We start from the raw sequence: 72,089 nt of genomic DNA on the forward strand, positions 1-72,089 counted from the left end.
AAAACTGACAACACGTTTTGGATATAGAGAATCTAAATCCCCATTCCACTGACCATTTCTCTACGATCTCAATTGCTTCTTGAATTTTTTGCACTATTTAAAATTTTTCCCCTCTTCCACAATGGAGAGGGGAATGTCACTTGCTAGAAGCTTCGTATGGTGGCCTGGAATAGATCAGCAGATCGAGCAGCTCGCCATGCATTGTTCAGGATGTCAACATGTGCAAAAGATGCCAAAGACTGCCCCGCTACATCCTTGGGAGTGGCCAGCGTTACCGTGGCAAAGGATCCATGTTGACTTTGCGGGTCCTTTCATGGGCACCACATTCTTGGTTGTGGTCGATGCGAACTGTGACTGTTCTGAGAGAACTTTTTGCAAGAACTGGTGTACCAGAACAGCTGGTGAGTGACAATGGTCCCCAGTTTATATCTGAGGAGTTCCAGATCTTCTTAAAGAACAATGGAATCAAACATGTGACCTCAGCGCCCTACCACCCAGCTACAAATGGCTTAGCTGAGAGATTTGTGCAAAGCTTGAAGAATGCACTATGGGCCATGACATGTGAAAAGATCACACTGAACCAGAAGCTACACAATTTCTTGTTTGCATATCGAAATGCAACTCATGTCACCACAAATCGAACACCTGCCATGTTGTTCCTTGGTAGACCTTTACGTTCAAGGCTGGATTTGTTGAAACCTAATCTGAGGAGGACCGTACACGACAGACAGATAAAGCAATCACAAGGAGGGGAAAAAAACGAGAGAGTTGGAAATAGGAGAGAGTGTGCTTGCTAGGAACTACAGAGGAGATCACAAATGGACACCTGCAAAGGTCAAAGAAAGAACAGGACCACTCTCATATACAGTTGAGATTGCACCAGATACTATCTGGAGACGACACATTGATCAGTTGAGAAGATCAAATGTTCCTCTGGAAAGTGTTCCCTCGAGTGTTCCATTCACCACTACTGATACTGTTTCCAGTGGAAGTGATACAACAACACTTCAAGATGGCACTGTATCTTCCAGTGAAGTGCCACAAGCACTAACTCCAACTTGTGAAGAGAAACGTTACCCTACCCGTGTACGGAAACCACCAACCCGTCTGGATTTATAAAAAGGAACCCGGAGTGGGACATTATAGTCATACAGTAGCATAAGTTTGTTCCTTTTGAAAAAAAAGTTTTGCTAACAGAGAAATATTGTTTGTTAAGATTTTCTTATCTGGGGGGGAGGAAGTGTAGTGTATTGAGTAGAATGCACTCAGAGTAAACTCAGGAATAAGCACTGCTTGGCCACTCTAGATTAACTCGGGGTTAGATTTTGGTTGGCCAGTTAATTGTCCAAAAGAAAACAGAAACACATGTGTTCACAAAGTTGTTCATTCTGATATCACACAGTAAAAAGAAAAGAAGAATTGCCCATCGTTGTCTCGACTCTGATTTGTGTTAGACAAACACAACAGTTTCATCTGGATTTAATAAATAAAGAAGTAAATATAGTAGAAAATAGATAACACGGAGGCGCGGGCGAGTGAACTGGGGCCAGTTGCACCAGCTGTGCGTAAGTTATAACTTAGCCTAGTTTTGACGTAAATGGACACTAAGTTACGATTTACGTACTTCCAAATATTTTTGCGTTGCACCATTAAACTTAGTTGAAGCGTAACTCTACGTATAAACTAAATATTTACGGCAGCCTCCGATCAGGAGTAACGGATGGAATAAAATATCAGACAGACTGAACTTCATCAATAAGCTCTTCTTTTACCTGACAGATTCAATTCTTAATACATATATGATTATGCTGACATTTACACTCGCTTACATTTTAAGAGAGAGAACATTATGTGAAAAGATTACTTTGTTAGCGGCTATCTTTAACACGAACCCATCCTAAACAGCACGCCGCTGTGTGCATCGGTCCATGTTGTGCATGTCAAATATCAGTCATAATCAATAAACGTAATTTCTTATGTTTTTTGTATCAATATTTATTTATTGATCCTTATTCATTTAATTTCAAATACAGTTTCTGAATGTCATTCACAAAAACACTTATGCTATTCATGATCAAGTATCGTATTTAATGGAAACTTATTTTTACCGTTAGTAATGTGAGGCAAAAGAATGAAGGATAATCTGAAATTCACAGCATTTCAACACAACATCTGCTCACGTATTTGAAGGCTGCTATTGGATCATCGAGGCTAAACGTCATATTATGCGACTACGCATTACTTTACGGAGAGCTTACGACCTACTAGCTACGTTCTGCCTTACGAACAAATGGTGCAACGGAATAAAGTTCAGAGTTAGTTACAAACTAGCTAGTAGTTACTAAGCCTCTAGTGTGGACTTTACGTTCCAATTTAAGAAAGAACTTACGAACGGCTGGTGCAACCCTACCCAGGACTCTTGTCTAATAAATAAACCGAATCTCAGCGTAAGGTATGCTACTTGCCTCACAGACCTGAGAAATATATAGAAAGCTTGAAATGTCTACTTTTAAACAGAACAATTCAAAACGAAGGAAAACAGACTGCTTTCTGCTTATGAAATGTGCATTTCTCTCTGGCGCGTTCTGAGATACGGTGACGCATTGCTGCCACATACATATTATTTTTCCCCTCAATTATGTCGTAATAACGAGATCTTATGTCGTTATTAACGACATCTTTTCTCGTAATAACGAGATCTTATGTTGTTTTAACGACATCTTTTTCTCGTAATAACGAGATGTTATGTCGTTAAAACGACATCCTTTTTTGCCCTTATAAGGACATGTGTTATCATGTACAAAATATGCCTTTATCCACATAAAATTGACAGCCTATCGCGCCTTTATCACACGTTCAAAAAGCTTAAGCAAATAGTAGTAGCCCCCAATCATGCAAAATTAATCAATGAGGCTCTTTTTGAAAATATATTTTAAATAGGCCTGTAAGGTTTTTTTTATATATTATATATAAGATTTATTTTTGTTAATAGGCTATATCTTCATTCATTACCTAGAGATATAATTAAACAAAAAGTAGTCAAAACACATCTAAAAGAAAATTTTACAACATTGTGTTCTTATTTTGCTTAATTAACGAAATGTCAATCTTCTTCTTTATAACGGAAGATACAATACAATACAAAAATCTTCAAGATACAGCCTACAATCTTCACATGTATACCAGATTGTCTCCTTATAAACAGTCCTTTGTGTGGTGGAATAAGCAATGCTATATAGAAATATATGGTTAGTATCTTAATTAAAATTTTATTTTATTATTTTATTAGTTCATTAATTATGCTAACTCAGCTAATTAAATGTGACAAGCTGGATATTAATTACTAATGAAATAATGTCAAATATTAAATGTAGGCTATTGATTAGAGTTGCCATAGACTAAAGGATTTTTCTAGTCATTAATTTAAGCAATTAGGACTAATCGCACGTTTATATTCAATCCTGGGTGCATGTAGGCTATAGCCTATATTGTTGATAGGAAAATGCGAGTGATGGCACTGGCGCCTTCATCCATGTCATAGTGCGCGCTCCACACTCCGCACAAACACTGGATATGCGCTTCATAATAGCAAACATTTATCTAGGTTAACGTTAGAGCGAGCGGTCATGCCAGACAGATAATCCTCTTCATGTTTAACTAATTTTGTTGCGCCAGTTTGAAAAGGGCGGCTGAAACATTAGCCTACAGATAAACGCCCAACGCTGGTGTTTTTCTTTAAACAAATTCGTTTAGACTTTAAAATAAATATTGTTTATGGGCTAATAAATGCCACAATAATTTGTTTATTTTATTGGCTAATTGTATTTTTCATTTTTGTTTTGCATTGAATACCATTGAATATTTTCATTGAATGCATTGAATATTCGCAGTGCACCGCAATACCACCCTCCCATAGAAAGACACGTTAAGAGCCACCTATTTTCTTTATAATAAAGGGAAGGAAAACGCTTAATGTATAATTAAATGCATTGCGTTCATATTCTTTATAACTGAAGCGTTTTCTTTATTATAAGGGTGTATTATTCCATTAAAAAAGGACTGTTTATAAGGTGACAATCCGTTATACATCTTGAAGATTTTTGTATTTTATTGTATCTTCTTATAAAGACGAAGATTGACATTTCGTTAATTAAACAAAATAAGAACACAATGTTGTAAAAAATAAACAACTCAGGCTATGTTCTGTTAGATGTGTTTTGAATACTTTTTGTTTAACCCTCTGAGGTCTGAGCTGTTTTCTGGGCCCTGGAGGTGTTCTGACATGCTCTGACAATTGTGGTTATTTCTGTTACTTGTGACATTTTCATGGCTAAAGTCTAATTACACTGTATTCAGCACAAACTCTGCTACAATAATATATCAGCAGCATGTATGTAAAATTTTGTAGTTTTGAGATAATGACATTTATGCGTGGTTTGTGAAAATACAAAAATAAATTCTCACTGAAATAAGGTCATGAAACCCATACTGATTATTTCTTCACAAGACTTTTGAAAATTGTATCACGTAGCCTAGAATATTTGCTCTAAAAGTATGTGAGAATCACCCTGACTGCTCATTCAGAGAAGACAATATATTGATTTAAAAATTTTACGACGTGTTTTGTGTTAGAAAGCAATATGCGAAGGGGCGGATCACCTCATTAATATGAAAGCTTTCCACACCTGAGAAAGACAAAGAACCTCCCTAATGGCCCTATTAGGAGCTTATCAGGGCCCATCATTCTGACCAACCTTGCACAAAGAATGGGGAGATTTAAAAAAGAATGGCTTTTAAAATTGTTTGGATTTATTTACAACACAACATAATCCAAAGATACACAACAAAAAAGCACTTATTGAAGAAAGAGACCTTTGTGCCATTCCTAAAAACATTGTACATACCTTTCATTTTCTAAGGTGTTTGATTTTCACTTTACCATGTTCATGTACAGAGACATGTACTGTGAATGTTGAAGTCAGCAGGACTCAGTGGCATCTGGGCCCTGAAAAAAAAAAGTGAACATACTGATATCAAGAGAAAGGCCTGCACGATTTTGGGAATACATTTTAGATTTTTCTTGTTAAAATTGCTTTTTAAAATTCACAGAATACACACACACACTCACACAAATGTTTCCAACAATAATGAACACCAGGTTTTTTGTGCCTTGTAGGTATAGGCCATGCGCAGTGCTGCATAAAATAATAACAATATAGCAGCCTATATATATTTTCAAAAAGATTTCAGTAACAACTAAGCTAGAGAAAAATATATTGATTATCATGTTACTTCAAATATGTCCATTCGTTATGATGATATGAAATGAGATAATAGTAAAAACATGAAGCCGTTTGGAGCGTTTTGCTTTTCCAAAATATGATACATTCAAACGCGATCGCGATCAAAAATATGATACATTAAAACGCGATCGCGATCAAAAATATGATACATTAAAACGCGATTGCGATCAAATATAAAACATTATGGTTAGGCCTACCATATACATAGCCTATCTACGTTTGAGCAGATATCCACAAACACAGTAACAGTAAACACGGGTCTAAATATTATAATATTCACCATACATCTAGCAACAGTTCAACTGCAATGTGAAATTTATGCAACAATAGCAAACTAATATGTAAGAATTTCTTACCTTATCTTTCTTGTCTTCAAATATCGTTCTTCTTCTTCTGATGTAAATCCAATGTAAGCTCAGGCCCCAGACAGCAAACTGACTACGAAACGCATCCGCCGCGGAGGTACAGTGAACTCCGGAACGGATCCAGAAAGCGGATCCGAAACTGCGTCCACTTGCACACCGCGGCGGATCCGGTCCGACACCGCTGCGGTCCCTTTGCGGATCCGTGCATAAATGGATACATCCGCCCCGGCTTCGCTTTGGATCCGCGAATGAGCCGCATATCCGCTCCGGGTCCGTTTTGGACCCGTTCATATGAGCATCGTATCCAGCCCGGGTCCGTTTTGGACCCGTTCATATGAGCATCGTATCCAGCCCGGGTCCGTTTTGGACCCGTTCATAAAATTCCGTCTTCAATGCCACTTTTCCCCCCACACTGCCTGATAACATCCTCCTCATCCAAAATTAATGCAATGAATCCATTTTTAACATGGTAGCCTACAGTTTGCATTTTAAGGCAATTCTCTCAACAATTATATATATATTAAAAAGGTATAGAGTACAATAAGAATAAGTGCATCAGTGTCGAGTTCTGTTTTTAAACAGTCGAGTGTCAGTTCTAAGTGCTAGGATCAGCAAGACTAGTTGTGTAAGTAGTGCTACGAGAGGAGATGTTCTCTGATTATAAATGGGCTACAGGCCAATGGAATTTGTAAAGGGCATGGTCTCTGAATTGGAAAACAATGTGTATAGCCTGCTGCGACAGACTATTTAAATTAAAACAAACAATTTGAAAGAAATAAAACATTTTATTTAACAAAAGAACACATAAACATAACAAAAAGAACACATACAAATAAGTAGCCTAATCTTCGGCCTCAGCCTGGTTAGACCGGTTGGTCAGGCGCCTCCTCGCCGCACCACGGTCTGCAGCCAAATTGAACCATCTTATGGCATACCGTTGAATGTCTGTGTCTGTGGTTGTACGACACAAACCATTTGCACGTACAGCACCTGTAAGCACAAAATGAGGTTTTAAATTCAACATGTATTTGGTAGGCTACTTATGACTTAAGCCCGGGCTGCCCAGTTATTGGCTGGAATTAATCAGTGTTGCCAGATTGTCATCTTTTGACTTCGTCGGCTGGGGAAAATAATCATAGTTGGGGCCGGATTTTTTGCTGAAGGGGGCGGGTTTTCGATCATGATTGGGTGGAAATCACTCAACACAATCTGGCAACACCGTTCACAGTTGACCCCAGGCGCACAAAATCTCAGCACGACGGACACGTGGAGCCTCAGCGGATTTTCTACAACATCACATAAAGGTATGCTCCCCTATTATTTTGTTTAGATAACCACGCTAAGTTTTGCTGATTTACGTTACAAGCAAAAGTTGTCGTCGTTGTTAACATGGTACAGAGATGGTTGCAGTGGGTCGTCAGTATTCAATGATCTGTGGTAACGCTATGCTAACAGGTGTAGTGAGCTTGTATTCGTCTGAAATGGAACTTAGCTAACTGCTGTACCATATTGCATACAATTGAAGCTAACGTTACTACTTACCAATACAACTGCTCATTTTAATACTGGGCTAGCTGCTAATGTTACAAAATAGAGCCCTCTTGCTATTTAGTGGTAAGTTAAGTTGCTTTGGCTATATATTCTCTATGCCGTAATGGTACAGTAGCCAAGCTAACTGTGTGTGTGTTTTAACCCTAGATACTTCTTAGCCTACACTGGGGAAGACGGTAAAAGTGACATGACCACAGGACGTAAGTACCCCAACATACACATGTTCAAATTACTGTATGATATGCTTTAAGAACTATAATGCAACTTTAACATTAGCGCTCAATAGTTGAGATATCCAGCAGCTAACATCATGCGCGGATGTTGACATTGGAAGGGGGTGGGAACGACACGAGCCTCGGTAGGACACGAGCACGCAGCTGTGTGTGGGAGCCGTTACACTTCCCTTCCCTGCTGCTGAATACTTAAAGTGACTTACGGTACAGCAGTGTCTTTGACGACATGTGACCGAATGCCCTCTTGCCGTTTGCCCCCTTCCAGCTTATGGTCTTGGCCACTTCTTCAGTGAACATCCGAGAGAGGATGTTCCACGCCACTCTCTTCACATCTTGGCCACCGATCGTGGCCAAAGAAGAAATCTAAAAGTAAGTCACAAAACACCTTAAAATACAGACAAGGTATAAAGCCCTGATGTAATAACTTGTACGACAATCTTTGCCCCATCTCCACCCCACACCCACCCATTAGAGTTGAGAGTGACAGGCAGGAGCATACCATTCTTTGTTTGGCTGCTGCATTGGCAGCATCTTTCAGGAATGCTTCAAGCTCATCCACCGCTTCCAGTGATTCGATGGGGAGCTGAATGCATTCAGGACATTCTGGCTCTTGAGCTGTTGAGGTGTTGAGCACCCTGCTGCTCAGGTGATTGACCTTGGCCACCAGCTGGTCCTGCTGCTGCTTAATGTGCTCCAGCAGGCTTAAAATGTGGACCTGAGCAGCTGTTGAATACATAGTATTATAAAATAATTTTTCCCCCTCCATTCCATGCACTTAAGTCCCTCCATGTTCCCTGTGGTTAAAGTCAAGGTATTTTAGTTTGTAGTTACAGTTATTTCTTACCAGAGCAGGGAATGGTTTCTGGGCCATGTCTCCCACCTCTCCAGGTAGGTCTGTAGACCTGGCTTGGCTCCTCTGGCCCCCGTTGTTGCTGGTTGCATTGTGCAGGTTGAGAGAGGAGTGTCTGTAGTGGTAGTGGTGGTAGTGGTTGGGGAGGGGCAGTTCTGCCAAACACTGTGTTGTTGTTGGGGTTGGGGCGGGGTTATTGGTGTCAAGCTTATACAACATACACAACACAATCACACAGACTTAAGAAACATTCAGTGGACAACTGTAAAATGACTACATATTCAGTATGCATAGAGCAGATAAAGCTAAAAGCTGGATGGCCCGGGGAAGAAAGGACTTCCTCAGCCTGTCTGTTGAACATGCTAGTGACAAGAGTCTGCCACTAAACTTGCTCTTCCGTGTAGTGAGTGGGGGTCATTTTGTGGTTTGTGTATGTTTTTTTTGTGGTGGAGAAATAGAAACACATATTTCCATTTTTTTTTTATTTTTTTTTTTTTTTTATAAATGATTAGGACATGAATACTGTTTTAAACTCAGAATCGAAGACCAGGAGACTTGGTTGTTTCTTCAGCAGGATTCTTTATTGAGATCAGCTGCAGTCACAAAGTCTGACTAAGTGAATGTTCTCTTACAGTTTATATACATTTAGGGGCAGGGACCAAAACTTGGAGATGAGACGGGTTTAGGAACCGGTTCTAGACTGAGAGTGCTCCCCACCCTAATTCACTCAGCATCTCTATTCAAATGCTGAGACCCGAGTACAGGACTGGCAGGACTCTCTTGCTAAAACACAAACTCCAAGAGCCATTAAGAGTTTCAGTAAAACAGGACTGACCGGAGTCTTTTGCTAGAAAACTCTGATAATAATAATTTATACCTAACCGTAACATGCTAAATTCAATGTAAACCTAAATTAAACATTTTAATAAATTTGTAATCCCACAATACTCTCTGACTCTTACTTTCACAGAGCTCTGGACTATTTGCAGGGAGTTGGTGACTTGTCCCAGCAGATGACCCGGATTTGGACCTCTTTGGGGGTCGGTAGTCCTCCTCTACATCAGTGTCACCAAAGAAATGTCTGTTTAAAAAAAAAAAAAGATATTTATCTACATGCAAATCAAAGATATTTTGAAGAATGTCGGTAAACAGACAGACTTGGGTCCCATTGACGTCCATAGTAGGAAAAAAAAATGCTATGGAAGTCAATGGGACCCAAGTTACAGACATTCTTCAAAATATCTTTCTTTGTGTTCAGCTGAAGAAAGAAAGAAATTCATACAGTTTTGAAACAACTTGAGGGTGAGTATATGATGACACAATTTTCAACTTTGAGGTGAACTAATCCTTTTAAGTCCATGAGGGCTCAGGGGCTTAAGTCTCAGGGAGGACATTGAAACTCCACTAGTAAGATGTATTTTTGGTGGAGATTTCTAAAGCAGAAATTTACATGAAACAGTGGTTCAGAATGTCCAGCATTCGTATGTTCTTGTATGCAGAGAAACTAACAAATATAAGGTTAAACTGTTTTTTGATTTTGTCTTTTTTTTAAATAAAAGTATATGGTGTTAGTGTTTGTATGTGTAACATGAAGGAAAAACACTAACTTCGCTGTTGTTCTCCTTCTCCCAGGCCGTTCCTGTTCATCCTCAGTTTGGAGGTCCGAGGTGCTACATGTCAGAGCCTTCTTCAGGATTTGATGTGCCTCCATGTAAGTATCTGAAAGGTAAACATGAAGCTTGACATGAGTCTTAAGGAACATGCCACCGTTTTATGAAATTGGGTTATTCACGGTCTCCCCTACAGTTAGATAAGTGCGCAAAAACATTTTTGTCACTTATCTTACTCAAGGGGAGACCGTGAATAACCCAATTTCATAAAACGGTGGCATATTCTTTTAAATAGTGGTGGTAGTGGATTTGTAAGTGTAGGATTTGTAAAAAAAACACTTTGCCAAGAAACAACTTTGAGATTTGGCATACCAGATGATTTGATGATTCTGACATCATGTGTCTGCCAGTCATCCTGTGGCTCCTCTCCATGTTTTACAGCCCTATTTATTCTTTCATCGCTGTTATAATTTGGCCATGTTGCACAACCATCCTCGTACCAGCTTTGGGGCACCACTGCTACGGTTTTACTGGTAACAAATTCAACTACATGGAACATCCTTAATGGAGAAGACAAGAAAAGAAACAAGTGTGAATGCACAGTTATTGTGAGTCAGAGTAAGAAGATCTAGTGGAAAAAGCTTAGACATTTTGTTTTTATTGATTTTGATAATATAGGGGCTCATGTGAAGTGTTTGCACACACTTGCACAACACTGATACTGACAGTTGACACCTGAAAGATGATTAACTTCAGCAAAGTACTTACAGCAACTTATCAGCCCGTTTTCTGATGCAGCAGAACCACTGCCAGAAAGTCAAATTTTGGTCAGTCCTCAGACCCTGATCTAAACTAGTCATGCTATGATTATGATTGGTACTAAAGAAATGAACAAAAACTAATGTAATGAAGTAACTAAATGTCTGAACTAAAAAAACTGATTGAAATGCATTTTTTGCATGTTAATGCAGGAGAGGAAAGGCCACAAAACCTTCCCTGTGAGGCAGGGCAACACATTTCCCATCAAGCTCTGAAACATTGGCAGCCTTGATGATCTCAGATTTTTCTGAAATGATGTAAATATTCAGTGTATCCGAGCTGAATGGGTAGCTAAAGAACAATGACTTCCTTCTGTATTCCTTATATATTGCATAAATGCCCCCTCCAATGCATTCCACAATATTTTGGATGCAGACAATGTCATTTCCAAGCCTGAAGATGTTATCACCAGTCGATGTTCTGAGAGTCCACTTCTCAGTGGACATCTCGCCATACTGTGCCTTGATGGCCATCCCCCCAACAATAGGGCCCACAAAATGCTGCCGTCTTAAAGTGCTGCCAGGTAATGTGACCTCCCGAATTTTTACTTCTGACAGACGACGAATGATCTGTGCCAAAGGATATTCCGGTTTTCTAACCAGTTTTTTTATCTTCTGCAGATAATTTTCATATGGGAAGGCAGAAAAGGAGTCAAGGCGACCATGCTGCTGAACTTCACCTGCCAGATGGGTTATGCAGTGTACATTATACACAACGTGGTGTCTCCCATAAAGTGTAGCAAAGTGCTGCACAAACGACTTCAGTAAAGTGTCAGCATAATCAGTGAGGTAGGAAAGTTTTGGGCTTGCTAAGATGGAGATGCCAGAGAAGAGAAGCATAAAATTCTGATACAGGTCTTTGTCCAGAAAACTGGCCAGCATTACAGGTCCAGTGTACAAAAGAAATTGTCTTAGCTCAGTAGCCTTCCAGCGATCCAATTCTCTAAGAGATCGCGGCTTTCTGGCAAACTCCACCGGAATATAAGGCCTCATGGATACCAATTTAGCAGACATTTGTTCAACTATAGTTGCAGGGACACGGACAGTCAGAGGACCACGAAGCCACATATTGAGCAAGCGCCTAACGATACCCAAGCACACGAGGTGCATGTAATCTAGGGGAAACTGTGACACCATGCCAACCCCAGTACCCTCAAATGCATGTGGCCCCTCATGGTGATGTATCTCATCTAACCTGTCATTGAAAGACTCATCCGTCCTTAGTGCATAATCTTTACATGGAAAACTCATTCGGCTCTGTTCGTGTCTACCAGGGTTTGTGCATTTATCACAGCCGTGGTAGGCATTATGACTTTTGGTGTGTTTCACAAATGCTCTTGCCGGTGTGTCACAAATGACTGTATCAAGTTTAAGCGTCAAAGTCTTTCCCTCGAAACAGAAACCATTTTCCAGATTAACTAATTCTTTGGTGAAGTCTTCGAGGAATTCTTTTGCTGATGAAGGTTTTTTTTCTCCAGAGTATAATGCGATCACTACAGGCTCTTTCATAGGGACACTGAGCAGGAGACCCAGGATGGGCCACAGCTGAACACTTGAGCTTTTAAATAATGGTAGCCCATCTATGTTTATTTGTAGCCTCAAAGTTAACCCATCAGTTAGCGTGTGTGCATACCCGCTGAGTGTAGAACTAAGTGAATGGATGATGCCAAAATAGTAGTATTTTCCCCCTGCCTTCTCTTGAATGGAATATTTAGTATTTGTCCTAAGGAGTGTCCTGCCATCCTTTGGAAGCTCAGAATGGGAGAGGCGAAGGATGCCTAGTAGGGCAGTAAGAGCAACCAATGAAATTCCAAAGTGTCTGGCCCAGTCCGCAATCTTGTCAGATAAGGACATCTCATAGATCTCATCTTCAGGTTCGGAACTATCACTGCCACTAGCTAAGAGACCCTCAGTATAGTCTGACTCAAACTCCATGCCACCTTCCTCTTCATGAAAGACTGCTCCTGCTGCAATACCCGAGGTATCATTTGCACAACCGAGACCATCTTCTAACAAGCCTACACTGTCATTGTCATTCTCATGCCTGTCATTTAGCCCTGTCTCTGTGTCCATGTCAGTCAGATTGAGATAGTCATCCTCATCCCTAATTTGTTCAAGTCGTTTTCCCACATCTACACGGGTCCTCCGTCTTATGGTGGAGCTGGAAACTGGCACAGTCTTTCTGTTCATTTCCTCTAAAGAAACATTTCATTTCATCAAACATTTCATAAAGCAACCAGTGAGGGGTTAAACGACCAGATTTTTAAATGCTGCTTCAAGTATTTTGGAGTCAATCAGCCCATATCCCTGTTCTTTGAAGCTAACATGAAACAACATTACATGGGGAGTTGAAAATATATTTGTCATGATGTAAACCAAAATAAACTCAACCTAACCAAACCAGTGTATAGTGTTAAAAGCTGTAGTGGGGACCAGTGTCAGTATTTGACTAAATATCTGGCTAAATCAAGTTGAAAAAGTATTAAATCTTACTTTACTCAGATATTTGGATAGATGAAACCGTAGATCAGACTGGTAGCACTTGAACGAACAGTAAGCTGAAACAGAACACACACACACACACACACACACACACACACACACACACACACACACACACACACACACACACACACAGTCTCTTAATATGATATTAAATAATTATCTGAAACAACATTACATGGGGAGGTGGTTGAAAATATATTTGTCATGATGTAAACCAAAATGAACCAACCTAACCAAACCAGTGTACAGTGTTAAAAGCTGTAGTGGGGACCAGTGCCAGTATTTGACTAAATATCTGGCTAAATCAAGTTGAAAAAGTATTAAATCTTACTTTACTCAGATATTTGGATAGATGAAACCGTAGATCAGACTGGTAGCACTTGAACGAACTGTAAGCTGAAACAGAACACACACACACACAGTCTCTTAATATGATATTAAATAATTATCTGAAACAACATTACATGGGGAGGTGGTTGAAAATATATTTGTCATGATGTAAACCAAAATGAACCAACCTAACCAAACCAGTGTACAGTGTTAAAAGCTGTAGTGGGGACCAGTGTCAGTATTTGACTAAATATCTGGCTAAATCAAGTTGAAAAAGTATTAAATCTTACTTTACTCAGATATTTGGATAGATGAAACCGTAGATCAGACTGGTAGCACTTGAACGAACTGTAAGCTGAAACAGAACACACACACACACAGTCTCTTAATATGATATTAAATAATTATCTGAAACAACATTACATGGGGAGGTGGTTGAAAATATATTTGTCATGATGTAAACCAAAATGAACCAACCTAACCAAACCAGTGTACAGTGTTAAAAGCTGTAGTGGGGACCAGTGTCAGTATTTGACTAAATATCTGGCTAAATCAAGTTGAAAAAGTATTAAATCTTACTTTACTCAGATATTCGGATAGATGAAACCGTAGATCAGACTGGTAGCACTTGAACGAACTGTAAGCTGAAACAGAACACACACACACACACACACACACACACACACACACACAGTCTCTTAATATGATATTAAATAATTATCTGAAACAACATTACATGGGGAGGTGGTTGAAAATATATTTGTCATGATGTAAACCAAAATGAACCAACCTAACCAAACCAGTGTACAGTGTTAAAAGCTGTAGTGGGGACCAGTGTCAGTATTTGACTAAATATCTGGCTAAATCAAGTTGAAAAAGTATTAAATCTTACTTTACTCAGATATTTGGATAGATGAAACCGTAGATCAGACTGGTAGCACTTGAACGAACTGTAAGCTGAAACAGAACACACACACACACACACACACACACACACACACACACACACACACACACACACACACAGTCTCTTAATATGATATTAAATAATTATCTGAAACAACATTACATGGGGAGGTGGTTGAAAATATATTTGTCATGATGTAAACCAAAATGAACCAACCTAACCAAACCAGTGTACAGTGTTAAAAGCTGTAGTGGGGACCAGTGTCAGTATTTGACTAAATATCTGGCTAAATCAAGTTGAAAAAGTATTAAATCTTACTTTACTCAGATATTTGGATAGATGAAACCGTAGATCAGACTGGTAGCACTTGAACGAACAGTAAGCTGAAACAGAACACACACACACACACACACACACACACACACACACACACACACACACACACACACACAGTCTCTTAATATGATATTAAATAATTATCTGAAACAACATTACATGGGGAGGTGGTTGAAAATATATTTGTCATGATGTAAACCAAAATGAACCAACCTAACCAAACCAGTGTACAGTGTTAAAAGCTGTAGTGGGGACCAGTGTCAGTATTTGACTAAATATCTGGCTAAATCAAGTTGAAAAAGTATTAAATCTTACTTTACTCAGATATTTGGATAGATGAAACCGTAGATCAGACTGGTAGCACTTGAACGAACAGTAAGCTGAAACAGAACACACACACACACACACACACACACACACACACACACACACACACACACACACACACACACACACACAGTCTCTTAATATGATATTAAATAATTATCTGAAACAACATTACATGGGGAGGTGGTTGAAAATATATTTGTCATGATGTAAACCAAAATGAACCAACCTAACCAAACCAGTGTACAGTGTTAAAAGCTGTAGTGGGGACCAGTGTCAGTATTTGACTAAATATCTGGCTAAATCAAGTTGAAAAAGTATTAAATCTTACTTTACTCAGATATTCGGATAGATGAAACCGTAGATCAGACTGGTAGCACTTGAACGAACTGTAAGCTGAAACAGAACACACACACACACACACACACACACACACACACACACACACACACACACACACACAGTCTCTTAATATGATATTAAATAATTATCTGAAACAACATTACATGGGGAGGTGGTTGAAAATATATTTGTCATGATGTAAACCAAAATGAACCAACCTAACCAAACCAGTGTACAGTGTTAAAAGCTGTAGTGGGGACCAGTGTCAGTATTTGACTAAATATCTGGCTAAATCAAGTTGAAAAAGTATTAAATCTTACTTTACTCAGATATTTGGATAGATGAAACCGTAGATCAGACTGGTAGCACTTGAACGAACAGTAAGCTGAAACAGAACACACACACACACACACACACACACACACACACACACACACAGTCTCTTAATATGATATTAAATAATTATCTGAAACAACATTACATGGGGAGGTGGTTGAAAATATATTTGTCATGATGTAAACCAAAATGAACCAACCTAACCAAACCAGTGTACAGTGTTAAAAGCTGTAGTGGGGACCAGTGTCAGTATTTGACTAAATATCTGGCTAAATCAAGTTGAAAAAGTATTAAATCTTACTTTACTCAGATATTCGGATAGATGAAACCGTAGATCAGACTGGTAGCACTTGAACGAACTGTAAGCTGAAACAGAACACACACACACACACACACACACACACACACACACACACACACACACACACACACACACAGTCTCTTAATATGATATTAAATAATTATCTGAAACAACATTACATGGGGAGGTGGTTATGAGGAGCTATGAGGTTGTGAAACTAATGTTTTTGCTCCTGTAGAAGCTTTAAGTTCGTATGAAATCAACCTTGTTTTAAGAAAAACATGTTTTATCCGCGATCTTATGAAGAAAAACTACACTACCCACAATCCTAAGCGTAGCAGCAACGTCTGCTGATTGGTCCAACTCGCTGTAACCATAGAAACGTTTACTGGCGAACGGCCCGCCGCTGTTGTTGTAGTGCACCGGGTTGCTCTGCGTCAGGCCATTCCTCAGCTAAACGCTTTTCCACTCGAGAGTTTTCATTTACCATCCTAACCACATCGTCATATGTGACTTCAGGCAGGTTGCGGAGATATTTGGTCCCGCGATATCTATCGGACTCGCCATTGTAAAAAGCTAACCGGAAGAGTAGTATCCCCACTAAAAGACGTACTTCCGGTCTTCAATTTTTTCGTGACATAGGACTATTGGGGAGGTGGTTGAAAATATATTTAGGCGGTCTCTGACGTGCCAGGGCGGGAAGTGCCCTGATTGGCTCAAGCGTCTGAGCCGCCTCGCCATAGGTTCGTGCAGCATTTGCTGCAGCACAGCCAATGACCGCTCTAGACTCTAGACCGCAAGTTTACTGCGTCACAAAAAAATTGGCCTCAATATTCTCGAGAAAATGAGTTTTCCCGCCGTAATACGAGACCTCTCGGAACACAAATTTAATTGAGAAAGGTCATAACTTATATTGTTCTTAGTCTAACTGATTTTATTGTTCTCATTTGTAAGTCGCTTTGAATAAAAGCGTATGCTATATGAATAAATGTAATTAATATAAAAGTCATTAGGTGTCCTTCCGCTGTTTATGAAAAGTCATAAAGTCGTAATTACACGACTCTGCAGAGCTGTCTGCTCTAACGTTAACGTTACTGAACTCAAGCGAAATGTCATCCGCTCCCTCGAGCAACTAACAGTGACAAGACGTCGTCACTCGCGAAGTTATGGCAACCAAATAACAACAATATATTGTATATAATATATTATAATATATATAATATATTTGCCTATAGGGAAAGTGACAAACAGCGACGAAAGCCGTGACATGAAATCCGCACTCACGGGTCCCGTGAAATATGACAGCTATAACGTACAGCTTATTGGAAAATACTTAGCATTGTGGACACTGAATTTGATTAATTTAACTTAACGTTACTGTTTATTAGACCCCAAACGACACAAGAAATGTTTATGTTTTTGTGTTATGTTTATGTTCACAAGGTATGGTTTCAATGTAAAATTAGACGGTATAACTAACATTAGCAAAAGCCCGCACTTTTGAGTTTGACGTTCAAATAGGCGGCATAGTTGTCTGAACCGACTCAAACAGTGATTAAAATGCCGTAACTTAATTTTCATTACACACACACGAGACCAAAATTGGCAAAATGCAAACTTAATAATGCACAGCTAGCTAGAAGCTAGCGCTAAACCATTAAGTGAACATTCTAAAGTTGTCCTAATATTACAATCATTACAATCCTTAGTATGCAGTGATATAAAAAGGTTGAATATCGCAATATATCAATAAATCAATAATACTTACTCAAAAGAGGGTTCAACACAACCGTGTCACAGAAAACATATTCTCGACTGATATATCGGCGCTTGGTGACGTGCTGTAGTAGTCCAACTGTTTCAGTAAAAGGCGCGTCCGAAGTGCGGATCCGTATGTGATTCGTTCTGGGTCCGCCGATTAAAACCGCAGGCGGGGCCGATCCTGGAGGCGGGGCTGATCCTGTTAGCGCAGCGAAAACGAATCTGACAGTCAGGCGGATCTGGCGGCTTGAGGGCGGGTCCGCCACGGACTCCTTTGCTGTGTGGGGCACGTCTTTCAAACTCGACGAAAAGTGAAGTGAAGTGTTTTGTTGTTGAGGTAATGAGGGCGATCGCGTTCCATGTGGAGATTTGCATGTGAATATCTTATGCGCGAGTGGGCGTGGCCGAATTAAAAATAATTAGGAACCGTTTGAGAAGCTGGAAATCTTGTTGGTTTTATACAAATTACTTAAACAGAGAATATTTGTTTTCGTTTTGAATCCGATCATTTAAAAGTACACACTTAAATGTTTATAAAGGTGTATGGCTCATAAATGTGTAACAAGTATTCGCTGAGTTTTGTTTCAGTTTATTGACGTGCTCAAGAAAAAAAAGTTCACCGCGACGGAGAGGCAGAACGCACACACTGTTTATTTTCTTTATTTTACAAAAGCACAATGTTTTGATTTGATTGGAAGTGGACACATACAAAAGTAGAAATACCACAGATTCTTTTTTTATATTTATTTTTTCTGTATGACCATAAATGACGGAGAAATTTAAGTTTAAAGTGCTACAATGTGGAGAAAATCCAGCAAAACGCGCCGGCGCGTTTGTCGACCTCAGAGGGTTAATTATATCTCTAGGTAATGAAGATATAGCCTATTAACAAAAATAAATCTTATTAGGCCTATATAATATATCATATTAAAAAAAACTTGGCCTATATAAACTATATTTTTAAAAAGGGCCTCATTGATTAATTTTGCATGATTGGGGGCTGCTACTATTTGCTTAAGCTTTTTGAATGAGTGATAAAGGCGCGATAGGCTTTCAATTGTATGTGGATAAAGGCATATTTTGTACATGACACATGTCCTTATAAGGGCAAAAAAGATGTCGTTTTAACGACATAAGATCTCGTTATTACGAGAAAAAGATGTCGTTTTAACGACATAAGATCTCGTTATTATGAGAAAAGATGTCGTTAAAACGACATAAGATCTCGTTATTACGAGAAAAGATGTCGTTAAAACGACATAAGATATCGTTATTACGACATAATTGGGGGAAAAAAATAATATGTATGTGGCAGCAATGCGTCACCGTACTGAGAAGATCGTGACGCATCGTCAACTTCATCTTTGCAGTCGACACAGAAAACACTTTTTTATTAATAAACAATTTAAATGTCTCCTTGCTATATTTGACATATTAATAATCATTACTTTTGCCGGTTCTTTGTGACAGCTTTTAGATGCTTTATTGGCAGCGCCACCCACATGTTGAACGAGTCACACCGCATCAGCACCAAAAACATGATTTTTTTTCAAATCTAAAATAGAAAAACATGATACGAACCGAATCGTAGGTTTGGTCTATCGTTACAGCCCTAGTAAGATGAGAAAGCAAGAGTTTATGGTTTAAAAAAACAAAAAAACAATGGCTATCTGAACATCTTTGCCAAGCGCAAACCAGTACAGAAGTAGGCTAATCAATAAATTATCGGGGAGGGTCATGCCTTTTTTCACAATCATTTTGGAGGGTCATAGAAAAATTTATTGCTGGCGAAGGGAGGGTCATGTCTTTTTTGACAACAGATCTCAAAACTCCTCCGGTGGCCACTTAAATAAAAAACGAACAGTCCCTTATGTTAAATAATACAGGACTGTGGTGTTCACCATCTGAGATAATGTATCGCCTACCTTGACTTGAGTCGATCGTCCAAATAAGAAACTTAAAACCCAATTTGCTCTATGCACGATCGCTTCCGCGTTTTGTCTCAGCCCGCCCAGTTACATCCGGTGCTGCGTCAGAAGCCGTTTTTGCATTAGGTGGAGATAATGTCATGAACCTGGCTCTTTCCTTCTCTTTTTCTTTCCTTTGTCTCCCTCTGCTGGCTGTTTTACGCCTTACTACCTTCTTGCTCACACACTTACGCACACACTCATTAACGCTTCACCTCATCGCCCTCAGCTGTTTCTCATTCGCATCCCATCTACACACCTGTTCTCTATCTTTCACTTTTGTCTTCGCTATATCTAGTTCTCTCTTTCGTGTCTGTATTGTCGGATTATTGTTTCTCTGTGTTTGAATTTTTGAGAAGTGACTTTCTGTTATCAGCCTGTACGGCGTTTTCCTTGTTTCTATTAAAAGAACTGTACCTGCTTTTCGTCTCTGGACCTCTGTTTCATGACAGAATAATCCGACCATCAGAATGGAGCAGGCTGGTGAACATCCTATCCAGGCCGCTGTGGAGATGCAGGGCGCCTTACTGGGTCGGCACGATGAAGAACTCTCTGCCGCCCGCCGTGTTGTGGACTCGCTGACCGCTCAAGTGGCCGATCTTTCTCAGCAGCTCCACGTGCTTCGCATGGACGCTTCCCAGTCTGTCTCATCAGGTACACTTGAACCGCGGGTCAACAACCCTCCTTGTTACGCTGGTGAACCTACGGAATGCCTGCCTTTCCTCACTCAGTGTGAAGTCGTTTTCTCGCTCCAGCCATCTATCTACACAAGAGAGCGCTCCCGAATAGCCTATGTAATCTCTCTGCTCAAGGGGAGAGCCCGCGAGTGGGGTACGGCTGTCTGGAATGCTGAAGCTGATTGTCTGATTCGATATTCACTGTTTAAAGAGGAGATGCTGCGAGTTTTCGACCGCTCGGTCCATGGTCCTGAGGCTTCTCGCACACTGTCCTGCTTACGGCAGGGACGCCGCTCTGTCTCTGACTTTTCTGTGGAGTTCCGGACTCTCGCCACCTCCTGTGGTTGGAACGAGCCTGCACTGGTGGCTCGTTTTATTGAAGGTCTCAATGCTGAGATTAAAGATGAAGTGTTGGCTCGTGAGGTCCCTACTCGTCTTGATCCACTGATAGACTCTGCTTTACGCATTGAGAAGCGCTTTGAACTGCGCCAACGGACTCGCCGTGTTATGACCACACCTACTCTTTCGTCTACTGCCAGCTCTCCACCTGCAGTTTCTACCGAACACGAGCCAATGCAGTTAGGAGGGATACGGATCTCGGCTGCTGAGCGCCATCGTCGAATTGTCAACCGTCTGTGTCTTTACTGCGGTTCGGAGAAGCACTTCGCTACACAGTGCCCAGTAAAAGCCAAAGCTCACCAGTCATAAGAGGGAGACTGGTGAGCGCATCCTCTCTGGACCCTCTACTGCGCTCCCGGACCACATTTCCTGTTTTCCTCCGCTGGGCCAACTCGTCTGTCACCTGTCCCGCTCTGATAGACTCTGGAGCTGAGGGAAATTTTATGGACAAGAACTGGGCTCTTAAACAGGGTATTTCCCTATTAGACCTTCAAGACCTCACTCCTGTCTACGCCCTGGATGGTCGAGTTCTCGCCCAGGTTTGCTGCTCTACAGCACCGGTGAGTCTCACCGTATCTGATTTCTCACCGATTTGCGGGCGGTCTTTAGTCGTTCCCGGGCCGCATCTCTCCCTCCCCACCGGCCATACGATTGCAGCATTGAGCTTCTCCCGGGTACTACGCCTCCTCGTGGAAGGCTTTATTCTCTTTCGGTTCCTGAGCGCAAGGCTCTTGAGAAGTATCTTTCCGATTCGTTAGATGCAGGTACTATCGTTCCCTCCACCTCTCCTGCGGGGGCAGGTTTCTTTTTTGTGAAGAAGAAGGACGGTTCGCTCCGCCCCTGCATTGATTATAGAGGCTTGAATGACATTACTGTTAAGAACCGTTATCCGCTGCCGCTCATGTCTTCAGCCTTTGAAATCCTGCAGGGGGCTCAATTCTTCACAAAACTGGACCTTCGTAATGCCTATCATCTTGTCCGCATCAAGGAGGGTGATGAGTGGAAGACGGCGTTTAACACACCCCTAGGGCACTTTGAATATCGCGTTCTTCCGTTCGGGTTGGTCAACGCTCCCGCCGTGTTTCAAGCTCTTGTCAATGATGTTCTCAGAGACATGTTAAATCTTTTCGTGTTCGTTTACCTTGACGATATCTTGATTTTCTCTCCTAATCTCCAAGTTCATGTGCAACACGTAAGACAGGTCCTTCAAAGACTCCTTGAGAATCGTCTTTTTGTCAAAGCCGAGAAGTGCACCTTTCACTCCCAGTCGGTCTCGTTTCTCGGTTCCATTATTTCCGCCCAGGGAATCAGTATGGACCCTGCCAAGGTTCGCGCTGTTACAGACTGGCCCAGACCAGAGTCCCGCGTTGCCCTCCAGCGTTTTCTAGGGTTTGCTAATTTTTATCGACGCTTTATTCAGGGTTTTAGTCAGATTGCGGCCCCTCTCACTGCGCTCACGTCTGTTAAGATTCGATTCTCCTGGACTGAAGCTGCCCAGGCAGCTTTTAATCTTCTCAAATCGCGTTTCTCTTCCGCTCCCATTCTCGTCACGCCTGATTTAGAGAAGCAGTTTATTGTCGAGGTCGATGCCTCAGAGGTCGGGGTAGGGGCCATCCTCTCTCAGCGCGCTTCAGCTGATGAGCGGATTCACCCCTGCGCCTTTTTTTCCACATCGTTTAACCCCTGCCTAGCAGAATTATGATGTAGGTAATCGAGAGCTTCTGGCCATTCGTCTGGCTTTGGGGGAGTGGCGACACTGGCTTGAGGGTTCTGCGGTTCCGTTCGTGGTTTGGACCGATCACAAGAATCTCGAATACATACGTTCTGCCAAGAGACTTAACGCCCGTCAGGCTCGTTGGTCTCTTTTCTTTACGCGTTTTGATTTTTCTATCTCTTATCGGCCGGGGTCCAAGAATTTAAAACCTGACGCATTATCACGCCAGTTTCTTTCTTCAGAGACCGTGCCAACTAATGAGGGAATTATTCCTCGTGGGGTGGTAGTTGGCGCGGCCGTCTGGGGTATTGAACGTTTAGTCAAACGAGCCCTTTCTCACACTCATACGCCGAGGCTCTGCCCTAAGGGACTTTTGTTTGTGCCACCCTCCGCCCGCCGCGTTGTTCTTCAGTGGGGTCACTCGTCTAAGTTATTCGCTCATCCAGGGGTAAGGGGCACAATTTCCGCCGTTTGACAACGATTTTGGTGGCCATACCACGAGCGAGACATTTGTCGCTTCATCGCTTCATGTTCTATCTGCGCACAGACCAAGATCAGTAACAGACCCCCGGCAGACCCCGGCAGACCTATTCCGTCGCGTCCATGGGCACAAATTGCCCTTGACTTCATTACTGGTCTCCCTTCTTCCAAGGGTAACCACGTAATTCTCACGGTCGTTGATCGCTTTTCAAAAGCCGCCCATTTTATTCCGTTGCCTAAGCTTCCGTCAGCCAGAGAGACCGCTCAGATTGTCGTTGACCATGTGTTCAAGATCCATGGTCTTCCCGAGAATGTTGTCTCGGATCGAGGGCCACAGTTCTCCTCCCTCTTTTGGAAGGAGTTTTGTCGCCTCATAGGTGCCTCTGTCAGCCTCTCCTCCGGGTTTCATCCCCAGACAAATGGTCAGGCTGAACGCGCTAACCAAACTATCGGTCATCTGTTACGCACCCTTGCTTTTCGTAATCCCGCGTCCTGGGTAGAACAGCTTCCTTGGGCAGAATATGCCTATAATTCCACTCCCGCCTCGGCCACCGGTCTGTCGCCGTTTCAAGGCAGTTTGGGGTACCAACCTCCCCTTTTCTCCGCTTCTGATACCGAGTCTAAGGTCCCTTCGGTTAAGGCGTTTATTCAACGTTGCAAACGAACTTGGAGAATAGTCAGGTCCGCCCTTTGTAAGTCTCGTTCTGTGACGCGTCGATCCGCTAATAAGCGGCGCATCAAGAGTCCCCGTTATGTCCGCGGACAGAAGGTCTGGCTCTCGACTGCTAACCTTCCCCTTCAGTATCCTTCGCGTAAGCTGGCTCCCAAATTCATTGGACCATTCCGCGTCATTAAGGTCCTTAGTCCGGTCTCGGTCAGACTCCGATTGCCAGCCAATCTCCGTAGGGTTCACCCAGTTTTTCATGTTTCTTGTTTGAAGCCTGTTATTCGCGCTCCTCCTCGTCCTGTCTTGTCTCCGGTCCGGGTTGAGGGTTCGCCCGTCTACCGAGTTCGCCGATTACTAGATGTGCGCCCCAGGGGGAGGGGCCATCAATTTCTTGTCGATTGGGAGGGTTATGGGCCTGAGGAGAGATGCTGGATCCCCTCCCGGGACGTCCTGGACCGCTCGCTTATTGACGATTTTTTCCGCTCCCGTCAGTCCTCTTCCTCAGATGCGCCAGGGGGCGCACTTTGAGGAGGGGGTACTGTCATGATCCTGGCTCTTTCCTTCTCTTTTTCTTTCCTTTGTCTCCCTCTGCTGGCTGTTTTACGCCTTACTACCTTCTTGCTCACACACTTACGCACACACTCATTAACGCTTCACCTCATCGCCCTCAGCTGTTTCTCATTCGCATCCCATCTACACACCTGTTCTCTATCTTTCACTTTTGTCTTCGCTATATCTAGTTCTCTCTTTCGTGTCTGTATTGTCGGATTATTGTTTCTCTGTGATGCACGTCGGCTGTTATTTCTCTGTAGGAATACCTTGTCTAGTCTTGTCCTGTCCTGTCTGGTCCTGCTGAATAATACTATGCCACTGGTTTCAACTGCTGTGAGTTACCTCTTCTGTACTGTATCCAGTGTTCTCCGTGGAGAATAGCAGAGGGTTCCACTGCTCACCTACATCCAGTCCTTGCTACTCAGAAGTGGTCCAGATCGACAGTTCACTCTTCAGTTTCTATTTACATTGAGAAAAGCTGCGAACAAGACCTTTGTTTGAATTTTTGAGAAGTGACTTTCTGTTATCAGCCTGTACGGCGTTTTCCTTGTTTCTATTAAAAGAACTGTACCTGCTTTTCGTCTCTGGACCTCTGTTTCATGACAGATAATGGCAAATTACACTCTCTGTTTACAAGAACTTCCAGCGGTTAACGTGAATGATGTTAACAATATTGTGAGGCAGTTAACTGTCACAAATATGAGTAAGAAAGAGAAGTTCTTTAAATTCAAATTTTCGAGCTACATCGACAACTTTGAGGGTGAGTATTCTCTCATATCACGCGAAATCCGACTAGCGAATCATTTTCTAAAATCGTTGTCTCCGTTTCTGAGAAAATGAATTTTATTAAAGTGAATTGTCCTATAGAATGCGCTATGCGGAAGTAAAGACGCCGGCTGAGATCCTACCGGAAATATGTAAGCAGCGTTCGTGCATAGAGCCTATTATAAAATCTTCCTTCAATTCCAATTCTTTGCAACTTTAATAGCAACCCTTCTCTCCACATCATATCGTATGCTTTTTCGATGTCAAAGTATACTGCCACTAACACCTCTTTCATTGCTAGAGCCTTTTTTACATGAGTTTCTAATCTTATTAGTGTGTCTAAGGTGGATCTACCTGGTCGAAAACCATACTGATCCGAGCTGTTAATCCTTTGCTTTCTAACACGTTATAAAGTCGATTAACGATCTGAATGTGAAAATGTCGTCATCAGAAGAATATGATATGGAAAGTTTCTGTTGTGCTCTAAAAGTACTAAAAATATCATTACAATGTTTACATGGTACAATAACTTGTAGGTTACTGTTTTTATTATTGCTTGACACAAATTTTCAACAACTTTATTGTGATTTGAATCTGATTTGAATTCAATATCGATTAATTTCGATAAATATTAGGTAGCCTACTGATATGTTCATTTTTCTCAAGAAAAAATAAAAATATCTCACCTAATGCTGTTAATATAATGCCCTGTCAGCTTTTATTATTATTAAAGGTTAAAAATAACAACTCAAATGAAATATAATAGGGTTTTTATTATAATGTTAAACTATTATAATATAGTGCACATATTTAGCAAAATACTCCTCTAGCTAATTTGTCAACTAGCGTGCTATGGTCATTAATGTTCCTGAGGTAAATGTAACGTCACATGTAGGTTATAGTGTTCTCCAGCTGTTATTGAGCTCTTCCGCGGGTGAAAAACACTGACTGATCAATATTATGTATGAGGGATATACATTTCGGTAAGTTGTACTGTATCTTTCAACACACCTATTGTTCATTCGTGTTTATTTGCTATTAACTAGTAGTGAAGAGTAAGAGATGATCGGTTCAGGCGATACAGCGATCTGTCACGTCATTTATTTGTTGAATTTTGTGATAAAATGGACAGAATCTGAGAGCTGAGAGTGTGTTTCATATCAATAGTAACCTTGTCTGTCGGTGTCAGTCCTCTTTGCTTCATGATTTTCCTCTGCGTGAGAAACTGGATGTGTGTCGTGAGAGCGAGTGAAAAGTGTCGATTGCCTGATTCTCAGCATTGGCAGCCCTGCATGAAGTCAAATTAATTTCCATAACACACCACTGAGGATTTGTTCTGCATGATATCAGCATTGACCAGCAGGTGTCGCTGTGTGCATTCCAAACCTGGAGAAATCAACCACTTTTACACACATCAGGCTGGAAAGCTTTAAAGCTTCATGAAGCTTCATCTCACCATCACTACCTTCAGGTTCACTCAGCTCAACAGTTATACGCTATATTAGCAATAATGATTATTTTGGGAGACATGGATGAGCTTTGATTGGTTCCCATCATGCACTGCAACATTAGGCTTTATGTTTATTTCACCAGTGATGGTTGGCTGGTCAGATGAGAGGAAGTTAATAACCACAGGAGGAGCTGCTGATGTTTAAAGGAGGAGCTGTAACTATATATAATGAAGAGGAAGACTGACAGAAACAGAAAATGGCTGATAAGTGTGATCTGTGTCTGCTGGGACTGATCATTCTCTCTTCACTTCTCACAGGTAAAGAAATCTGTATTTTCTCTAAAGACATTTAGTGGAATTAGTCTGGAAAGAGTTCATTTGAACATGCTCAGTTTATTCTTGCACACATTCACGTTGTAAACTCAGAGTTGTGTATTGATACACACAGATCATACTGTATTATTCCTGATACTGGACATAGTGTCACTCAAACATCTGATGATGAAGAATTATCTTCATATTAAGAGTGTGTCAGTGATTTGAACAGCTCTCTGATAAAGACTAATAGTTTATTCTGGAGAGTGTGTTGTTTGCTTTAAGTCAGGAAAAATACTATGATTTAAAACTTCTGCTTTTTATGCTGGTGTGTTTTATGTTTCACTTATTAATATATACCATAATGATCACTGAGATATACTGTGTTTCAGGAACCAGTGGAGTGACCAGAGGAGGGCGTTCTGTGTTCATCAGTTCTGGTGAAAATGTCTCTCTGCCCTGTAATAATGATCTTTCTGACTGCAAATCAACTACATGGACCTACAAGAAACATTACAGTGATTCAGCAGTTAAACTGATTACTGAAGGGATAAAGAATAAAGACTCAGAGAGACTGAGTCTGGAGTCTGACTGCTCTCTGAACATCAAGAACGTCACAGGAGAAGATTATGGATTATACACCTGCAGACAATATGTGAATTACAGAGGACAAAGACCTGATGTTAATGTTTTTCTGGATGTTCTTCATGGTAAGTTTATGATTATGTGGTCAATTTAAAAAGGGAAGATTCTCCCTTTAAACTCAGATGATGATTGAAGAGTCTGTGATTTGTGTCTTGTGTTCAGTTTCAGTGTCTTCATCATCATCATCTTCATCTTCATCATCATCATCATCTTCATCCTCACAGACTGAGATCAGTCCAGGCCGCTCTGTGACTCTCTCCTGTCAGTTGTATTCATATATGTACCCCTGTAATTATTGGGTCAGTTTTGATAGACTTAAGCTGTTGTGGGTGAATCAGACTGGTGTTGATCTGAAGACAGACTCCAGATATCAGATATTATTCTCATCAGATCAATATCCCTGTATCATCACTCTGACTACAACACTCCTGAATGAAGATGACAACAGAGAGTGGAGATGTCAGCTTACTCAGGGAAATGAACTCAAGATCTCAGTCAGATACACTGTTAAGTATTCAGGTGAGAAAACACTCTTTTCTGACAGATTTGTGAAAACTTCCACAGATTGGCTCTACTCTTTCTGATGGCTTCATACGTTTTGGAGTTGTAAAATATTAGTGGTCAAAGTCATAAACTGCATAACAATCCTTATAATTCCCAATATTGGCCTCCTACATGGGTCATGAACATGGCTGTGAACGATTTTTGCAGATTATGTGAAGTAAATCTACGCATCCACGGTACAATCAGCGTCTACGTCATGGCTCTCAGCCCGCCCTCTGTTCGCTGATTGGCCGGCTGTTTTCAGGCCGGAGGAAAACTGAGAGATAGGTCACTATCTCAGACTGAGTACAGAAGCGAACTGAAATTGAGCGGAAATACGAAGTCTGACGGCGCTCCACAATAGACTATGATCACTTCCTCACAAACTACATTTCCCATAATCACTGCCGGGACTCATCAGCACTCATCATCTCATTCACCTGTGACTCATACACCTGCAGCTCATTCACACACACCCATATAAACCTCTTTCATTCTTCAGTTCTCTGCGAAGTATTGCATTGCCCCGGCTTTCAATTCCAAACGTTCATCTCTGTGTTTGCTGATCTGATTACTGACCTAGGACTGTGTACCCCGACTTCTGTTTGTTCTCTGCCTGCCTTGACCCGGATTGCTTATTGGACTTTGCCTTTTGCTGCCTGCCCTGACTTCTGCCTGTGACCTCGTTCTGCTCTGTGTTCTCTCCATTGATCTGTTTGCTGTTGATTTAGGTTCAGGTTCAGGTTTATTGATATAGCCCATTTCATACTCATAACGGTAGCCCAATGTGCTTTACATAATCATAACAATTAAGTAACAAGTACATAACAATTACTTCACAGGGAACATAATACACAGAAAAACTAAATAAATAATAAAAAAAAAAAACAGATAAAAACATAAGAGCTTACAGACCACAGGTACAAAGGAGGGTTAGTGGAAAGCATCATAGAAGAGTTTTGTTTTTAGTCTGGATTTGAAAATGGAGATAGTGGGAGAGGTCTTAATGTCTATAGGAAGACGGTTCCAGAGACGGACCGCATAGCAGCTAAAGGCTGCCTCTCCCTGCTTGGTACGGGCGCTGGGTTGTACCAGTTGGAATTTTCCTGCTGATCTAAGTGATCTTGAGGGGCTATATGTTTCAAACATCTCTGCTATATAGAGAGGTCCTTTACCATTTAGTGATTTAAAAACAAGAAAAAGGACTTTAAAAACTGGTAACCAGTGTAGAGATTTTAAAATTGGTGTAATATGATCTTTTCTTTTGGTTCTGGTCAATAGCCTTGCTGCTGCATTTTGGATAATTTGAAGAGGTTTTATTGTCTTTTTAGGGAGACCCGTGAAAAGACTGTTACAGTAATCCACCCTGCTGGTGATAAAAGCATGAATAAGCTTCTCTAAGTCTACCGGTAATATGAAGTTTTTAACCTTCGCAATGTTTTTTAGGTGATAGAAAGCTGATTTTGTGACTACCTTCGTGTGGCTATTAAAGCTTAGGTCACTGTCAATAATGACCCCGAGGTTCTTCACGATTTCCGCTACCTCAAAACCTTCCATTCCCAATAGTGTGGCAGTCTTTAGTCTCTGATCCTTTTTCCCAAAGATAATTACTTCAGTTTTGTCTGTATTTAATTTAAGAAGATTTTTAGCCATCCAGTCATAAACTTGATTAAGGCAATGATAAAGGTGTAAGGACCACCCATTGGCCCAACGACGGAATCCAACGGCCTGGCGAAGGTTTAATGCGTGTATGTCTTTTCAGCGATCCAGTGAAGTTCACTTAATTTATTGGAACTTAGTTTTAGTATTACTTTAGCTCTATGCGTAATCTGACTCCAATTTCAAATGATAATCAAATTTAGATCGTATTTCTGATTAGAAAATAATCATAAATATTGGTTATGAATTCATTTAGATCTTTGATTATTCTGATTATTCCATACTTTCAATTATTCGTTCATTACGGACCTAGTGTCGCTTTGAGACGTCACGTCGCGACTGCGTGCTCACGATCACAAACTAGCCAGTCCTGAAATAGTCAGAGGGTGCAGTGCAAATATTTTACCCTATGCGGTCGCACACTACAGACCCATAGGTGTAATTTTTTTATAATATTTGCAGCGTACAACATGCTAAGTCATGAGATAGTCAGAAATCAGAAGGTCTTCCTAAGATGTGCCCCATGGTCCATTCATAGTGCCTTCAGTTTGATCTATCCTGGACAAAGATTTGCGGAAACACCAGACTACACATTAATCTACTGGAAATAATGATTTCTAAAACTTCAGAATAATTCAAGATGTAACATTTATTTGTCAGGTAAAAATGTATCATGCCAATTACAGAAGTAAATTATTAAAAGCCAATTCAGAAAATACATAACATAATTTACTCAAAGATGACTCTAAAAGTAAGTAATGTTTTCCTGACATCAGGGGATTATCCTGGTATAAGAGTCCCAAAGTATGCTCTGTCCCCTTGCCTTAAATACCAGATCAGTACAGAAGGGGGTTATACAAATGTTGTTTAGAGTTGTTTTTTCCTATCCATGTACCCCAGGGGGGTAGCACCTGGTTTCTTGAGATATTGTAAAGAGATATCAGCCAGAGAGGAGATACAGGCTTCTCCTAAGTTCTCAATCTTTCTCATTAAACCAATGACTGCAATCAAATTAAGACCATTTTACCAATCGCACTGCGACCATTAACCCTCTGGAGTCTGGGCTGTTTTTGGGGCCCTTGAGATGTTCTGACATGCCCTGACATTTGTGCTTTTTTCAGTTGCATATAAACATATTAATGGCAAAGGTGTAAATTCACTCTATAAAGCACAAACAGGGCTACAATAATATGTGAGCCACGTGAATGTACATGTTTTCATTTTTGAGAGAATAATGTTTATGCATGGATATTGAAAAAACTAAAAACTAAAATTTCTGAAATAAGGCCTCAAAACACATAGTAAATATGTGTCAATAAGACTTTTGACCAATGGATGTCCTCGCCTAGAATTTTTTCTTCAAAATTATTTGAAAATAGTCTTGCTTTATTGTTCAAATAAAACCATACATTGATTTAAATTGATGTAAAACAGGTTTTGCTTGGAAAGCCAATATGCGAGGGGGCGTGAACGAGGAGTGGTTTACACCTGAATTACCACCCACTCTGCATAATGAGCCATTCACACAGGTGTGAAACTGGCTGAGCCACAATGCAAGGACAAAGGATATTTAGAAGACTTATATTGACCATTTAAGATTTTGCTTACATCTATCTTGTAAATATGTTTTGCTATTTTATTAAAAAGGTTACAATTACAACAATAATTAGCCTACAATTTCAACAATATTTCAAGTGTACTCTTTCTTTGTAAAAAAAAAAAAAAAAGATTATAGGCCTACATTTTATCTATGTATTCATTACAGCTAACATCTTAGTTGATGACTTTATTTTTGACAAAAATAGTAGGCTATTTTATATATAGAAATTGCTAAACAAAAGCTTATTTGACGAGGCAGTATATTCTACAGTAAAAACTGTACCCAAATCTACTAAACAAAATGTTGTCTTTCATATTTCGCCTGACTGTAACATTGTTTTCATGAAATATTAGGGCATATATATGTTAATTTGCAGTTTACGTTGCTTATATAAATAGCCTACATTTTATTTCAACATATTTCAGTCGATTTTTACCTATCTCAGTATAGCAATACGGTTTGCTAAAAAAATCATCATTCGTTGACGATAGGCTTTTGACTCGCGATCTTTGCAGTAGGCTAGTGAACGCACCGGATAAATGCACATTTATTAGGCTATCGTTTTTTTGTTTTGGATGGTTTTGTTTAGAAACAGCTTTCTGTAAATATATTTCACATTTTTTAGACATGTGAGGCGAGTAGGCTCATGATTCATGATGATCTCCAGTTCAAGCACCTTATGTTGTGATTGCTAGCCTATAGGCCTATTTACTTTAAATCCAGGAAATTTGTTAATGAAAAAATTATTAAAATTAAGATACAATTGATACAAAACGAAATTCGTTTTAAAGAAAGGATTTTTACTTTCTGTTTTGAGGTCTCTGTGAAAGTTTTAGAGCGCTCGCGTCCATAGAACTGTCACGTAATATTGTTTTTTGCCAGCTGTGGTAAACAGCGCGCATATGCCGTTCATTCATTCATAAACAGAATGAAACCCGAGAAGGAAAAACTTACTAGTATTCCTCAGCTCGTATTCCTCGTATTCCTCATTATTCCTCACAGCGCTGTGTTGTAAACAAGTAATGTTCTGAATAAACTTGTGTTTTGGTTGTCTCGAGCTGATGGGGGCGTTCACAGGATTGCGCGGATTACCTCAGCCATTTGCGTTTGAATAGCACGCGCTCTCCGTGGGCGGAGTCACATTACATTTGAAATAGCTCTAATGAGGTCGACTGGAATCGCTCTCTTTTAATACAGATTTTACAAGATGAGAATATTTGTTTTTTATATAAATTACTTCATTAAAAAGAAGAGAATTCAAGGTTCATTCCTGTGTGTCTGAATGCCTGTTTGACTGAGTATTCACTTAGCTACAGCTCATTTTCGGACGCGTTTTAGAATGGACTACACGGACACAGAGAAGGCAGAACTCGCTTCGTGTTTATTTTTCTTCATTTGGCAAAAAGCACAACACTTTGTTTTTATTGTGAGTATACACAAAAATAATACACATTTAACAGAATCGATTGATGTATGAAACTTGTTTTGTAAAATCAAAGTCAAAAGAGAATTTCGGGTCTCAATCAACTCATAAGGAAAAAAATCGAGCAGATCACGCCGGCGTGATCTCCGACCTCTGAGGGTTAAAATGACACCAAACATGTAAAGGAAAAACAACATATTCACAAGATACACCATATGTGATATATAGACATTCTTAATGAACTTTCAGTAACTTGAGGAGGGAGAAGAGGAGGGAGAGGGGGATGCAGAGATAAGGAAGAGGGACAGTTTGGACAGGCGATGTCCTGTGCTCTGTCTTTGCTATCTTCTGTCCAGGGTGCATTTTACTGCTTTATTGCAGGGTGCGTTTTGTTTTAACAGGAAAATCAGTTCTTACAAAGGGATTCAAGGGGAGCAAACTCATTGGGAGACAAGGATAGGTATAACTGTGTGTCATCTGCGTAACTATGGTGACTAATGGAATGGTCCTTCATAATTTGGCAAAGCGGGAGCATGTACAAATTAAACAAAAGAGGGCCAAGGATTGAACCCTGAGGGACACCACATGTTAGGGACATAGGAGCTGAGGCATGATGACCAAAAGACACATAGAAACTCCTGTCCTCTAAATAAGACTTTAGCCAGCAGATGACTGAGCCAGAGAGACCCACACAGCATTCAAGTCTTTCTACTAGTATGCTGTGGTCAACAGTGTTGAACGCCGCACTGAGGTCCAACAGCATAAGAACAGTGGTTTTTCCAGCGTCATTATTTAGCCGAATGTCGTTGAGTACTTTAACCAAGGCTGTTTCAGTGCTATGGTATTCTCTAAAACCTGACTGGTATAGATCAAGACAGGAAGTTGAGGTCAGAAAAGCAAATATTTGATTGAAAACAATTTTTTCAATTATTTTGCAGATGAAAGGTAGATTTGATATGGGTCTGTAGTTATTAAGGACAGACCCATCCAGGTTGTTCTTTTTAAAGGGCATATTGCAGGTAAAAAACAAAACAAAATGAATATATAACCGTGAATGAAAATATCATATGAAAAGATAATGCAGGATTTAAAATGTTTTAAAACGACATAAGGACACCAATTTAGTAGATAAAGTGAGCGTTTCTTTGACTGCTCGTAAAAAACGCTTTTTTTCAACATTGCGTCATTTTACGTCACATGAGGGAGATGTGTGCTGTGCTCTGCCGCAGCTCAGTGCAGAGTAGGTTGGTATTCAGTAAGAGTGGTCGTGAGTCAGTGTGTTTACAGTAGTTTTTGTGTTTCAATTTATCATCGTCATGGTAAATTATTGTGTTTGTGGAGCTTGCAAAAACTCCAGCCTGTCAGGACATCGAGTCCACCGGTTTCCTAACAAGAAAAGAGACGGTGCTATCTTTCGTGCCTGGGCGCGGTTTGTGCAGGTGAAGAAACGGGATTTCTCTTCCGCGTCGGCTTCAGAAAACGAAAACTGAGCTACTCGTTATTGTGTTTGTGTGGACTGTTTATCAGTTTGGACCAGTGCAGCGCGAGCCTGATCAAGAAGAACCTGTTACTGCGAGATCCAGTAAATAAAGCATTTGAATTCGCCACTGAAGTAATAACATCGCTGCGAGATCTAGTGAGAAATATTGGCTGCCTAGCAGGCTCATAATTGTATAGCTATGCTCCGTCATACGAGTAAGTATGAACAATTTCCTCAGCAGCCGAAACGTCTTGCAATCTATTATTTCTTATACTGTTGTTTGAATCGACCGCTCTCCCTCGTGCTACGTCACGCCCGCCACACCCATTTTCAGATGCGGAAGTAAAATTTTCTCACAAAAACGACTCCAGAAGCCACTGTAGCGCATTTAGAAGTTTTTTTAAAGAAAATCTAGTTCCTACATTATTTTTCTATACATTGACTCATTGGGTCTTCTAACCTGCAATATGCCCTTTAAGCAAAGGCTTTACAACGGCTGTTTTAAGAGACTTGGGAAATACGCCGCTCAGTAGAGAAGTATTAATTATTAAAAGCACATCAGTTGCTATTAGATGAAACACAGATTTAAAAAAACTAGTGGGTAAAATGTCCAACTCAGATGTAGAGGAACTTAGACTTTGTACAGTCTTTTCAAGAGTGTCAAGGTCAACAGGGCTGAAATTTGAAAAAGTGCTTAACTCCTCTCTCAAACTAGTTGGTGATTCATAGGTATATGAAATATAATGTCTTATGTTCTCTACTTTGCTCTTAAAAAAAGAAGCAAATTCATTGCACTTGTCAACAGAGAGTAGTTCAGGAGCCAGATGAGGGGAGGGATTTGTTAACTTCTCAATAGTGGAGAATAGCGCACGGGTGTTATTTGCTTTACTGTTGATGATAGTGCAGAAATAAGATTGTCTTGCTCTACAAATTACAGAATTGTATTCGTAAAGTGTCCCTTTATGGATCAAATAGTCTGAATTAAGTTTGGATTTACGCCATTTCCTTTCTGTTCTCCTACATTCTTTCTTTTGCAGTTTAACTGACGGGTCATTCATCCATGGAGCTTTCTGTTTGCCAGTGGATTTTTTAAGTTTTAAAGGAGCAATGTCATCCATTATATTTGTCATTCTTAAGTTAAAATCTACCAGCAAATTATCAGCAGTCTTTGGGAATGGGCTTTTAGACTCAAAGAGTGCTTGCTCAAAACGAACACAAGTTTTGTCATTTATAGCTCTCTTTCTGATCATAATGGAGTTATTCTGACGATAGGGGGACAAGCAGACTTCAATAAAGATACAACAGTGATCAGATAAAGCTAAATCCACAACAGATGTAGAGGCAGTTACACCCTTTGTGATGACAAGATCGAGTGTATGGCCCTGAAAGTGAGTGGGGCCCTGTATGTGTTGTGTCAGATTGAAGGCATCGATCAGCGGCAGAAAATCTCTTGCATGAGGGTTTTCAGGATTATCTACATGGATGTTAAAATCACCTGATATTACAATGCTGTCAAAGTGAACACAGATTTCAGAGAGCAATTCACAAAAATCTTCAAGGAAGACTGCAACTGGTAAAATAGGAGGTCTATACACAGTTAGCAGCAGGGTTTTTGGACAACTTTTAAGAACAGCACAAAGATATTCAAAAGAAGCATAGTCACCATAGGATGACGGTTGACATTGAAAAGAAGCTTTAAAAAATGTAGCTATTCCTCCCCCACGTCTATTTTTGTAGTTGTAATCGGGGGGAGAAGATTCAATTAAGGTAGTATTATAGTTTACTGAGTCAAGCCAGGTTTCAGTTAAAAGTAAAAAGTCAAGTTTATATGTGGAGATAAGATTGTTAATTAAAAAAGACTTTTTTATGAGTGACCTGATATTTAGCAGAGCAAGTTTTACTGTAAGAAAAATGTTTGTTTTTTTCACAGGGACAGGTGGTTTCTTAGGAATAGAAAGTAGATTAGATGGGTTAAGTCTGTGAGCCAGGGTGCATTTAGGTCTATTCCACTTTGCTGTTGTGAAACTAATTTGCACAGTGATAGAAGCCTGTAAGGACATGATAGGAGTATGCAGGCATGCCGGGGTCATGTATAGATCTATGCAGGAGGACAGTTTAGGCTGAACATTATGTCAGTCAATACCAAAGGCTATATAGTTCAATAAGTTGGAGGTGAGCAGCTTGGTGAGCAGCTTGGTGAGCTGCTTGGTGAGCCCCCCCCCCCCCCCCCAGCATTAAAAAGGTCATGCCTAGTCCAAAAGGAGTCAAAATTAGGAATAAAATTAAAGCCAGCAGCCAAACAGAAGTGGCATAGCCATTGATGCAGTCCATAGAGACGACTAAAATATTCAGAGCCCATAGAAGGAGAGGGGAAAGGACCAGATAGAATGCAGCGCTTTCCCAAGGATTCAATTTGAAAACATAGTTCCTCAAGGTCTGAATGCAGTCTGGCTGATTGCCTGTCCATTATCTCATTAATCCCGGTATGTATAATGACTATTTTAAAGGGGTCATATAATGGTACATGCACTTTTACAAGTTGATTGCACTGAAATGTCTGTTGGCAGTGCCTGTACACAACCATCCTATCATGATAAAAATCCATCCTGTGGTTTTGTTTTAATCTCCTTATATGTTTGACCATCTCTGAAATCAAGCCGTTCGATATTGTGACGTCATAAGATCGTACGCCCCTCCCGCTATTGTGATTGACAGCCGTGTTTCAACACAAGACCCGCCCTGAGCAAGCTGTGACAGCCGTCGTCATAGTAGTCCGCTATTGTTGATATGCTGGAGTAGAATGGCGTCTAAGCGATTGTGGTGTTCTGTTCTTAGATGTAATAAGGAACACAGAAGTCATTTGGATGTTCCCAAATCCGAGCCGTTGAAGAAGCAGTGGCTGAGTTTTGTTTTTGAAGCGATATGCCCAAAGGATCGTCTGTGCTTTCATGTTTGCGCGAATCATTTCACACCAGACAGCTTCACAAACGAGAAAAAACGGATCGGTACCAACGTGTTCCTGCTGAACCTCCAGAAGATGTGAGTGTAATGTTTTATTAACCTTTATATTAGTATTTATATTAATCTTTGCGAAATTTGCAAACCTTGCTGCAGGCTTCACGATGAATGCGTCTAAGGTTTACACTCAGGGTACATTACGGCATGTTTTCTATGTACGACGTTCTCAATATAATTCATAATCCCACGTTTATAACGAATAACACGTGGTTATTGTGTTAGATACGGTCAGAGAATGTCTAATACGGTGTACCCACAGAACAGAGGGGCGGGGTGAGCAAAGCTCATTATCATTTAAAGACACATGCACTGAAACGGCGTGCTGAAAACAGAGCTGTTTTTGACCAGCTAAAATTAGTGTTTTCTTACAATACTAATGAGAATTTTTAATTAAAGTATATTACAAACTTTTAATTTAGACCCTAAAGAATCATATTAGCTTGTACAAAAATGGCATTATATGACCCCTTTAACAGATGTATGTGAGTAAAAAAGTTTAGGCAAAAGCTTGATGAAATCACCAATATTACCATTAGACAAACAATAGGTGATACAAGCTGGAAGTTGAATTCCCTTGATGGAAGAGTCACCAAGCAGAAGGACTTGTGGCAATGAGGTGTCATTATACATATAGGTAGAGAGATTCTGGTGAATTATATGTGTGGCAGAAGACTGAGACTCCCGAGAGCCAGGGGGCGTTGCTGGCTCAGCGCTAGCAGTTGTCGCAAGGTCAGAGAGTCGAGAAAAGGACCCCGAATGTATGACGTCATCACTCGACGCGGAGGAGCCTGGCCTAGCATCTGTTGCAGGTGGAAACACCGGTGGAGCACAGCCGATGTCGACACTAACTTCAGAGTAAGAGAGGCAGCGACGGCGCTTTTCACATCTTTCTGTAAGCATGGGAGAGGTGGACCGCTTTCTCGACTTGTGGATGGAAGCCGGGGCTGCAGATACAATGGGTGGCTGTTTCTCCGTAGAGTATAACGGGAAGTTCATAGCCCCAAGCTCGACCTCCAGGCCAGCCCCTTGAAATGTCTCCAGCGGTGCATAAAAATTTGAAAGAGTGAGGAGGCTCTTGTCATCATCCAGAGAGAAAAAGGGAATAGAACCCCGTCGGCCGTCCTTCGCCCCGACTGTTGTCCAGGTGATCAGTTGGTCGGTCAGAGTAGCGACACTGGCGGGGACCTTGGCGGCATCATCCGTGGCGCCAGGTTTAGAAGCTGGATGTAATAAATCCACCCGTGAGAGGAGTAAAGACTGTCGCCGGAGAACATCATCCAGGAGGGCCTCTGTGGAGCGAAGCTCAGACCTCAGGTCAGCCGCTTCGGCGTTCACGGTGTTCGCAGAGAAGGCACCAGACATGCAATCCTCGGTGGTCATAGTTCCTTCTTTAGAACTCTTCATGCATAAACCGGTGTCTCAGTGTGAACTTGGTCTCCAGTCCCGGGATAAAGACAGAGGGAACGTGATTTACCCTGCCTGTTGACCATTCTAATAAAATATATTATATTAGATAATATATTAGATAATCCTAATAAAAGCTGCAAATGGATCCCTCAGCGTCTGCGACATCATTACAGAATACTTCGCCACTACAAGGATCCAGCAGCTTTCCCTGTGTATATCGGCCAGGTTTGGACAATGCACTAATGTTATTAACCCTTGAGCAGGGCTCTCGATCGCTCGAGGATTATATCCAAGAGTATTTAGATCTCGCCTCCTGTTCTGATATGCCGGACTGTGTGCTCATAGATTTCTTTTGTGAGGGCATTAATCAACCGCTCAGATCACGTTTAATCCGTGAGGGTCCCCGTTCATCTCTCAGTCAGTTTATGGACTATGCCTTGTTGACTGTTCAGCATTCACCGTGGGGGTCGCAGAGGAATGCACCATTACTTCCGTGCCTATAATGGCAGCCGCACCAGAGTCTTGTCACGTCTCAACAGATCTTCTAGAGCCCTGTCACTTCTCAGCAGATATTCCAGATCCCCGTCACGTCCCAGCAGATCGTCCAGAGCCTCGTCACATATCAGCAGATCGTCCAGAGCCCCGTCACGTCCCTGTTGACCGTCCAGAGCTCCATCACGTCTCAGCAGATCGTCCAGAGGCCCGTCATGTCTCAGCAGATCGTCCAGAGACCCGTCACGTCCCTGTTGACCGTCCAGAGCTCCGTCACATCTCAGCAGATCGTCCAGAGCTCCGTCACGTCTCAGCAGATCGTCCAGAGCCCCGTCACATCTCAGCAGATCGTCCAGAGCCCCGTCACGTCTCAGCAGATCGTCCAGAGCCCCATCACGTCTCAGCAGATTATCCAGAGACCCGTCACGTCCCTGTTGATCGTCACGAGTCAAGCCAAGACCCAGTGGATCGACACGAGTTAAACCAAATCATGGTTAGTCTTCACAATTCTCCTCATGTCACCGCTGACCAGCCGGAGTCCTCTCACGTCCTCTCTGCCACACCCAGATATTCAAGGTCAGTGCTCCGATTTCCCAGTCTGGTTTTCAGTGTGAGGGATGCACCGCTGGTGTCTGCACGCACAGCTGGTATCCCCAAACCTGCTCACTTTAATCCTCCTGTTCCTGCACTAATTACTCTATCAGAAGCGCTTCCCACGATGGGGATCGCTTTATGTTGCGTTTGGGCTGCATACACCACCTCGGAACTGCCCCAGGTGATGGCACCCGCTGCAGTTTCTCCAGAGGTGGCGGCAGATGCTGCAGAACCTCTCAAAGTGGCGGTACTCGCTTCAGCCTTGTGTATGGTGGTAGCACCCAGTAATGTCCTCTCAGCCTGTTATTTCACAGTCAAAGGAACTGTAGAGGAGCACTGTACCTGTCCTGTTAGTGAACCTTACCTGATTCTTGATGCTACCACTGTAGAACCACCAGAGGTGGCGGCGTCTGCTGCAGAACCTTTGGAGGTGTCAGTGATAACTGTTTATGAATCCTTGTCCTGCCCTGTTACGGACCCAGAGACTGTTCAAGTCATGTCTGCCGACCCAGAGAAGGTTTGCGTCACGTCTGCCCAACTAGAACCGGCACTTAACGCCAGTCAAGCCGAGCCCGCACTTCACGCCAGTCCAGTCCAGCCGAACCCGCAATTCACGCCAGTCCAGCCGACCCCGCACTTCACGCCAGTCCAGCCGCGCCTGAAACTTAAAGCGTCATGCCTGCCGAGCCTGAGACTGAAAGCGTCATGCCCGCCAAGCAGGAGTCTGTGAGCGTCATGCCCGCTGAGCCAGAGCCAAAGCCCTCTTCGCCGCTGGTCCCGTCCAGCCCAGAGTTTCACAAGATGCTGGTCCCGTCCAGCCCAGAGTTTCACAAGATTCTGGTCCTGTCCAGCCCAGAGTGTCCGGACAAGATGGTCGCTGCCGAGCCAGAGCTTCACGTCAGTCCTGCCGCCGCCGAGCCAGTGTCTCCGGACAAGATGGCCGCCGACACGCCTAAACCTGAGCCCTCAGCAGAGATGGCCGCCGAAACGCCTGAACCTGAGCCCTCAGCAGAGATTGCCACTGCCACGGTGTCCGTTCCTGTTCCTGAGCCATTGTCGGTTTCTGAGCATGTGCCTGTTCCTGTTTCTGAGCATGTGTCTGTTTCTGAGCATGTGTCTGTCTCTGAACATGTGTCTGTTCCTGAGCATTTGTCTGTTCCTGAGCATGTGTCTGTTCCTGTGCCATGGCCGCCTGAACGGTCGTCTCCTCCCTGGCCTCCTGAAGGGTTGTCTCCTCCCTGGTCGCCTGCACAGCCTGCTCCGCCCTGGTCGCCTGCACAGCCCGCTCCGCCCTGGCCTTCCATCCTGCCGCAGTCTCCAGGTCCTCTTCTGCTCCACGACCTGGTCCTCCGTCCTGCCCCCGGATCTGCCTCCACGCCACCTCCCACCTGGACAGTTTTGGAGCATCTGGAAGCCGCTCTTTGGGGGGGGGGGGGGCCTATGTAACGATCACCAGCTGGAGTGCCCTCGAGAGCCACCAGAGGGCGCTCCACAATAGACTATGATCACTTCCTCACAAACTACATTTCCCATACTCACTGCCGGGACTCATCAGCACTCATCATCTCATTCACCTGTGACTCATACACCTGCAGCTCATTCACACACACCCATATAAACCTCTTTCATTCTTCAGTTCTCTGCGAAGTATTGCATTGCCCCGGCTTTCAATTCCAAGCGTTTATTTCTGTGTTTGCTGATCTGATTACTGACCTAGGACTGTGTACCCCGACTTCTGTTTGTTCTCTGCCTGCCTTGACCCGGATTGCTTATTGGACTTTGCCTTTTGCTGCCTGCCCTGACTTCTGCCTGTGACCTCGTTTTGCTCTGTGTTCTCTCCATTGATCTGTTTGCTGTTGATATACCCTGCCTGTTGACCATTCTAATAAAAGCTGCAAATGGATCCCTCAGCGTCTGCGACATCGTTACAGAATTAAAGCCTAGTATGACCCATGTAGGAGGTCGGGTTTAGAAATTATAAGGCTTATGTCCTTCATTCAAGCTGAAGGTTTATTTGCAGAAGCTCAACTGTGTTTCACTCTCATATAAACCAGGAATAAATTATACAGTAACACAGTAATACAGTTATACAGTAATACAGTACAGTCTCTGCTCAACTACTGCCACTGTAAACTGTGATGATGGAACACAAACTGCATGTCATGATCGATATGAACATATGATGTTAAATAAATAATAAATATATTTATTTTTGGTGAATGGCGATAGTCATTCTTCTCCTGACAGCTCGAGAGTGAAGTAAGAAGATAATAGATGACAGACTCGTGCACATATTCATCATTTCTGTGATGTGAAGCTCCAGTATTATGTGATGATGATGTTGTGTATATGTGGCATTATGTGTTGAACTGAACTAACAGACGTGATCCACAGATCCAGCTGATACAGCATCAGAAACTGAAGTCAGTGTGACTGCTGGATCATTATACAGAGGTACGACACGTTCATTTATACTGACAGCTTTATAACATTAAACTATCAGTCAGTCTGTAAATGCTTCATCAATAACTGTTGATAGTTGAATACCCTTGACTTCAGTCATGTACAGTTTCTCTTCTTCCTCTCATGTTTCCTGCAGTGATTGTGATTATTGTTGAGATCGCAGTTTTGCTGCTCCTACTGTGATTCTTCTTCAGATCATCTGTGCAAGAAGAGCTGGTGAGTTTTGAGCCGCACACAATCTGATGATTCACACTCATCTGATCTGGAACAATCTGCAATCATGATAAAAACACATACGAGAGGTCAGTCAATGCTTTTATTTTGCAGGGAGGAAGGACTCGAAGCACCCAGAGGAAATAGAGATGCCGACAATATTGGAATAAAATACTGATGAGTTTAGAGCCAATCTGCAGCAATATTTACAATAGCAGAAACTTACAGAGGATTGTTCAATGTTTTATTTTCTTCTTCTCAGAAAACAGAGAAAAAACTCTGAGCACTTATAGTGACATAATCAAGTTTAGATTAAAATGTTTTTTTTTATATATAAAAAGCCAGATTTATTTTCATTGATATGGATTTTATGGATATATTTGCCTACAGTGTTGAAAGTCATTCTCTTGCGCTTCATATGTAAACTGCTTTAAATATAATATTAATACAGTAATGGAAAGACTCAGACTGTATAATCTCTCTCTGTTCTGTGTGATGGAGCTGATTTGAGGATTCTTGGATCTTGTCTGTTCATTCCTGTTTTCAGCATTTTTTTTTTCTTTTTGAATGATTGCTATAATTTTCTTAATAAAACCTCTGCAGTTGTGTTTAATAAGTCTCCTTTCCTGAGATGTTTGTTCCCCTTCATGAGCTTGTAATGTATTGTAATATAGGATAGTAAGTGTGAGTATTAATGGGTCGAGTGTTGATGAAATATATGCGTTTTCAGCCGTTTCTTGAAGATGGCTAAAGCCTCATCAGCTCAGGTTGAGTTTGGCAGGTCGTTCCTCCAGCAGGAACAGTCCAGGTGAAGGTCTGTGAAAGTGATTCTGTGTCTCTTTGAGATGATGCACCACAAGACACCGTTCACCTGCAGAACACAAGCTTCTGGAGACACATCGGTCTGGAGTAGTGAGTTTAGGTGTAGAGGAGCAGAGCCAGTGGTTGTTCTGTAGGAAAACATCAGGGCCTTGAATCTGGTGTGAACGGCTGTTGGAAACCAGTGCAGGATTATGAGGAGAGGAGTGACGTGTGTCTCTTCGGCTCAATAAAGACACTCTTGCTGCAGTGTCTGGATCAGTTGCAGAGGTTTGACAGTGATGCTGGAAGGAGAGAGCATTACAATAGTCCAGTCTGGAGAGAACAAGCGCTTGGGCAAGGAGTTGTGAAGCTCCGATAGGAAGGGCCTGATCCTCCTAATGTTGTATAAGGCTAATCTGCAGTTCTAGCACTGTGGTCTGTGAAGTTCAACTGATCATCAATAGCTGAATGGAGAAGTTGTGATGAAGTGTTGGGTTAGCCGAGACCATGAGCAGTTCTGTCTCAGCAAGGTTTAGTTGAAGGTCCTTCATCCAGCAAGAAATGTCTGTTAGGCGAGCAGTGAAAGGAAGAAGAAATTCGATTTCTGATTGGCTACAGCAGTCAGATGACATCACAGGTGCCCTGATAGGCTGTAAAACATCATCAGCTCTTTTGTCTTCAGAAAGCTGTTTGTCTGTAAAAGCGTCACACAAATGGCTGGTTGGGTTAAAAAGTGCATCACGTCATGGAAATGCTCCACTACGCCTGATGATGTGTGATCTGTTTTGGAGCAAAGCATGCTGGGTTAACTCTCGAGGGTCTGGCTGTACTCAATGCGATCGATTCACAGTGAAGAAGCTCCGCTCCCGCCTGGCTCTCTTTAAGAGGGATGTGAGCAAAGCATTTGCACATAGCGGTCCAGTCCCACTGCTTTGTTTATGAGGCTCACAGGTGGAGCTGGCGGAGGAGTTTGAGTCGGATCTCTGCCTTTATCAAAACTCAGCCGCTAGCTCCTCATGCCCAAACCAGAAGCATTGGCAGGCCCGTCCGATCCGGCAGAGAGCATGTTGTTGGCCCGGTCTATCTCTGAGGAGAGTTGAGACGATGTTTTAAGTAAGCCTGTCTCCTCCCTCTCTCCAGGAATTGGACATGATGACCCTTGCCATGGTCGGTGGAAAAGAGGAATCTCCTCCAGATAGATTAGAGGAGTGATTCCTTGCCAGGCATGTGTGGCAGTGGGCCCGGCTGGAGGCGATTCCTGTTGCACACCAAGGCGATGTTGCAAGCCGACTAAATGAAGGACAACAGGCATAGGATACTTACATTGATTGATTCATCGATTGCTCCTGTCTGAATCGCTGATCAATTGCTCCTGTCTGCCTCGCTGCCTGCTGTGTGTCTGTTTGCTTCGGTGCTGTAAGCTCCGTCTTAGCCTTATATTTCTTTGTTTTGAACCATCATTTTACTACCATTTCTAGTTGTTTATACTACTACATTTTACCCAACATCTCAGATTAACCTGACATCGCTAGCTTTTGTTATTAGTACTACTAGCACAAAACGCTAGTAATTCACTAGCCTGTTAACGCGCCACCCGTGCGCTCAGCTATTTTTATTTATTTATTTTTCTCCGCGCCTTTGAGTTCATAAAAAGCTCAGGTGAGTAAGAATCAGTCAACAAACACGGTGAGTAATGTCTTGTCCTGTTATTGTCACCTGCACTTCATGTCACATGTTTAGTATAGCCTTCTCTGTCGGCAATATAGGATTTATATGTGATAAATGTAAGGAGACAGTTAGGTTGACAGAGAAGATTTCAGAATTAGAAACACGCATCCAAACTTTAATTGAGGATAGTAAGAGTGCTAGTGCTTTAGATGTTTTGGATGCGCATAGCATAGTGAACACTTTACATGAGTCGGTTCTGGCTGAAGTAGAGCTTGCGCAGCCGGGCAAATGGGTGACAGTGAGGGATCGCTCTAGTCGCGGATCAAAAAACCACTCTTCCGTTCCGATTACCATAACAAATCGATTTGCCCCGCTCAGTGAAACACCCACTGAGAATGATTGTGCCCTAGTAATTGGCGATTCTATTACACGGAACGTGAAAATAGAGACACCAACCACCATAGTCACATGTTTGCCTGGGAGCCAGAGCGCCTGACATCAAAGCAAATTTAAAATTCTCTAAGATCATTATTCATGTCGGCACTAATGATGTTCGACTCCGCCAGTCGGAGATCACCAAAATTAATATTAAAGAGGTGTGTGAACTTGCAAGTACGATGTCAAGGACTGTAATTTGCTCTGGCCCCCTTCCTGTTCGCAGGAGTGATGAGATAGTTAGTAGATTGTGTTCGCTTAACGGTTGGCTGTCTAGGTGGTGTCCGCTTAATAATATAGAATTCATAGACAATTGGAAAAGTTTTTGGGGCAAACCTGACCTGTTGAAAAGAGATGGTATTCATCCCTCCTGGGATGGTGCTGCTCTTCTCTCTAGTAATATGGCTCATAGTCTTAGAGCTCAAACATGACAATCTGGGGCTCAGGTCAGGAAGCAGACAGACTGGCTTAACCTACTGTCTGCTAACGGCCTCGCGTCACCAAGGTCAGATAAATCCTATCACATAGAGCAGAGGTCGGGAACCTATGGCTCGCGAGCCACATCTGGCTCTTTGGCAAAAATCATGTGGCTCGCGAGGTCTCTAACCCTTTACCAACAAACCATCGATGAAAAACAATTAAAACACATCAATAGAGATCGGCTCTCTGCAGAAAAAGCAACCAATTACAATTCCCTTGTTGTAGTACAGCCTACTGAAGTTAATGAAAAGTTTATGATAATAATAATATTAAAGTTGTACCGGCAAAAGTGCGTGTTCAGTGCTGTTCGCGAGTGTCACGAGTCACCACAGCAATCAACTAACCGCTTACGTTTCTGTGGTAACCTACAGCTCCTGCACTGGGATTCAAGCTGGCGAAAACCATTCTAGAACAGCAGCAAAAATGTAAAAGTAGACTTTATAAACTTTAATATAACATTTTATTGAAACGGGTGCTTTGCTGCGCAAAGAGACATTTCACCCGCTGGTACTTTCACTTTTGAGTGAGACCCTTTATGTCCTATAAATGTGTCGTATTTTTGATAATCCGCGCAGATTTCAGTTGACGATTCTGTTTAAAGTTATTAAAAACAAAACATGAATGAATGAGAAAGAAAAGAACAGGATGTGCTTTATATTGAAAAGAAATATTAAAAGCGCGATAAGTCGCGAAAGAGAACTGACAGGATACTGTGCGCGAGCTCCGAACACGGACAAGCAGCCTTTGTCTTCGGTTGCGCGCCTAAACGGCCAAATAAACACAGAAATATATCAAAATGCTAAGTCGAGTATTCACGTAAACACAGCAGATAGTACTGTGTGCATTCATTCTCTCTCACACGCACACGCACACAAAAGGGTATATGCTCATCACTTGGTACTCAACCTCACAGTGAAAGCCCTGCACAATCAATTCCATATTGCAACTTATTTATTGTTTGCTGAATATTTGTTAATAATATTAATAATTAAATAATATTAATAATAATTACTACTGTTGAATTTTTTATTGAAAAAAGCACGTCTTTAATATTAACTTTAATAATATAGCCACATTTTTTTTCCTACTGTGGCTCTTTTGGAAAAATGCATTATCCAAAAATTAAAAAATGGCTCTTTGGTCAAAAAAGGTTCCCGACCCCTGACATAGAGCCTCTTTCACCTAGCTATCATCATATAGAGACTGTGTCTATTCCCCGAATTTGGAAATCCATAAAACGTTTAAACCCATCTAAGGTTAAAAATTTAATTGATGTTCAACAAATAAAAAACAGCTATATTACAGATGAGCAAATGCTAAAGCTTGGGTTGCTGAATATTCGATCGCTTACTTCTAAAGCACTCGTTGTTAACGATATGATTTCAGATAATAACCTAGATGTGCTGTGTTTGACAGAAACCTGGCTAAAACCAAATGATTACATTACTTTAAATGAATCAACCCCGCAAGATTACTGTTATAAACATGAGCCTCGTCTGAAACGCAAAGGGGGTGGTGTTGCTGTAATTTATAGTAATAGTTTCAAAACCACTAAGAAATCAAGTTTTAAATATAATTCTTTTGAAGCATTGGTGCTTAATGTGAAAATATATAGTGTAAACGATAAATCACGTTTGAGATTTATGCTGGCTACTGTATACAGGCCACCAGGGCACCATACAGACTTTATCAAAGAATTTGCGGACTTTCTATCAGAATTAATATTGACTGCAGATAAAGTACTAATTGTTGGTGATTTTAATATACACATCGATAATGAAAAAGATGCATTGGGATTGGCATTTAAAGACATTGTAAATTCAATTGGAGTTAGACAACACGTGTCAGGACCTACTCATCAGTTTCATCATCTCAGCATCCCAGATAGCTTAGAATAACTAGATATTACAACAGAAACGTTTAACTCTCTCTTTTCCAGCACTTTAGACACAGTTGCTCCGTTGCGCTTAAAGGAGTCATGACCTGCAATTTTCACTTTTCCACGAGAATCAATGTATGTTATGATTGCCTAACGATTATACACTGGCCGGGAAGCCGATATTTAAAAGTGAAGCGTTCGTTTACCCCAGGGTTCATAAACCAGCGCGCGTGCACGCGCACTCAAATACGAGATTTTGATTTCAGCCCCGACTTGACGTCATGACAGGGCAGGATATCCCATATATGGACACCGCAGACCTGCCGCAGGAAGTGCGCCCTGGCGCCCCTCCTCCCCTCATATTCAGTCGAGAAAGAAGCAGAAACGTAGGGCACACTGAGTTGCTCTGTTGTTGACTGCCAGAATCAACATGTAAATGTGTTTTCTCTCCCAAGAACGGACCAAGCTGTCAGGGACCAGTGGATTAAATTAATTTTTAATGACGCGGTTCCTACAACCCTTCCCACTGGCTTAACGTTATGTGTCTGTGCTAACTAACGTTAAACATTTTACGCCGGAATCCTTCACAAATTTGAGGCAATATCAGGCGAAGTTGGCATCGAAGCTCGGGAAAAAGGGGCCATTTTCAACAATCAGACACTTGCCTGCAATTGAAACAGTAAGAATGTGTTTTTATTGCTCTACTCTGTGTCACAAACCGCAGCAGCCAACTGCTAATGCGGCTATTGTATGCTAGCGGGAGTATTAGCTTCGAGGTAAACATGGGGAATGGCTGCTAACGTTACTTTGCAAACAACAAATGACTGAGATCATCATGAATTCGTCTATTGTATATTGATTGCCTAACGCTTATGAGGCGCCGTCTAGTTTGTGTGTGTGTGTGTGTGTGTGTGCTCACGTCTCATATGAGTAACTATGTGTATGAGTATGTGCGTGGAGAGTTCATATACATGTATGTGTGACTACTTAGTATGTATGCAAGCGTGTTTCATATATGTGTGCGTGAATGAAGTTTGATTTAAGCCCTTATACACTGGCCGGGAAGCCGGTCGCGGCCAGGTCGGGTTCATTCATAATTTGCGCCATGATGCCATTTTGTAATGATATGCTAAAGCGTCACCTGCGTGTCAACCCCCTCCTTCCTGCCACCAATCAACGCGCCCCTCATTTGCATTATTAAAATGACTGTCCACGACAGCCAAAATATCGCATCAGATCTCGCGAGACAATAATGCCTTCAGAAATAAGGGTCTGAGGAGCTCTGTGTTTATTTTTTTTCCACTTTTCTTTTTTAGAAGGGCCTGAAAGACTATAATACATCAGTAGGTATCCAAGGTAATACTAGGTCATGACTCCTTTAAAGAAGATTAAAGAAAACAATCCAACGCCGTGGTACAACGAGCACACTCAATATGTCTCATCGATCACAAGTTCAGTATGGCGTACCACAAGGCTCAGTACTAGGACCGCTGCTGTTCACTCTGTACATGCTACCATTAGGAGATATCATTAGGAAACATGGCATTAGCTTTCACTGTTATGCCGATGATACTCAGCTCTATATTTCTTCAAAACCTAACGAAACTTATCAATTCACAAAATTAACGGAATGCATAGCGGATATAAAAAATTGGATGACTCGTAATTTCCTACTTCTAAATTCTGAAAAAAACAGAGTTTCTAATTATTGGACAAAAAACTTCCTCACGTAATAACCTAGAATACTGTCTAACACTTGATGGCTGCTCTGTTAAGTCTTCGTCGTCGGTTAGGAACCTGGGTGTGCTCTTTGATACCAATCTTTCATTTGAAAGTCACGTGTCTAGTATCTGTAAAACTGCATTTTTCCATCTTAAAAATATATCTAAATTACGCCATATGCTCTCATTGACAAATGCGGAACAATTAGTTCATGCGTTCATGACCTCAAGGCTAGATTATTGTAATGCTCTACTGGGTGGTTGCCCTGCACGCTTAATAAACAAACTACAGCTAGTTCAAAACGCAGCAGCTCGAGTTCTTACCAGAACCAGGAAGTATGACCATATTAGCCCGGTTCTGTCAAAACTGCATTGGCTCCCTATTAAACATCGCATCAATTTTAAAATATTGCTGATCACTTACAAAGCACGAAATGGTTTAGCTCCGCAGTACTTGAGCGAGCTCTTAACGCATTATAGTCCGTCACGTCTATTGCGATCTCAAAATTCCGGCCAGTTACTAATACCTAGAATATCAAAATCGACTGCTGGCGGTAGATCCTTTTCCTATTTAGCACCAAAACTCTGGAACAGTCTTCCTACCATTGTCCGGGAAGCAGACACACTCTGTCAGTTCAAAGCCAGATTAAAGACACATCTCTTTGACCTAGCTTTCACATAATACATTATAGACTTCTATAATTTAATGTTAGGCTGCATAGATTAGGTCAGCCGGAACCGGGAACACTTCCCAAAAATCCTGATGTACTCGTTACATCATGAGAAGAATGGCATCTACGCTAATTTTAGTGTCTGTGTTTATCCCGAGGTTTTCCTGCAGCCTGCCGGATCCAGGCCGTGTCCAGATCTGACGAAGGACCTTCGCCTGGACCGATGACAACGCAGTGCTGAAGTGCCAACTAGTCTCTCCCTATGGACGATCCCACTACCGCTATACAGATAAGGCGTTGTCGGGAAAATTCGTTTCGCGTTCCTACCCCAAAGCAACAAAATAAAATTAAATTCTTTATCAAAATTTATAAGGAAAGACAAGTACTTTGTTTAGGCTTGGCTTGTAGGGAATTCCAAACCTGCTTATATTCAAACGCACATAACTATAGAATCTATTCTAAATGCGCATGTGAACGCCATCAGCGTTTCTCACAGGTTCGCGTTTAAAGTCTGTGTAGAGAGAATGGTGTCGTCTTAGCGGCCCCTAATTTAATAACAAATGATCGTTGCGACGGAAGCAAATCAATCAAAACTAACTTTAGATGGAAATAACTTAACTCTGCTATAAAGCCAAAACAATCTCTGTTACCTTAAATTATACGCTTATCTCTGTAAAGCTGCTTTGAAGCAATCTACATTGTTAAAAGCGCTATATAAATGAAGATGACTTGACTTGACTTGACCTCATCAAGGCGAGGGAGTGTCTCCAGATGCAGTCCTGGAGCTCCGGCGCTCCACAGACCTCCTGAAGTCCTGAGCCACCGGCCGCTCTCTACCTGCATTAGTTGCCATTGAGTGGCATCTGTGGGTAAACCTTTTGGGGCTCAAGGAGGAATAAAAGTCTTCCGGGCTTTCAATAACACCATTGAGACAGTGGTCCAGAAGTTCAGGGAGGCGAGAGTTAAATCAGTGGTGCTTGAGAAATACATCCCAGATCTATCTTCCAGAACATCTGTAGTGTTGATAAAGGAGGCTGGATCTGATCTTTCTTCCTCAGAGGAAACAGCACATTATAATCCATGTGTAGAAACACTCCCTGAGACAGATTAATCTCTTCTTTAGAGACGCTCATGTCAGTGTTAATTTCGTTAACGAAAACTATGACGAAAAATGTTCGTTGACGACCTTTTTTTCCCTGACTAAGACGAGACGATGAGAGACGACACCCACGTCACTAAACGATAACTGTGACTATATCAACACATGCATTATCGTTGACGAAAAAAGACGAGACTGAAATGTGTTAAATCAATTTTAAACTTGACCAAAACCACTTGTTTGAGTCAAATAAAGGAGACGACAACACATTGACTGTTTTTACGAGCGTTTAGGCATATGGTTGCCAGATTTTAGTAATTTAAATCCCCAGTCAGAGATTTTCTGTTAAAAGAACACGTTTTCTACCCGGTCTTTTCAATAGTATCTGGCAACCATGCGCGTGCGCTCTCTTATCTACACTGCTGAAGTAGCGCGGAATCCGCGGATGATCTGAAAACACAGACAAGTTAGCGGGAGTTTAGTGATCTTCATTTGAGATTTTCTACTTAAATTAAAGTGTCATTTCTCATTTAGTCCGTCTGTGTTCTGCCACGAGGCGCGCTGTTTGTACGACTGAAATCCGCGATCAAAATGCAGGCTGATATATCCAACAGTGTTTTTAATGTTGATCATATTATACGAACAAGAATGCAATGTTTTCTGAATATCCACACGATTTCAAATGTGACATTGATTTTATACAACAGTTCAACAAACAGAAGGGTAACATTAAGTGATGTAGCCTACTACATTTAAAACAGTATTGTCAGTAGGCTTATTGCTCTATTTTACAACGAAAGCCATAGCAGAACTGCAGCACACAGCGGTGATTCATGAACGAATCTGTGGCTTTGAACGAATCGTGAGATTCAGTGACCCGTTCATAAATATAGCAACTTGCTTTGTTACTGAATGAATTGAATGACTCCATACAAGTATCACTTCGTTTTTACCATCATTGCATATTGAACATTGTTTTATTTAAAGCATTATTTATTTCATAAAGGTACTTATAAAGGTAAAAATTGAACTGAAAAAAATCGATTAAAGGGGGCAAATACTGTCCCTTAATGGAAAAGGTGTGACTGCAGTCTAAGTGGAAGACCAGGGGGTACGGCACTCTAAAAACCACTGAACTAAGGAAAATGGGTATGTCCTAGAACTGCACAAGTGCTACTGCTAAAAAGTGCAATGTCAATACAGCCTGTTACCTTAATTTAAATTTCTCATAAGCTTAATTGAATTGGCCTAGAGAGAAAAATTATGACATTTTTTGACTAAAGACTACATATAAATAGCTACCCAAATTAATGTCGGTAACTGCAGTTTGACTAAAAGTAATGACTAAAAGTTGACAAAAAATGCAATGACTTTTCGTCAACTAAAACTAGACTAAAACTATGAAAGACAAAATGACTAAAATGTGACTAAGACCAATAAGCATTTTCGTCTGAAGATGAAGACTAAGACTAAATCAAAAATGGCTGCCAAAATTAACACTGGCTCATGTAGTGTGTGCATATACTTTCTGTTTGACCAAACTGGAACTGATGCTAATAATTACTTTTAAAATACTTTTTCATAATTCAGGTGTCATGGATAGTGGATAACTTTTAAGTAACAAAACAATTTTATCACTAATAATGTAATGATTGTATTTGTAGAATTTAACGGCATGCAGGAAACTGCTAGAATAAGAAAGAGAAACTAACAGTAATGCTCTCGTGTGCTAAAGAATATCCTTGTGTTCAGAGTAGATGTGTGTTGAGCCAGTGCGGTTCACAATATGCACTTCTCAGACATGTTTCACACACATGAAAAGACACTTAACTGTGGTATAGTGTCAATAAATATCAACTCTAGCATGATTTACACACTCAGATTGTCAGGAGTGGGACAGCGCCAACATGTGTATTACATGGTTCATGATACTTTAACATACACACATGTAGCGCCCTCTCCCTTAGATATAAGCGGGATGGGGTCCTGGGTTAGTTTATTATTAGATCTCTCTAAGTAGCCTCTGAATATTATTAACTTTATTTCAATAAACCCATATCTCAATATTGGTGTGCTTATGAACATATTAAAATTACCACAAAGTCTTGTAAAGTGAAATAGAAACTTTAAGTACTTTTAAATAAAATAGTGAAATTCGAACAGCAGTTGAAAATAAAATAAAAGTCAAGACCACAGACACATACACTGTCAAGAGTTCAGGTGAGAAAACAGACAAAACTTTCAGAGATTAATTTTGACTCTGACTTCATACATACTGTCATTGTGAAATAGTTCTGATCTAAGCCATTCAATTCCAAAAAGTGACTTCCGACATGGGCCATAATGGGCTAAAATAGACTGTTTTTTGTGAAACACAGTGCAGGCTAGAAAATGAGGACAGTTTTACTCCTGTAGATCATTCTCATTAAATCCTCTATTCTCTTAAGCTGCTAATTACCTGTCCGCTTGCAGTAATTATGAGACTGCAGTCAGTTTTGCAGAAACAAAGGAGATAATGATCAGGGATGGGAACTGTAAATATGTATATATTTTGGGTTCCATTAATGATTATTTTAGTTCAGTTTAATTTTAAGAAAGGAATATTTGGCAAAATTTCATTGCCAGATGATGAGAATCTTTATAATAAATAGATTTCTCTCTACAGCGAGGTGTCTGTGGGCTGTGCTCTAAGTGTGACATTACATGATTTCCTGAGTGTTTTCATAGCAGTGATCTCACTGTTGAGGTCTGGAAACATGTTTCTGCTGAGTGAGAGAACTCACAGTTTGACCACAATAGAGCCGTGATCATCTCTGAACCCAGTTGATGAATTTAAAGACGGCCCTTCTGCTGGTTCTGGCATCGGTCCAGAGAGTTGGCGATCTGTCTGATCTGCTCTTTCAGTGGACGCATCGTGCCTCGAGTTTAATCTCCAGTCATCCTACCACCTGCCCTCTAGACCCCGTCCCCTCACACCTTCTACAAGCCGTCTCTCCCACACTTCTACCAGCACTCACACACATCATCAACTCATCCCTCCATACTGGCATTTCCCCTACAGCATTCAAGCAGGCTCGGGTAACTCCACTGCTGAAAAAAAAACACATTAAACAGAGAGTATAGAGAGAGAGAGAGAGAGAGAGAGAGAGAGAGAGAGAGTATGGAGGACACACTTTGAAAATCTGAACAAAACAACTGAAACAAATCCTGCTCGAAATGAATTGAAAACCAAATTAGAAATCCTGAAAGAAAAAATGAAAGACAATCAGAACCCCCTAGATTTCCCAATCACTGTAGATGAGCTTACAGAGAGACTGCATGCTTTAAAACCCAACAAGGCATTGATGGAATATTAAACGAAATGATCAAATACACCAACGACAAATTCAAAACCACAATAATCAAATTATTCAATATTGTTTTGAGTGTAGGATATTTCCCCGACACCTGGAACCAAGGCCTGATTACACCGATCTTTAAACAAGGAGACAAATATGAGCCAAACAACTACAGAGGCATATGTGTCAATAGCAACCTGGGGAAAATATTCTGTTCGATTATTAATGTAAGATTGCAAACCTTTCTCAAAGCCCACACAATTCTGGACAAAAGTCAGATTGGTTTTCTGCCCAAACACAGAACATTTGACCACATCTACACCCTCCACACCATCATCGATAAACATGTTTACCAGAATAAATCCAAAGTCTTTGCATGCTTTATCGACTTTGAGAGAGAGAGAGAGAGAGTGTGTAGAGAGAGAGAGAGAAACAAAACATCAAGATAACAACTTTTTTTTCTCTCAAGGAGAGCTACACTTTAGTCTAACTGGAAAGTAAGGCTTTAACAAAGAAATGGTCCCTTAAACTATTGGCTTCAATGACCCCTATATGTCCCTATAAGACCTTTCTCAAACACAAAACCAGTCCCGATTTCATTTCTGGAAGCCGGGATAATGAGCAAGCACTGTTATTGAATTCAGATATCAAATACAGACATTAGAGAATACATGAAAAGAACATTTCAGGAATCACACTGGTAACTTCTATAACAAAGTAAAATCTCCAGAGAAGTCATTCAACTCATTTGATATTTAGAAGTAAAAATATTGATTAATACCTTGATTATAATCACTCATTACATATACATTGAAGCAGCAGTGGATTCCAATCCACCCCATTCAATCTCCTCTTTAGAGACACTCATGTAGTGTGTGCAAATACTTTTTGATTTAACAAGCTGGAGCTGATGTTAATAATTACTTTAGAATACTTTAAAAACTGTTTTATAATTCAGGAGTCATGGGACTTCAGTAGCAAATACATTTGTATCACTAATAATGTAATGATTTTATTTCTAGATTTTAATGGCATCCAGAAAATGAAGAAGGGAGACTAACAGCAGAAATACTCTCATGTGCAAAATATATCCTTCAGAGATAATATCCATCGTTCAGAGCAGGTGTGTCTTCTCAGACATGTGTCACACACACGTTACACAACCCTTCACTGTGGGATTGTGCAACTAAACAGTAACTCTAGCAGGGTTCAGATGTTCAGATGAGAGGAAGTTACACAACCACAGGAGGGGCTGATGAAAACTCGATACTAGATACAACAAACTGTGTTGGTGCTTCGAAGCTTTTGACACAGTGCTGAACTTCACCATTTGGTGGTCAGTAATAATTCCTACACCAACTGTGTCTTTCAAATGTAGCATACTTGTCATTAGCAAGAAGGCAGGCCAAATTTCAGTGCATTGCACAATACAAGGACAATAAAGACTTTCTGTTCATCATTTTTACTCACCTTCTAAATACAATGTTTAATAATGTTTTAAATTGTCCAGTAATTCCAGCAACTGGACTCGTTTCCATCCTTTCTGGCCTCTTCTGCACTTGAAGTCATTGCTTTCATCTGATTCAGCGACTGTCGATCTGCATTTCTGTTTGCTTTACTCTGTTTACATTTTCAACCCTTAGCCATAATAAAAGAGTTTTCCATTTGGGCTGTAGTTGTACAGTCAAGATTGTTTTTCCTTGATTTAATGTGCTTGTGTGGAGATTTGCTGTACGACAATTGTTTATTTCACAGCACTTCATAGATGGGAGTATGCAAAGATATATATTGTCAAGCAGAGGCATGAAAAATAACCACTTATAAGCATTGATTCATTCATTCACATGTTTAATCAGTTAAAAAAATAACTGCACAATGGTGGATTCTTTCACTATTGCATGAATATGTGCAGTGTGATTTACATTGTGAAGCGCAGAATATTTAACTAGTCATAGTAATGCTGGAGGAAATGGTTTAATGGAAACAATTACATGGTTTCAGATATTTTTAAAAACAGTACAATCATTATAGTAAATATAAACTGGTTTAGTTGGTTCTTTGTAATATAATCAGTAAAGAATCATTATAAAGGCCATGTTCAACAGAATATTGAGTAGTAATCTTATCCAATATTAAGAAAGTTAATATTTTTTCCATTGTTTCTATTTATTATTTGTATTAGTAAAACTGGCAACCACAATTAGCCGGGGCTTTTTCTTTCCTTCTATTTTTACCACGGTTTATTTGCAGTAACATCACAGTCCTGTTAATCTGCAAAAAGAAAAAACGTGGTGTCTGCATAAAAGCCATTATCAAAGTTACTTTAAAGGGATTTTTAAGGAATAACCACAATCCTTAAGGTTAAACCATGCCAGCGAACGCTACGAAGCGGACCAAATGCGGACGCAAGCGGACGTTCGGGACGGGGGACGAGCTTTGTTTGCTGGGATGACTGGTTATGGTTTTTATTGACACAAATTTCACTATTACAATTCAATTCTTGTGATTTGAATCCGATCTTGATTCAATATCAATTCATTTCGATAAATATTAGGGACAGGTACAGAAAAACAATATCTCACCCGCTGTAAATATACAGAAAAACCCTGTCAGCTTTTATTATTATTAAAGGTTAAAAATAACAACTCAAATTAAATATAATAGGGTTTTTATTCTAATAATGTTATAATATTTTAACGATATATGCAAACAAATATAATAAATATGTAATATAGTGCACATATTTAGCAATAGCTATTTTTTTCTAGCCAACTAGCGTGCTATGGTCATTAATGTTCCTGAGGTAAATGTACGTCACGTGTACGCTATAGTGTTCTCCAGCTGTTATTGAGCTCTTCCGCGGGTGAAAAACACTGACTGATCGATATTATGTATGAGGGATATACATTTCAGTAAGTTGTACTGTATCTTTCAACACACCTATTGTTCATTCGTGTTTATTTGCTATTAACCAGGGGTGTGAAGTAACGAATTACAAATACTCACGTTACTGTAATTAAGTAGTTTTTTGTTTTGTTTTTTCATTGTACTTTTTTTCAGTAGTTTAAAAATTGTGTAATTTTACTTTTACTTGAGTACATTTTAAGTGATGTATCGGTACTTTTACTCTGCTATTTTCCTTCTGTTTGGTCATTAGTTCCTTAAAACATGCTTGTTTTAATTTTATTTTTATCCATCAACGTGATTGGATCGAGAAGTTGGTCTCGTGACTGTCATCAAATCAAATTCTGCACAGAAAACTTTAACCGCCTATTCCTGCTGTTACTCGTGACTGCTGTGTGCATTAAAGCATCAGTTCAATCCAGATATCAGCGTCTTCCTCTAATATGACAAGGTACATTTCACATTTCTGCTTACTATGATATATAGGCTGGCCTGTCTACAGGGCCTGACATTTGGTGTGAGGTTTGGGTATTGGGTACTGTGTTGTTAACTCCCTCAAGTGACGAGTTCATAATGCTGTGAATTCCCGTTCCCATTTACTTCACATATAGAGACACGCGATTCAGTATCAGTGCACCTTATGAACCATGGCGTTAACTTGAACTGCATTTCAGACAGTGCGTGACTACAGCTCGTTAATAATAGTAAGTGTTTTGATCGATCCATTTCATACAATCCGCCTTCATTTAGCAAGTGCATTGCTAAACAACACACCAAAGTGCACCAAGTGAAACCAAGTGCACACCAAAAAAAAAAAAATCAAGTTCAGCTTTTTTGTGTGGATGCTACTGATAAAACAGCTTCGCCGAGACTACAAAGAGACATGCATTTGTTTGTGTGCGTGTGTGTGTTTGTTTATTTTATAAGTTTCCCCGGATATAACTAGGCTATTATCAGCATTACAATGTGAGTAAATGTAGCTGTGTAAAATGTGAGGGATGACGCCACCCTTCTAGATCAATGTGCATTTACGTTTAAAGTGTAACATATTTAATAGCATGGAATTACAGTGTAATTAGTGTTAGCTCACTATCTTAGCCTTTTCCAGTGCATTAGGTGAGGTAATCTGTTAATATTTTTGATTCTCATTTATCAAAACACAAAAACTGCTACCGTTTTGGAGATAAATGGTATTTTTTAATTTCTCCATTTAACCCATCTCATGGTGTGTGAAGCTGATCTATCATGTGAGTTTCAGAAGGTTTCTGAATTCTTTGCACAGTTATGAACATTGATATTTTATAATGTGAATTACGGTATGTACAATGTTTTTTATTTATGTATTAATTGTAGTGCACAGTGTTTATTATAAGGGAGTAGAATCCGCAGCTCAGCACTCACTACTCATGAGTACTTTTAAATAAGCTACTTTTTTACTCTTACTCAAGTAGTTTTTTGGACAAGTACGTTTAACTCTACTCAAACTACATTTTTTTTTAAATGTAATGGTACTTTTACTTGAGTTATGTTTTTTCAGTACTCTTTCCACCACTGCAGATCGCACACCCCTAACTGTATCACGCCAATATGACGGCTGAAGCGCCACCTAGTGGCTGTTTCCAAAAAAGCATCAAAGTTTCGCCTCTTGTTCTTCTATACTCTTTGGTTTTACATGCATTTTGTGTTTCACATAGGCTGTGTGTGAATAGGCTATGACCGTCAGATGCTCCTGTCAGTCACAGTCATGATCACTGAGGCTTCATCAAGATCCTGAATGAGTTTTCTATCTGAGAGTGTGCGCTCACCAGGTTTGCGTTTCTGAATCCCCCTTTTCTTCATACTGTGAGGACGAGGAACCCACACACACACACACACACACACACACACACACACACACACACATACATATATATATATATTACTGAGGGTCACTGTGGTTCTCCTGAACAGAAGAGCAGAAGATTGAAAGAGTCTCAGAGGTCTGCTGTTGTGTTTGTTCAACTCAATTCAAATTTCAAATTTGCTTTATTGGCATGACTGTAAATACAACATTGCTGAAGAAGAACAATAAAATTATAACAATTTAAATTGAAATAAACAGTGTAACAAATTAGAACATGTGTGAACACTTGATCCCACAGTGCTTTAACATATACTGAGGGTCACTGTGGTTCTCTGTCTCCATCTGCTGGTTACACGTGTTACTACAGCCTCTCTCTCTGTGTGTGTGTGTGTGTGTGTGTGTGTGTGTGTTAGGTGTGTGTTTGTTCTGCCGTAGGATAAAGTATAATAATAATAATAATAATAATAATAATGTAAGTAAATGGAGTCTCACCCCGCAGTGTTTCCAGTATTGTCCGCAGGCGTTGCAGAGCAGCTTTCCCTCAGCATCCCGTCTCCTGCAAGGCCTGGTGCTCGTCTGACAGTTCGAACACAACAAATCATCTATTACACAAAAAAAAGTCATGCAATAACAAAAAGTCATGTAAAATATATTTTTTTTTTTTGGCTGCAATTAAAAAACATACAACAATAATAAAAAATTGAAAATAAAAAAAGCAAAACCTGCTGCAAACAATGAAACATAAAAAAGAAAACATCATGAATACATTGCAACAATAGAAAATAGTACAAAAAGTAATGAAAAATAAAAAATAAAATTGCTGCAATTAAAAACAAAAACTGCAATAGCAAAACATAATGCAAAATATTAAATAAATTTGCTGCAAACACTGGGACATTAAAACAATGAAAACATCACAAATGCATTGCAATAATAAATAACACTGAAAAATAAAATAAAACTGCAAAAACGTTTGCAAAAAAAACAATGCAAAAATAAAAATAAAACTGCTGCAAACACAGGAATATTATAAAACAGTTTAAAATAAACACTGAAATGCTAAAAATCGTGCAAAAATAAATAAATGCTGAAATTCCAAAATTAAAACATGCTGAAAACACTGCAATAAAAATAGTACAAAATAAAAACTGAAACAAAACATTATATAACAAAATAATAAACTTGCTGCAACTGAAACACTGAAATAAAATTAAAACATGCTGAAACCATTGCAATAATATTTTTTTTAAGCAAAATAATAAAAAAACACTGCAAAAATAAATATCTAATAATTTATTATATAAATATGGATTTAATCTGTGTTGCACGTACAAGTTCTTATTCATAATTAAAATATCCGTGGCTTTACCTCGTGTCTCTCTGATAAACGTTCATGTGACTAACAAACCCTGGTTTACCAAATTAAGACGATACAGAAAGTGATATATATATATATATATATATATATATATATATATATATATATATATATATATATATATATATATATACAATTTTATGCACATGTTGATTTTAATGTCCTCCCCTTATTTTATGCAAGATGAAGAGAAATGTGCAGAGAAAGGCAGAATATTGGGTGTAAGTTTTACGAAATGAGAGGAAGGTGTTATTAGCAAGCTATATTAATATATGAATTCCTTTAAACATGATTACACGCTGCCAGTGTTGTTGTAAGCAGTTTAAAGGCCTCTTCACACCAAGGATAAGTCCACTCTGCAGCTATTTAACACATAATGACACAGAGGAACAATATCGTTGGAATCGCTTTCAGAAATGTTGTTTTATCCATTGACACAAATTTTCAATAAATTTATTGTGATTTGATTTTGAATCCGATTTTGATTCAATATCGATTAATTTAGATAAATATTAGGGACAGATACATGTTAATTTTTCTCAAGAAAAAAAAACTCTCACCTAATGCTGTAAATATAATGCCCTGTCAGCTTTTAAAGGTTAAAAATAACAACTCAAATTAAATATATAATAGGGTTTTATTATAATTATATAATATTTTAAAGGGATACTCCACTTTAAAATGAAAATTCTGTCATCATATACTGACCCTCATGTTGTTTCAAACCTGTATGAGTTTCTTTCTTCTGCTGAACAGAAAGGAAGATATTTAGAAGAATATCAGTAACCAGACAGTTTCTGGTCTCATTGACTTCCATAGTAGGAAATAGATTACAATATAATAAAATTTTTGACCAACACTGTAAACCCGAACAAGTTAGCAGAACTCAAAATTTTAAGGCAAAGGATTGCCTGAATTTTTTTACGTTTTGAAATTCAAAGTTTAAGTAAGCAGAACTGGCAGATTGTAAGTTTGTACTTAAACATTTCAAGTTAATAACAATTAAAATCAGAGTACACTATTTCATACATTTAAATTAAAACCATGTAATCTCAATGTGAACACTTTCATTAGTATTAACCTATAGTTTTAACAAGTTGGTTTGCTAACATACTATTATGTTATCATGCTAACAATAGTATGTTATACAGCACTTGCTGCATGAGTGCAATAATATAAAGATTTTATTTGCTCTCAAATCAAGCCAGAAATTCTTCTAAATTAGCATAACAAAACATTAATCAATACTCAATCTCCCACTTAACTCTCCCATTCAAGTGCCATCGGCAAAGCATGCTGCACTGAAAAAAATTATTAGTTGAATTTACTCAAATTTTTATGGTAAGTGGTTGCACACAATTGATTTAAGCTACATTTAAACAAATGCATTAATCTGAACTAAAATTTAATAAGTTCAACTTAATGCATTTGTTTAAATGTAGCTAAAATCAATTGTGTGCAACCACTTACCATAAATTTTTTTAGTAAATTCAACTATCATTTTTTTTTTTCAGTGTGGGAAATAGACATCCCAGCCATTTCAGTTAAACTAAGTATGTTTAAATTAAAATAAATAATTTCATAAAACAATGAAACAGTTCAGTTTACTTAAAATATATCAGTTCTTGAAAGAAAAAGAAAGTGCTAAATACTCCTAAAAGTTAATTTGACTGAACTAATTAGTTTAATTTAAGTTTGTCCTACTCAAACCAATGAATTATTTCGAGCGTTAGGGTGTACAGTGAAGGTCTTCCTGGTATTGGATGTGATATCAGTGGTTCTCTTGGATTACTGTTCTTGTGTGTGTGTTGCACACTGGACACTGGGAGACAAACTCTTCAATCTGCGCTGTCATGTTCGGCCAATACAGAACATCCCTGGCTCTTTCTTTGCAGTTTACAACTCCCAGGTGTGATTCGTGAATTCTCCTCAGCATTTCTTGTCTCAGTTTGTTTGGAACTATGAGCTTTGCAGATTTAAAAAGAAGAAGTCCTGATGTGAAGCTTATTTCTTCTTTGAATGTCCAGTACACGTTTCAGAACATCACTTCTTTCCTTGGGCACATCCATCCATGGTCATTTTGCGCAGTAGTTGCATTTCTCGATCAGCAGCCGTTGTGGTGCGGAAAACACTTAGCGTTTCTTCAGACACAGGCAGATGTGTTGTTATCCAGCAAAGCTCTAGCTCTTGACCAAGCAAGTCTTCTGTATGCTCATTCAGATATGCACGACTTAGTGCATCAGCAATATGCATCTCTTTAGCTGGTTTGTAGGCTACCTTTAGGCTGTACATCTGAAGTCTGAGAAGCAGTCTTTTATCATGTTCTTGTGTTGTCTCTCCCCATACTAGGATCATCAATAACGTTGATCACACCTTCAAGACCTTCAAGCATCTGCCGACCGCACGCTGGAAGACTTCACAGGCTGAAGACACACCACATGGTAAGCGAAGAAATCTGTACCTCCCTATTGGCGTGTTGAACGTGCAGAGTTTCAAACTCTCATCATCCAGTTAAATTTGCCAGAAGCCTTGATTTGCGTCTAGGACTGAGAACATCTTTGCTTTGGGCATGCTGGATACCACTTCTTCCACTGTCAGTAGAGGGTAATGCTCACGTTTATCTTGTCCTTGAGTGCTACAGGAACCTTTCTTGGCGGATAGAAGAAGGTGAGACATTGGGGTCTGTTTTGACGTGATGCTCAATTGGTAAACAACCAAGGCCAGAAAACAGGTCGTCAAAGTTTTTTCACAGGTTGTGCGTCCAAGAAGTGCAGGTACATTACCATCGACCACTTGAAATTTAATATAATGCTTTTGGCTTCTGTAGGTGAAGGTAAGTTGAACTTGTCTCACAGGCGACATCTTGTGGCCAGAATATGTAATTAGGTGATTTTTTTTCCAGTGACCTGAACACATTGTTGGGCATTATATTACATGCTGCCCCTGTGTCTAATTTAAATGTAACATTCTTGTTGTTTATTTTCAGGCTTTCAGTCCATTCTGTGTTTCAGTGGTGACTGTGTGCACATTTTTCATTGTTTGTGTTGTTTGCACATCAGTGTTTCCAACAAAGAAATCATCTTGCTCATCACTTTGTTCACCTTGTTCTACAGTCTGTATCTTCCTGGTGGAGACTTGCATTCTGCACATTTTCACAAAGTGGTTTCTTTTGTTGCATGCTTTGCAAATTTGTCCATAAGCTGGGCATTTTTTGTGTTCATGTTGGTAACCACATCTTGAACATTTCACGTTTGCTTTGTGGTGACTTTCCATTGCATGCTGTTTACTTCTCTGTTCACGTTTTTCCTCCTTTTTTCTTTGTCCTACTCAAACCAATGAATTATTTTGAGCGTTAGGGTTTACAGTGTGTAGTGGCCGTTTGTCAACGAAGTAACAAAAATCTCAAGTCAAAGTTCAAATCAAACAAAATCGAAAGGCCACTGATGCACCGTGGGTTTTGGTGTACGTGGGTGGGAAAAACATCAGGTCCAAACAAGTATTAAAATTCAACAAAACGTGGTTTATTTTTTAACTGAAGTCGAGCAAACACAGATCAAAGAAAATTTCCTGTGCCTCTCCCGCTCCGGTAAAAAACCATATGCCTAACCTGGTGCATGCTAGTCCCTGCCGTGCGCTTACCTAAATAACCTATAGTGCCCCCTAGCGTGCCTGAAACAAACAAAACAAATAATAAACTAACAAAACACTAACAGAAATTTAATCATAATTAAATCAAAATGAATAAATTTATCATAATGAAATCTAAACACAGCACTAAATAGCTCCGACACACCACTGAGGATTTGTTCTGCATGATATCAGCACTGACCAGCAGGTGTCGCTGTGTGCATTCCAAACCTGGAGAAATCAACCACTTTTACACACATCAGGCTGGAAAGCTTTAAAGCTTCATGAAGCTTCATCTCACCATCACTACCTTCAGGTAATTTGACTAATCATGCACTGCAACATTAGGCTTTATGGCTTTATGTTTATTTCACCAGTGATGGTTGGTTGGTCAGATGAGAGGAAGTTAATAACCACAGGAGGAGCTGATGATGTTTAAAGGAGGAGCTGTAACTATATATAATGAAGAGGAAGACTGACAGAAACAGAAAATGGCTGATAAGTGTGATCTGTGTCTGCTGGGACTGATCATTCTCTCTTCACTTCTCACAGGTAAAGAAATCTGTATTTTCTCTAAAGACATTTAGTGGAATTAGTCTGGAAAGAGTTCATTTGAACATGCTCAGTTTATTCTTGCACACATTCACGTTGTGATCTCAGAGTTGTGTATTGATACACACAGATCATACTGTATTATTCCTGATACTGGACATAGTGTCACTCAAACATCTGATGATGAAGAATTATCTTCATATTAAGAGTGTGTCAGTGATTTGAACAGCTCTCTGATAAAGACTAATAGTTTATTCTGGAGAGTGTGTTGTTTGCTTTAAGTCAGGAAAAATACTATGAATTATACTATGAATTATATTTATCAATATATATCATAATGATCACTGCGATACACTGTGTTTCAGGAACAAGTGGAGTTTATAATGGACTGTATGATCATGTGTTCATCAGTTCTGGTGAAAATGTCTCTCTGTCCTGTAATAAAACTCTTTCTGTCTGCAAATCAACTACATGGACCTACTATAAGAGACATACAGGGAGAGTTGAACTGATTACTTTAGGGATAAAGAATAAAGACTCAGAGAGACATGAAAGACTGAGTCTGGAGTCTGACTGCTCTCTGAACATCAAGAACGTCACAGGAGAAGATTATGGAAGATACAGATGCAGTCAATATGTGAATGGAGAACAACAAGGACCTGTTGCACGTGTTTATCTGCATGTTCTTCATGGTAAGTTTATGATTATGTGGTCAATTTAAAAAGGGCAGATTCTCCCTTTAAACTCAGATGATGATTGAAGAGTCTGTGATTTGTGTCTTGTGTTCAGTTTTAGTGTCTTCATCATCATCATCTTCATCATCATCTTCATCCTCATCTTCATCATCATCTTCATCCTCACAGGCTGAGATCAGTCCAGGCCGCTCTGTGACTCTCTCCTGTCGGTTGTATTCATATATTGGACTCTCATGTGATTATTGGGCCCGTTATGAGGGAGTTGAGCTGTTGTGGGTGAATCAGGCTGGTGTTGATCTGAAGACAGACTCCAGATATCAGATATTATCATCATCAGCTCCAGATCGATATCCCTGTATCATCAGTCTGACTACAACACTCCTGAATGAAGATGACAACAGAGAGTGGAGATGTCAGCTTACTCAGGGAAATCGACTCAAGACCTCAGTCAGATACACTGTCAAGTATTCAGGTGAGAAAACACTCTTTTCTGACAGATTTGTGAAAACTTCCACAGATTGGCTCTACTCTTTCTGATGGCTTCATACGTTTTGGAGTTGTAAAATATTAGTGGTCAAAGTCATAAACTGCATAACAATCCTTATAATCCCCAATATTGGCCTCCTACATGGGTCATACATGATATATTGCATAAATCAGACGAGTGTATTAAAGCCTAGTATGACCCATGTAGGAGGTCGGCTTTAGGAATTATAAGGCTTATGTCCTTCATTCAAGCTGAAGGTTTATTTGCAGAAGCTCAACTGTGTTTCACTCTCATATAAACCAGGAATAAATTATACAGTAACACAGTAATACAGTAACACAGTAATACAGTACAGTCTCTTCTCAACTACTGCCACTGTAAACTGTGATGATGGAACACAAACTGCAGGTCATGATCGATATGAACATATGATGTTAATGTCCTACAGGTGATGCGTCTGAACATTCATCTTCTGCAGATCCAGTCGCTTCACCAACACTGATTCCAGTCAGAAGCTCAAACTCTGAGAAGAAATCAAGCCGGACTACAGCAGCAGATCCTACTCTGGAATATCTATGTATTGACGGCATCTAAAACATACAACGTTTCATGTATGAAAACATTCAAATGTACAAATATTGATGAATCAATATTTCAATAAAAAAAAAAATTGCTGCGTTAGATTAAACTGGAAAGGCTCATCGTACTTGCATATTGTTGTCCTATTGTAAGTTTAACTGCTTCTGTTTTTCTCATTTGTAAGTCACTTTGGATAAGAGCATCTGTATGTAGATGTAATCCATAAAGTTTAGAAAGTGTTTTGTGTGCAAATAACAGCCAAGATTTATTTTCATTTATATGGGTTTTATGGATATATTTGCCTACAGTGTTGAAAGTCATTCTCTTGCGCTTCATATGTAAACTGCTTTAAATATAATATTAATACAGTAATGGACAGACTCAGACTGTATAATCTCTCTCTGTTCTGTGTGATGGAGCTGATTTGAGGATTCTTGGATCTTGTCTGTTCATTCCTGTTTTTAGCATCTTTTTTCATTTTGAATGATTGCTATAATTGTCTTAATAAACCTCTGCAGTTGTGTTTAATAAGTCTCCTTTCCTGAGATGTTTGTTAGGAATATGTTAATTCCCCTTCATGAGCTGGTAATGTATCTGTAAGTCCACTGAAGCGAGTTGTAGTTGAGAAGCCGCTTCAATAACCGAGAGCTAGATATTGGGTCTTAAACACCTCACGACACCCTGAAGGAGCCACTGAGAGGTCAGACTTGAAGCACTGTTCCTGAGATGCTCTTCTTGGTGGTTAACTGTAAGCAGCAGACAGATCCAGCAAGAGGAGAACTGAGGATTCGGAGGCTCCTCTTGCCAGTCTCAGAGCTTCAATAACCGAGAGCAGGGCCGTCTCAGTTTAGTGGCGCTTCTGAAGCCAGACTGGTTGTTGTCCAGGAGGATGTTCTGTGGGAGAAATGGAGATAGTTGGTGGAAAACGACTCGTTCAAGTGTTTTAGCAAAGTGGTCCAGAAGTTCAGGGAGGCGGAAGTTAAATCAGTGGTGCTTGAGAAATACATCCCAGATCTTCCAGAGCATTTGTAGTGTTGATAAAGGAGTCTGGATCTGATATATTTCTCAAGGCTGGAGAGAGTAAAGCAGAACGTTATAATCCATGTGTAGAAACTCCCTGAAGACAGTTAATATCTGCTTTACAGACGCTCATGTGCAAATGCAGGTTTATTTTACCAAGCTGATGCTAATAATTAATTTACAATACTTTTAAAATCTGTTTTATAATTCAGGAGTCATGGATAGTGGAAACCTTTTCAGTAATGAACCAATTTTATCACTAATAATGTAATGATTTTACTTCTAGAGTTTAATGGCATGCTGGAAACTGCTAAAATAAAGAAGTGAAACTAGCAGTAATGCTAAGAATAGCCTGTAAGGGTGGATTTCCTGCAGGGGTTCAGTCTGCAAGACTGCCGAATGACTAAAGAAACGTTGTCAGCAAGATGGTAGAAAACTGCACATTTCTTGTCTATTCCACCCACTGCCACTGATACCAGCGACGGAAATAAGCGCAGTTACAATAGCTTAATATGTGGGAGAGCGTTACTATAGAGAGAGATGATATTGTGTTGCAATATGAAGCACTTCAAAGTCAATACCAAATCAAAACTAGTTAGCACATTATTTGTAATTGAAAAGGTTTAATGACAAAATATGGTTATGGTTACACTTAAAATAGTTACAAAATAGATGATGATAACTTATACCATTAATCTTGCCCAGCATATATGAAATATGTTACCAGAGAGAGAGAGAGAGATAGTGTAGAGAGAGAGAGAGAGAGAGAGAGAGATAGTGTAGAGAGAGAGAGAGAGAGTGAGAGAGAGAGTGAGAGATAGTGTAGAGAGAGAGAGTGAGAGATAGTGTAGAGAGAGAGAGAGTGTAGAGAGAGAGAGAGAGAGAGAGTGTAGAGAGAGAGATAGTGTAGAGAGAGAGAGAGAGAGAGTGAGAGATAGTGTAGAGAGAGAGAGAGAGTGTAGAGAGAGAGAGAGAGAGAGAGTGTAGAGAGAGAGATAGTGTAGAGAGAGAGAGAGAGAGAGTGAGAGATAGTGTAGAGAGAGAGAGAGAGTGTAGAGAGAGAGAGAGAGAGAGAGTAGAGAGAGAGAGAGAGAGAGAGAGAGAGTGTAGAGAGAGAGATAGTGTAGAGAGAGAGAGAGAGAGAGTGAGAGATAGTGTAGAGAGAGAGAGAGAGTGTAGAGAGAGAGAGAGAGAGAGAGAGAGAGAGAGAGAGAGAGAGAGAGTAAAACAAGTACATCACCCATTGGACACCATTCAAAACCAACACAAACTGGAATGTTATTCGGCACTAAATCGAGAGTACACTGTTGAGAACTACCTAAACATAGTGAGTGATGTGAAGCTCAGGAAAACCCTGACGATGTACAGACTCAGCGAGCACAGCCTGGCCATCGAGTGTGTGTGTGTGTGTGTGTGTGTGTATAGTAATTGTAGTCTGACTACAAGTATATTAAAATGTAATGTAATCTAATTACAAGTGCTATATTTGGAATCTGATTATTTAATCCGGATGTTCCTGGATCCCGGGTTTACATCCAACACTCAATACATGAAGCTTGTTGTATTTTTATACCGCTGTAACACATAAATCATTCTCAGACATAATCATAATCTGTTTAAATTAAACATTGCCCTTACCTTTCAGATTAGGGATGTCTGATGTCGATTCAGGGTCCTCAGCGGAGCACACACACACACCCGTGCACAGACACACACACGCGCACACACACACACGCGCACACAGACACACACACACACACACGCGCACAGACACACACGCGCGCACACAGACACACACACGACGGAGCCTCGAAACAGATCAATCTGGAGTTCGAATGCACTGGGCGTTCGCTAGCATTAATATTTTATTACTAACTTCATGAAATAATAATAGGGAAAATTACTCTGAGACTTGTTTAACAAGTTTTACGAATCACCACAACATGACTTTGTTTTATTAAAAAGATTCAGAATAATAAACACATGAGAGTCTTCACCCGAGTTGTGGACCCGAAAAAAACATATTTTTTGGGCCGCCTTCTATCTATGGGCTGTCATCTAAGTACAGTTAATTCCCTTATAAGGTAAAACTTGGGACTTATCCGAGTCCCTTCACTAACGTAAGCTTGTGAAAGCACATATTCAGATCATCTACAGATCTTATCACCCTTGTCTTACGCAGCACACACACCAAAAGCTCTATATGGAAAGTTCCCCTGTTCCCTTTGACCCTCTTCGGCTTCACACCTTTTCTATCTGTGAATCTAGAGATGCTCCAAGTCCTCTTCAGAAACACATGTGGTTTTAACACCCTGAAACATGTCATGTAGCGATAGCTACACACACACACACTCTTCCTATGACCCTTAAAGGGATAGTTCACCCAAAAATGAAAATTCTGTCATCATTTACTCTCCCTCAAGTTGTTCCAAACCTGTATGACTTTCTTTCTTCTGCTGAACACAAAAGATGATATTTTGAAGAAAGTCGGTAACCAAACGACTGATGGACCCCATTGACTTCCATAGTAGGAAAAAAAAAAATACTATGGATGTCAATGGGGACCAGCAACTGTTTAATTACCAACCTTCTTTAAAATATCATCTTTTGTGTTTAGCAGAAGAAAGGAAATCATACAGGTTTGGAACAACTTGAGGGAGAGTAAATGATGACAGAATTTTCATTTTTGGGTGAACTATCCCTTTAAGTTCGCAGGCCAAGCTAGGCTTTAGGTTGAGCTCGCCCTGCAAATTCAACACATCTTCATTTGAACATTTTATTACATTTCAACCATAAAACTGTATTAGTTGTGTGCAAATCAGCTGGTATTTGTATCTGTATCTGTATTTGTATTTGTTGAGGGGGGGAAGTATTTGTATTTGTAATCGAGTAAAATTCAAAATAGGCATTTTTTTGCATTACACTTCTAATTACCCAGCAAACACAGAACATTGGCGCAACGTACCTGACCTTCTAACAACGTTTTAACAACATGGCCAAAAGGTTGCTATAACTACGTTGTAGTTGTTACAGCGTTGTCACAAAGTTGACATTGAACCACCGTTCAGGGCCATTGCTTAAGGTTGTGCCTAGGGTGTCTGGACAACCACTGGACTACATAATGTACTCGTCACTGCCCTGAAGCGCGAAAATCAGCCTTTTAAATCCCAACCACCTGTTGTTGGGCTCATTGTTGTCTTGTTCTTCATTGAGCAAGGATACGTGAGTATTGAGTTTAGCCTACCTCAGCTATCAAACACAACCTACAACTTTAATTTCTAATGTGATTAATGTAGCCTCGCTTGCACTGTTCAGTTTTTCATTCGATTTTTCCGCTGTTTAGTCTCATTCGTTTCTTTGCTCCTACAAATTGTCTTATCTCTTCCAGTGCATATTGTCTTTCTCCCTCAGTCTATTTTTCACAAATTAGACAAATCAATCACCGAGTTTATATGGAACAGGAAGGTCTCATCCTCTCATCCACGCTCCTTTTCTCCCTCCCCTTTTTGCAATAATATTTTAGTTAAATCCACTTTTAAAATTTGGAAGCAATTTTGGTCTACAGACCTTCTCTTTCCTAGCACCTTTATCAGCTAACCCTGTTTTTCATCCTTCCTTAACCCTTGTATTGTGTTCGGGTCTGTTGGACCCGTTTTCATTTTTTATCAAAAGAAAAATGATACAATTAATTATTTTTTCAAACTGAGACTCATTGGCCTTGGCTCATTTTCTGTGAGGAATATATATCAGAACACATTTTTAATGAAAACACACTGTACACCCCCCCTACACATTTATATTACACACAGGATGTTCGGGTCCACTGGACCCGGGGCTAATAAAAGTGTGGAAATTGTAGGTCTTGTGTACCTTTACTCTGTCATCCTCCTGTCAGGGCCTGCTGTTAGTGTGTGTATGTTCTTGTATATGGTTTATGAGGACACAAATGTGTATAATGACATGGGTATTACAACGTAAACATGGTTTATGACGACATCTGTGTCCTCATACTAAAACATACTAAATGGTGTTTTTTGAAATTCAAAAAATGGCAAAAGTTTTCTGTGATTGGTAGGTTTAGGGGTAGGGTTAGTGTAGGGGGATATATTATACAGTTTGTACATTAGAAAAACCATTATGCCTATGGAGAGTGACCATACACCACATATCCAAGTGAGTGTGTGTGTGTGTGTGTGTGTGTGTGTGTGTGTGTGTGTGTGTGTGCATGTATGTGTGTGTGTGTGTGTGTGTGTGTGTGTGTGGGTGTGTGTTTTGTGTGTGTCTGTGTGTGTGTTGTGGGTGTGTGTGTTGTGGGTGTGTGTATGTGTCTGCATGAGTGTGTGTGTGCGTGCGTGTGTGAGAGAGATTGTGTGTAAGTGTGAAAGAGTGCAAGAGTGAGTTTTGTGCTTCTACTCCTGCCATTCCCACACGAGGTTGCAAATCTTAAATGTGATCTAACAAAGGTAAAGAGAAAATATTGACCATATATGCTGTTTATATTGCTTGTAATTGGG

At 40.3% G+C, this 72,089-nt stretch overlaps 2 protein-coding genes across 3 annotated transcripts; both read left to right on the top strand.

The window, feature by feature from the left end:
- The first annotated feature begins 26,776 nt into the window (after nt 1-26,776).
- Nucleotides 26,777-43,010, top strand: LOC308701836 (uncharacterized protein). 2 transcript variants are annotated; one of them, XM_081384298.1, is made up of 7 exons: nt 26,801-26,864; nt 27,254-27,571; nt 27,669-27,767; nt 27,897-28,025; nt 42,117-42,176; nt 42,322-42,401; nt 42,513-43,010. In XM_081384298.1, the coding sequence occupies exons 1-6, from the start codon at nt 26,804-26,806 to the stop codon at nt 42,366-42,368; spliced, it is 714 nt and encodes a 237-aa protein (XP_081240424.1). In that variant the 5' UTR covers nt 26,801-26,803; the 3' UTR covers nt 42,369-42,401; nt 42,513-43,010. The 2 variants fall into 2 exon arrangements, with proteins under 2 accessions (XP_081240423.1, XP_081240424.1); XM_081384297.1 differs by having other exon boundaries at nt 26,777-26,864; nt 27,669-28,025.
- A 21,721-nt stretch (nt 43,011-64,731) lies between these two features.
- On the top strand, nt 64,732-67,081 carry LOC308691758 (uncharacterized protein). The gene is made up of 4 exons (XM_081367308.1): nt 64,732-64,794; nt 65,160-65,486; nt 65,584-65,961; nt 66,425-67,081. Exons 1-4 carry the CDS (start codon nt 64,734-64,736, stop codon nt 66,568-66,570), a joined length of 912 nt encoding a protein of 303 aa, XP_081223434.1. The 5' UTR covers nt 64,732-64,733; the 3' UTR covers nt 66,571-67,081.
- The last annotated feature ends 5,008 nt before the right edge of the window (nt 67,082-72,089 follow it).

Source organism: Scardinius erythrophthalmus (assembly GCF_964197995.2).
Source record: "Scardinius erythrophthalmus genome assembly, chromosome: 1".
NCBI lineage: Eukaryota > Metazoa > Chordata > Actinopteri > Cypriniformes > Leuciscidae > Scardinius > Scardinius erythrophthalmus.

What these genes read in the sequence shown, in the direction of transcription:
- LOC308691758 (XM_081367308.1), top strand. Translation starts at nt 64,734, where the DNA reads ATGGCTGATAAGTGTGATCTGTGTCTGCTGGGACTGATCATTCTCTCT. An exon ending in TCTCTCTTCACTTCTCACAG is followed by an intron (nt 64,795 to 65,159) that starts GTAAAGAAATCT and finishes ACTGTGTTTCAG; the next exon opens with GAACAAGTGGAGTTTATAAT. An exon ending in TTATCTGCATGTTCTTCATG is followed by an intron (nt 65,487 to 65,583) that starts GTAAGTTTATGA and finishes TCTTGTGTTCAG; the next exon opens with TTTTAGTGTCTTCATCATCA.
- LOC308701836 (XM_081384297.1), top strand. Translation starts at nt 26,804, where the DNA reads ATGGCTGATAAGTGTGATCTGTGTCTGCTGGGACTGATCATTCTCTCT. An exon ending in TTTTCTGGATGTTCTTCATG is followed by an intron (nt 27,572 to 27,668) that starts GTAAGTTTATGA and finishes TCTTGTGTTCAG; the next exon opens with TTTCAGTGTCTTCATCATCA. An exon ending in TGCTGGATCATTATACAGAG is followed by an intron (nt 42,177 to 42,321) that starts GTACGACACGTT and finishes TGTTTCCTGCAG; the next exon opens with TGATTGTGATTATTGTTGAG.